This window comes from Schistocerca americana, chromosome 2 (genome assembly GCF_021461395.2).
Source record: "Schistocerca americana isolate TAMUIC-IGC-003095 chromosome 2, iqSchAmer2.1, whole genome shotgun sequence".
NCBI lineage: Eukaryota > Metazoa > Arthropoda > Insecta > Orthoptera > Acrididae > Schistocerca > Schistocerca americana.
In genome coordinates, this window is record NC_060120.1 from 275,271,664 (window position 1) to 275,343,752 (window position 72,089).

The 72,089-nt window shown below is 38.4% G+C and overlaps 1 protein-coding gene across 2 annotated transcripts; it reads left to right on the forward strand.

The window, feature by feature from the left end:
* Positions 1-9,485: 9,485 nt before the first annotated feature.
* On the forward strand, positions 9,486-49,313 carry LOC124595297 (zinc finger protein 853-like). 2 transcript variants are annotated; one of them, XM_047133984.1, is made up of 5 exons: positions 9,508-9,592; positions 9,702-9,733; positions 9,833-9,889; positions 41,054-41,182; positions 45,280-49,313. In XM_047133984.1, the coding sequence occupies exon 5, from the start codon at positions 45,315-45,317 to the stop codon at positions 47,337-47,339; it is 2,025 nt and encodes a 674-aa protein (XP_046989940.1). In that variant the 5' UTR covers positions 9,508-9,592; positions 9,702-9,733; positions 9,833-9,889; positions 41,054-41,182; positions 45,280-45,314; the 3' UTR covers positions 47,340-49,313. The 2 variants fall into 2 exon arrangements, with proteins under 2 accessions (XP_046989939.1, XP_046989940.1); XM_047133983.1 differs by lacking the exon at positions 9,702-9,733 and having other exon boundaries at positions 9,486-9,650.
* Positions 49,314-72,089: the final 22,776 nt, after the last annotated feature.

Consider the following 72,089-nt stretch of genomic DNA (forward strand, 5'->3'; position numbering starts at 1 on the left):
AATCACTGTTCAGACTATACCTGGACTTGTCCGTGAACATAACCCGGGGCCATTGTTCCAATGACCACATACTGTGTTGTTGACACTAGGCATTACGGGCCCTTCTGTGACTAGGGTTCAGTGGAATGCACCTTGCAGGGCTCCGGGCGAATAAACCATGTCTGTTCAGTCGTCTGTAGACTGTGTATCTGGAGACAACTGTTCCAGTGGCTCCGGTTAGGTCCCGAGCAGTCTTTAACACTGGTAGCATGCTGCGACAGCGTGGACGTGAACCGTATGTGCAGTTGACGGACTTTGAGCGAGGGCGTATAGTGGGCATGCGGGAGGCCGGGTGGACGTACCGCCGAATTGCTCAACACGTGGGGCGTCAGGTCTCCACAGTACATCGATGTTGTCGCCAGTGGTCGGCGGAAGGTGCACGTGCCCGTCGACCTGGGACCAGACCGCAGCGACGCACGGATGCACGCCAAGACCGTAGGATCCTACGCAGTGCCGTAGGGAACCTCACCGCCACTTCCCAGCAAATTAGGGACACTGTTGCTCCTGGGGTATCGGCGAGGACCATTCGCAACCGTCTCCATGAAGCTGGGCTACGGTCCCGCACACCGTTAGACCGTCTTCCGCTCACGCCCCAACATCGTGCAGCCCGCCTCCAGTGGTGTCGCGACAGGCGTGAATGGAGGGACGAATGGAGACGTGTCGTCTTCAGCGATGAGAGTCGCTTCTGCCTTGGTGCCAATGATGGTCGTATGCGTGTTTGGCGCCGTGCAGGTGAGCGCCACAATCAGGACTGCATACGACCGAGGCACACAGGGCCAACACCCGGCATCATGGTGTGGGGAGCGATCTCCTACACTGGCCGTACACCACTGGTGTTCGTCGAGGGGACACTGAATAGTGCACGGTACATCCAAACCGTCATCGAACCCATCGTTCTACCATTCCTAGACCGGGAAGGGAACTTGCTGTTCCAACAGGACAATGCACGTCCGCATGTATCCCGTGCCACCCAACGTGCTCTAGAAGGTGTAAGTCAACTACCCTGGTCAGCAAGATCTCCAGATCTGTCCCCCATTGAGCATGTTTGGGACTGGATGAAGCGTCGTCTCACGCGGTCTGCACGTCCAGCTCGAACGCTGGTCCAACTGAGGCGCCAGGTGGAAATGGCATGGCAAGCCGTTCCACAGGACTACATCCAGCATCTCTACAATCGTCTCCATGGGAGAATAGCAGCCTGCATTGCTGCGAAAGGTGGATATACACTGTACTAGTGCCGACATTGTGCATGCTCTGTTGCCTGTGTCTATGTGCCTGTGGTTCTGTCAGTGTGATCATGTGATGTATCTGACCCCAGGAATGTGTCAATAAAGTTTCCCCTTCCTGGAACAATGAATTCACGGTGTTCTTATTTCAATTTCCAGGAGTGTATGTAACAATATAATATGTAGCTAGAAATGCCCTAGGGCTAATTATCATAACTATTAAAAAAGTGTGAAATTATGTGTATTATTTAATAGGGACTTTTGTAACAACTGCTGACTACATCCATAGAATGTACATTGTACCATAGATGAATACTTACTTTACTTTTTAATGCCTGCAAAATTTCTTTTAAAATTTTTTAGCCAATATCTGGCCATACCAAGTGCTTCTTTCTTGTCAACTCTCAGTTTATTGTGAGGCAGTTGGAACACAGTAGAAGATGTTCCACATCCTGGACTTCACTATCATTGCATTTGTTATCTGCTACATCTTTGAAACTTCATTTAAGTAGGTTTTTTTGACTGGCACGACATCATTTCTAATATGGGTAAGCGTTGTCCAAGTCTTCCAGCTTGATTTATTGCCACTGGGCATATCTTGTGAGGCAGGGCAGTCCTTCAGTGATTCATATCGTTCATTACTAAGGAATATGTCATGAGCTTTAGGTCTGCCAGGTCCACATGAAGCACCACATAGGGCTGATCAAGGATCTGTTTAAATTTTTCTGTACACTCATGTGCAATTCCTTGGAATTCAGAATCTGAGAGTCTGGCGGCTTTATACAGTTTCCCAAGTGCCTCATGAATCCTTTTGTTAACATGCATCTGTCATTTAGGTTCGAATTGAACTTTTTGGCATGTTCAGTTCTGGACCATACATGGTACACATATTGTGCTATGGAAAAGCAAAGTGATTGGGCATTTGTTCTTAGTACACTGGATTTGGTTCTCCATTTACTATTCCCTAGCAACCATTTACTATTCCTGGCAGCAACCTTATGGCTGGTCTTCTCCCAATAATATCTGTGTGTCAGTGATGTGTTCAGCATGACAGCCAGGTATGTAAATTTTTCTGTATTTTCAGATTTCTGCCACTCCAGGTGATGCTTAGCTTTCTGTTTCCCCATTTTGAGCAAAGGTGGAAAGAGCTAACTTGTCTTTGAGGGGTTTGGTTTGAGGAAGTTCTCTAGATAATACTTAGACATTAACTTTTATGCATTTTCCAGTTTCATCTTTACTTTTTCAAATCTCTTTCTTTGCACAGTAATAGCCAGATCAACAGCAAACAAGAAATTGGCACTACTATCACATGTTGGTTGACCATCTGTGTACAGAATAAAAAAAAGGAAGACCGGAGCACTGTCCTGATTGTGGGTATTCTTTTGTTGGCTCCATCTACTTTTCCTGCCCTCCAGCGTTACATACATCTGTCTGTTTTATAACAGAGATTTAGTATTTTTATGGATTGATAGGCTTTTATTGTGTTGTACAGTTTTCTTATGAGCATTCTGTGTTTGACAGTGTCATATGCAGAACTTAAATCTGCCAGAGTTGCACCTGCTGTTTGTTTGTTTTCGAGCTCTTTTTCTATGCGATCTGAAAGGGACAGGATTTGATTGATACACGATTTCGATGTCTGAATCCGTCCTATTGAGAGTGAGTTTTTGGTCTGAGATATTTTCTATATGATTTTAAATTATTTGTTCACACGTGACATACAGATTGCATAGGAGCGCTATTTGGGAGGGGCGATGGTGGGGTAGTTCTTCTGTTGGGCTGCATCTTTACCAAGTCTCAGTAGCACTACTATCTTTAATATCCTCGACATCTTTGAAATTTTGTGCATTTTTAAACAGTGATTAAAGAGTTGTAAATTACATTGTTTGGCTCTTAGGCCAAGCTGTTTTATTTGTTCCATACACACATCGTCGACTCCAGTTGCTTTTTCGTTCGTCACTGAACACAGTCCATGACAAAGCACTTTTACAGTAAATGAAGTTTCATTCTCAGCTCTTTCACCTAATAATTTTGCTCCTGATACATCGTGTTACATTTCCCATTAGTAGAATGCATCTTTCAGCAATATGGTATGCACTACTAAAAAGACGAACTGAACTTTATGGTCGCCAACATGATTAGGAACTAGTTAAAGAGCTGGAGGGCCTGATATCGCTGCCAGTGACCGAGCAGTCATAGCAAAGCTTTAAAGGCACAGTAATAAAGTGCGTATCAGTGCTGAAAGAACAACGTATGCAACACATCGTACTTGAGGACACCATCCGAATTAGAAACTCCTCAGAACTATTGTGGCACCTGCATAATATGGTGGTTCAGAATCTTTTTCCAGGAGGCGCGTTACGCACGAATTGACTCACCCACTTTCCATCAACGACGCGTATCGGTTTGACGTTATGTGACAGTTGACCGTTATCGATTTTATCAGAGAAAGCGGACGCAGTTTTCCATTTTTTCCCCTACCGCAATAGTTGCGGTAAAAAGGCTCAATTCCGGATGCTCTTTGCATGGTGATGTTATAGAAAGCAACACGCTGGAAGTTCAGACTGATTTCGGTATTTTAGAAGAGGATATCACTGTCTACCGTCTCACAAATGGTTTTCAGCCTGCACAACAATAACAGAATATGAAGGGTGACAAAAGTCACAGTTCCACGTGGTGCTGGTATCACGTCGAAGTGCAAACAACTGTCCTGTTACCCAAACACCAAAAGCGAATGATAGAAATGTTTTCGGATGCAAACGAAAGTTCAGTTGCCCTGCATACACTAAATGAAAACAAGTGTATGACACAATTCCGCCTCCTCATGACGTGCATATCCACAAGTATCAAGTGCCACAATAAAGTGTGTCTTTATTAAAGAGACAGTGAACAGCACTGAACAATTATTGGCAATGGTTCAGACATTAGCACTGTGACCTCACCGTGCACTAGGCCTACACATTATCAGCAGAGATGCACACTAGAAGCTGTGAATGATACAATCATTCCCATCTTCAGTGAACCTTATCACACAAATATATGGCAATGGGCTTTTACAGTCCCCACATCTATCACCCTATCTTAGGAGTGGAGTTTTTAAACAATTTCCAGCTTCTTGTGGAAGTACATATTCGTCAGCTAATCAGGATGGCTTTACAACGGTGAACCTCTGCAACAAATATAACCACCGCTGCTAGTTAGGACAACGGTACATTTCAACAACTCCTACGGAGCTTCCAAGACTCAATCACACCAGATATACCCTGAAAGGAAGCGCAGCATTCAACAGTGCACTACATTCGGATAATTCCTGAACAGCCTGTTTCTGGCCGTGTCTGCTGCTTAGCACCAGAACGTTATACTGCAGCGAAGCAGCACGTGATTGGACACAGGTGTTATATAGAGATGGGAGAGCCACTGAGCTGCACCGCTTCATTTGATGAGTAAAAAAGACGTTGCCTATCGACCTTGAGGCCATGTTAGGGCTCTGAATGCTACGACTGTCGCAAATCATTATGCCATTCCTAATATTCTTTATGTGTGACAAGGCTTATATCCTATTTCCAATCGCCCCCATTGACATTTCTAAGCCGGCGCTCATTACCTATATCCGGTAATTTAAATTCCACTTTATGCATTTTGGATGTGCAAGGCAGCCCAGACGTGGCAGCACTTTATATGTGAAGTTCTGAGAGGTCTGAATTTTTGTTTCACGTATATAGACGACATCCTGGTTTCTTCATGTGATGAGCAAGACCACAAGGAGCATTTGCAGATGGTATTTCAGTATCTCCAGCAATGCTGTGTCTTCCTTAACACAAACACAAGGGTACATTAGGGAAACCATCTACTAAATTTTTAGGATATGAAGTGTCAGTACAGTGTGTCAAACCACTCCCAGACCGTGTTTAGACAGTTTTGAATATGCTTCAGCCAAAAACTTACAAAAGCTAAGACGTTTCGTAAGCGTGGTAAACTTTTACCAACGACATTTACCAAATTTTTCACAAATCCAAATCCTTCTCAATGCCGTCGCTACACCACCAGCAAACGATTGTCACCATGGGCACAAACAAAGTCAGAAGCCTTCAACAGACTTAGGGATGCGTTGGCAGTGGCTACTTGCTCTTTTATCGAAGTCACTCTGCAGTGTTAACTTTAACAATAGTCCTTATTCCCTAACTAAATGGCCATCAGTGGATTGGGACCTTTGCAGCTATGAGCATTGTTTTCTCATAAAGGTACAAAGGCTGAAACCCTTCGGTCGGCAATGGACTGATAGTTACTGGCAATGTACGAAGTAGTGAAACACTTCTGCAGTGAACTTGAAGCATGGACATTCGCCGTCTTCATGGGTCACTGATATCTCAACATGGATTTTTAGAAAATTAGTAAGCAAAGCCCGTCTCGCCATATAAGACGTTTAGAGTATATAGGACAGTTTACTACAGACATTCGCCATATAAAATGGTAAAAACAACGTTGTCACATATTGCCTCTCGCTGATATGCGTGCAATCAGCGGAGTGTCATGTCCAGACATCGCTGACACTCAGTGCATGGATCCAGAACTACAAATGCTGTTGAACAGTGGTAATTCCAATTACAGATTTAAGGAAATCTTTGTTCAGGCACTGCAAGTCACCTTATTATGCTGCAGATCACAAGACCAACCACACCCATACATTCGCTCAACTCACTATGAGAAAATATATCACATTGTTCATGATCTTTGTCACCCTGACGTTCATGCTTCTTCAAGTATGATGACTCTATGTTTTCATGGCCAGGAGCAATTAAACAGTGCCGCAAGCTGGCAAGAGCTTGTTTACACTGCAAGCAAAACAAAGTCGGTCAGTACATATTCACACCTATTGGACATATAGTCACCCCAGCAACAAGATTTACATGTGGGCACCTCGACATTGTTGGACCACTCTCTTACGCCATTATTACCGATATTTTGGTAGAAACCGTGGCTGAAGAGTTTGTTCACATGTGGATTGGCAAATTTGGAGTTCCAGCTACAATGACTGCGGACTGTAATCGTCAATTTGATTGCTCACTTTTTATGGAACCCAAAAATTATGTGTAACCTCACGCCTCAAGACTAGAGGTGCAACCCTGCAAGTAACAGAATGTGGAATGGTCACATAGAACACTCAAAGCAGCGCTCATGTACCATAATAGTACATGGAGTGATGCACTGCTTGTCGTACTACTCAGACTGAGAACTGCTATTAAAACATACATTGATGTGGCCCCGAGCCAACTTGTTTACAGAGAGCAAATTCATGTTCCAGCAGACGTCACATAGAGCCATGAGGTTACAACTTCCCTGGTCCACACTGCAAGAGTTTGCATGGACACGGCAGCACGCAATGCAGTGGCTCATTCCAGCAGCACCAGCCTGTCATGGCACCAACTGAACATTTTTTTTATAATGACCTTCACAACTATTTGCACATGTGGTTATGATTTGATGCGGTCAAACCACCGTTGTGTCCTCCATACATAGGATCATATCCAGCATTACAACACAGCTTGCATCCCATCATAATACTGCAAGATGCCAAGGCCACAACAGTGCCTGTTGAGAGAGTTAAGCCTGCTTATGTCACAGAGGAGGAGTGTCCAGAGACGACATATGCAGCTTTTCCAAAACAAACAATCCTCAGAGAAGAACACCACTGCAGCTTCACCATATCAGGCCATCAATGATACTGTGCCATTAGCAATACCTGCAACATACAACTCACCGACTTCCAAAGATCAATCCCCACCAAGTTTTGTTATTCGAACAGGCTCGAAAATTAAACATTCCAACCAGTACATGCTGGGCGCCTCACTCATTCACCCAGCACAGACTTACGTCCGATAGACAGAAGCGTAAGAGACTCTACTAACTACTTTTTCACCAGCCTCAGCATCCACCTCCCACTATTGTATTTCATCTACAGCGTCAAGACCTTCTGATGGTATGTTCACTTGAGCAGGATGGAAGATGCTCTCCAAATTCCCGTCTATTCCCGGCGGCCCCAGATTCTGCAAGCAGACTCTTTGGTCAGCAATAGCCGCATGTTACCCCACTTTCGCAGATATTCTGGGCTCGACTGGTAACGGCACTCTAAAGCAGGAACGGTACAGTTATGATCTACCCTGGGCAGCATTGGACAGCTGGTCGCTCACTGTCTTACTCTAAAGAAAAAGGGAGGGGGATAAAGTATCTTACATCGTTACTGTTGATCAGCTCTCCTTACTTTAGGACAAAACGAATAATTACAGGGCCAATAAAACCACAATCACTCTTTTAAGACACCCTGTATAACTGTAGGCAAATGTATTCTACCTGATTCACACTTGGCTATGAGAAGAGAAATATACAAACTCGTCGGTTATTTCTGTAACAAAGTCCTATCACAGGATCTCACTCAAAAACGCGTGGAATTGTAATCATATTTTAAGGCTGTTAGTGGCATACAAATTAGTATATATATATATATATATATATATATATATATATATATATATATATATATATCACTTGTTGGCTGGCAATGGTGCACAGTCACTTTAAAGAAACTTCTAAAGAAACAGAGACTACTGCGTAAGTGGCGTAAAACAAAGTACATGACTATACATAGAGAGATGCCGAATGAAGCGCATTTGGTAGTTACGACAGCAATGCATGAATCTTGAATTACTGCTGTAGCAGACTACTATCGAAAGATCTTTCACAAAACCAAAAGAAATTCTGGTCGTATGCAAATCCATAAACTCATTCAAGCACTTGGACATAACGCTTAGTAGGAACATTAAGTGGCGCGATCACTTAGCTCAGTAGCAGGTAAAGCAGTTGGCAGACTTCAGGTTATTGGTAGAATTCTATGAAAATGCAATCAGTCTACATAAAAATTGCATACAAATCACTGGTGCAATCCATCTTAGAATATTGCTCTAGTCTGTGGGACCCACACCAAATAGGACTAGCAGGGGATATCGAACGTATACAGAGAAGGGCAGTACACGAATGGTCACAGGTTTGTTTGAAGACTGGGAGAGTGTCACTGAAATTTTGAAGAGACTGAAATGGCAGACTCTTGAAGAGTATACCCAGAAAGTCTACTAATAATGTTTAAGGAACTGGCTCTAAATGATTGCTCTGGGAATTTACTACAAATCCCACCACAATGCTCCCATAAGGATCGTGAGGACCAGGTTACATTAATTACTTCAAGCACAGTGGCATTTAAACAGCCACTCTTTCTGTGCTCCTCACTTGAATGGAACGGGAAAAGCCCTAATAATTGGCGAAGTGGGATGTACCCTCTGCCATACACTTCACAGTGGTTTGTAGAGTATAAGTGTAGATGTGGACTGGCATAGATGATGATAATATGAAAGTGAAAGTCAGTACGTTGTTCATAGTGAATGGAGGAACTTCATGGCTGTACTAAAACACAGGATATATTAGAATAATGGTAAACGGTTACACCTGATGAAAGGTCTTTAGTCATTTAAAAAATGATTACGTCCAACTCTGACTCACCTTCAACTAATTTACATCAAGTTTTAATACTTAACGCGAATTGTTCCCATTTGGTTTCAGTATTGGTGGATTTACTTGGTATGTTACTCATTTCCGATATTACACTCTTCAGTGCACAGCAATAGGCCGCAAATTGCTGATACCAGTCATAAAGAAACACAGCGTCCTGATCATCTACGGCTTGTTTGTTTTCGACATTTTGTCCTTCCTTAGCGACTCGCGGATTGTATTTGAAGGAAACTCGAAGAAATAGTAGTATTCACAGTAATTTAATGGTGATACACATATTTTAACTACAGGTTAGCCTGTAAGTGTAGGTATAGAGATAACCAATCGCTGTGTCGTAGTAGTGATAACAGTTATTTATTGATCTATAAATGTTTCTTATTATGCGATAATATTTAAAAATTGTATGTGTATTGATTGTCAATTGCATGTCTATGTTTTTTAATGGAATCATAGATGTGACATTTGTTCTTCATTTTAAAATCCTCAGTCCTGATTTTTAGACGCTTTTTCTACGAAATGAGGCGTTTTCCAGGCTCGTTGTTCTACTGCTACTACAGTTACAAACCAAACAGTATACCTCGTCTTCGAAATTTGGAAAGTAAGATATTGTATATCGATACTTGTATCCGAAAGAACAATCGCTGAATGTCGATAAGAAAACAACGCAATATCGTGAAGCACAGCAGGTGTTTTCGTTTTCGTGTTTGTTGTCAGTTTCCGAAATTTGAGTGTATCAAAGTATTGTTTGTCTTTGTGACTGGAGATTCAACATGAATGTAATCATCAGTACTTTTAAGAGGCACTGAAATTTGTAGTGAACTCCAGATTAGTTGTGTAAGTGGTTAATACTTGTGGTTTTAATGCCATCTTGTGACCCTATTTTAGGAGACAACGGATTAACTTGTGGCTGCAAAACAGTTATGTGATGTGAAGTATTAAATTGTTTTCCCGTGTGTGATGGACTGCGCGATTGTTCTGCATGACTACGAAACGTAACATATGTAATCTTATTTCAGGTGACGATGTGGGAGCGCAATGGCAGTGAAATTGTAGAGAGCTGTTCTTATTTTGAGGTAAGTAGGTCTCCGTGAATACGCGTATCCAAACCGGTAGAAGTGGTGATTATGTCTGTGGTAAAAATGTTATAGTCAATTCATATAAGTTATTTGTTGGTTTACTTTAATTTTTCTTTCCTAATTTCGAATTACTAATATATGGTTTATGGCTGTTATCTTACAAGTTTTGTGAAAAATAGTTCAAAAAAACAAGTTCAGTTTCATTTCATCGTTTGAAAGTGATATTAAACGAAAATAACCATAAACATAAATATTTTCCGTGAAATCTTTAAAATTTTAATTTGCGTAATATATTGTTAATGGCCTTTCGCAGGAAATTAAAGACATTAACTTGTCTCATATTTTAGCAAAGCTGCTTGTAACCACGTCAACACGTTATCTCTTAAATTTGCTTAATACGTACGTTCTTGTGCAAAAACATTTAATGCACGAAATACTGCTGTTCTGTCACTTAAAGGGTCGCATGTTTTGTGTGGCAGCTATTCATGTGGACCTTTTTTATTTTTTATACATAGTTGAAGATTTATCTGTAAACTGTCATAATGACAGTTGATCAGTAGCTTAGCTTACAGTAAATTAATGCAATTGGCATAGTTGATTTTAAGGATAAAATATGCAGCACACTGATATTTACCTTGTTATATTTTTTGTATGTGAATAGACTGTTGCATTGTGGAGATCAGATAAACAAAATGCACAGGAGGCATTAGAGAATAGCCATATAGCACAAAACTGTAGAAAAAAGGAATTTTTATGATTTCTGTTAATATTTGGTAAGGTTTTTTTAAATTTTTTGATGAAAGGTGATTGATTGGCAAAATAGTGTACAAACTTCACAAATGCAGTGATTGTATTTGTTTACATGATGGCATGTGATATGAACTTTGTCATGAAAGAGAGAAAATACGTGTTTCATAAATGAGGAATGTGCAAGTACAAGGCATTTCATCAAGCTTACCTGTACATATTTTACCTCCAGAGTGTTCAGCCAAATTTTTGAATGAAACAGAGTTTGTTTAATAGTGGTGGTTGGCACTGAACGTAGACAAATGGTGGCAGTAGCAAGTGTATAGAATGAATTGTTGTGGTGACAGATTGATCTTATTGTAGCTTGAGATTGTGGGTAAATTGGAAGTTGACAGCTGGTTTGTTGTGGGTTTCTGAAAACAAATGAGAAAATACTAGAAGCAGCTAGGCTGTTGTTTTTGAACAGTTTTAAGTAGCAGTTCAGAAGACAGTAATGTTTAGAGATTACAGTCACTTCAAGGACAGTTGCTATGTAGTTGACATCATCAGTCAAAGCAAGTTTCCTGTAGTGGTCAATGTATAACATAACATACAGAAGCATCAGAATAAAAGATTACAAACATTTGTACAATTCAGGTTTATTTTATGAGGCAAATTTGAAGGGCAATACTGTGTTGTGTATTAATAAACTTTATTACAGTGAGCAACAGTGTTTTATCAAAGATCCCTGTAGTTTTGTGTTAAATATGGGCACTGGAACAGTTTTAATTTCTTATGGTATGATCATATTTAATGTGATGTTAAGTTACACTTTTATGGTAGAACGATGAATTGGAAAACTGGTGAATATTTGGTTAGTTATTTGGTAACTCACTGTTTTATTTTTGTCTTTCATTTGCAAAAGTTTGAATTTTGCCTTGCAGATGTATACCGAAAGTGATTACAGAGCAACTTTCAGTTGATTATCTTACTTTTGCAGCATGATTGTGAAGTGCATTGTTTCATGTGTCTTTAGGTTTTGGAAATTCATAGGTGTTTTGTGTCATTTATGTTCGGTATACTGATAGTTAATTAATATGATTAACTTGAAATCTCATATGGTCTTATTATCTTTTAACTGAGTATGTTATTTCCTCTTTTAGCCTTAATGCCTTGAATTATTCAGAATTGTTATTGGATGGGCAATTTTTTTTCCATACCACTGTGTATTGTTCAGCTTTATGTATATTATTTTATGGTATCTTTCTTATTTAGAGTAATGAAAGAAATCTACACCATTATAATCTTGATTGCAAATCTGATTTTTGTCCCTGTTTACATTTGCATGCTGAAAGAAAGTGTGGTGTACAACTCATAAAGTTCTGTGTTAAAAAAAATACAGTGTGCACTACATCTTGAATATAGAAACTACTGAATTTCTGTAATAACTAACTCTTATTAATTTCACATTAAGTTTGTTTTAAATCCAGTTACTGAATAACTTGATCGGCTATATTAAAACCTTAATGCTGAATGTCACGAATGCATATCATATGAATTCTGTGCTAATAATAGGAAGGTTAACTGTTTTGGAGCACCAGTGCCAATCAGCAGACTGTCTTAAAGCTTCTACTTTGAAGCAGTGTCTAAGAAAAGTATGACTATAAAACCATGGTGATTCATGAGTACTATATTCTGGAATTGTGCACATTGCCTGGTGAGATTGGTTTTCCACTGCCTCTTTCATTGGAATCTGTTATCATTGATAACAATATATGGCATTTGCTGCAGGTGGTATGCATACTCTACTCTTTTGTGTGGTGGATAACAAGTGACAGTCTGTTGAATTAAAGGATGCAGGGTACAGGGTAGCTGATATGGTACCTGATTTTTATGCTTTGTGAACACACTGACCACGTATGAATTACAGATAAAGTATTAATTGTGTTTAATGTATGGTTGATATCTGATAATCCATTTCAAACCATGGAAACTCCAGGTAGAAATATCAACAATGTAGGAAAAGATAGATTGCTGCTTGCTGTAAAGAAGACATGTCAGGTTGCAGAGAGGCACGATTAAAAGACACTCGCGTAAAGCTTTCGGCCACAGCCTTTGTCAGTAAACACACACACACACTTGCCAGCTTCAGAATCTGGACGTGTCTTCTGTACGGTAAATAGCAATCTATCTTTTCCATCATTGTTGATAGTCCATTTATGTATATCGAGATCACTGCTATTGTTGAGTAGATGTAAAAAGATCTCTGCCAGCTTGCTGCTCTGCTGCTAGCTTTCAGCAAATGGGTGCTGGTGAGAAACAACAGTTATCTTCGAAGCTATGTCAGCAGCTCTTGACCTTGCAGTTAGCATTGCTGATTCTCGATCATGGCACTACTGATTCGATTCAAGGCTGGGATGAGAATATTCTCGATTTGGTCTGGGTGTGCATGCAGTCCTCCTCAATATTATTGACACGCATGTCGCCAAAGTAGTGTTAAATGAAAAGACTTGTACCAGGTGACTAAATATCTCAGATGGGATCTCCATGGCCAAAGAATGCCCTACCCACATTTCACATTTTTTAAATGGAGCTGCGACAACAAAGGGGTTGCCATAGAAATGTTTACAAATTCGCATCAGTTGAATGGTTAAGAATGGCGCAAGAAGCTGCTGCAACCAGCCGACTGCAATTGTCATCTTCTTACACTGACTCATTTGTAATCCTATATTGTGCTTCTGTGACACATTTCAGGTCACTTTTGCTTCACTTAAACATTTGCCGTCTACTGTAACATACAGGACTTATCAGTCAAAAAATCTTTAAACCAATCACATCTGTGAAGAATCTCCATGTGATCATATCTTTCTTATTAAGCGACATCGTGGTACAGTGGTGATTCGTTTAGAGACCAATGTTAATTTGACACATTTGGATTTTAGGTACTTTGATGATGTGGAACAGTGGAGACTTGGTTATCCGGACCCCAGATTTGCAATTACGTACTAGAGAGCCCATAATTTATAAACACCAAAAAAAAAGGGAATGGTAGAACACTGAAATATTCATTGATTGGTATGACAATATTTTTATCTATTAAGTAAAAAAAAATTCAAAATGTAATTGGTAAACAAGGAAGTGTCCTATTGTTACTGGATAAGGTGCCAACCTGTCCTTTATCTGAACTGTTAGACAGAGAATAAGGGGTGTTTACACAAAAATTCGTGTCTCCTAATGTGACATCCTTTCTACGACCAGTGGGTCAAGGAGTTACTGAAAAATTAAAACAGTTTCATAGAAAACAACTTTTATGTAGATTGTAATTGTTGATGAAGATAATGTTGAAGTCTTTTTGTCATTATTCAAGCGATTGAATTTAAAGGAGTTCTCTTACACGGTTTTAGATGCGTGGGATTTGATTGAAATGAAGATGTTGAACGAAACTCAGAACAGAATTTCAAAACGGGAGCACGAAAATTCAAAATGATATGGATTAGTCTGTTGTTGATGACATAAGTGAGCTAACGTCAAACATGCAAATATGCCAGGAATGTGATGCCTAAGATATGGAAGACTGACTCACTTGTGACAGTAATGATCAAGGTTTTCAAATCATGTCAGATGACAAAATTGTTGAAAACATACTGCAGGCAAACAAACAGTAGGAAAACCAAGAAGATGAAACAGAAGAAGACCATCTCATGCGAAAATATTTCAAGCCCTGGATACAGTTTTCAAAAGGTTCATAAAAGAACAGAGTATGATACTGGGAGTTTACTATAATTAAAACAAATTTGTGGTGTAGCAGCAATGAAGAGAAGTAGTTATTTACATCAGATAATAATTGTCTAATTTTTTAAACTACACCGACTGTCCTATGTGGCTTTTGTTGGCCAATACATAATTAAGGTTGCAGTATTTTAGTAATTTTAAGAAATTTACCTACATATGAAAATGTGTTTCTAATCTTTTAATGAATATTGCTTTTTTATTTTAATAAGTTTAATTTGTTTTTGTTGTTTTAAATAAACACCTAACATTACCCTGTGTACTAATCTGAGAAAGATAACCATACATTGGTGACAGATTACCTCTGTAGAGTTAACAATGCAAAAAATACTTTTCTTCATAAATTCGGTACCTGGATTTTCGATTATCCGAATGACAAACGATTAGTGACTAAAGTGTTACCTTCAGCAGCAAATACTTTTTTCCCATGGCTAAAATATTGAGAAATTCATTGTTGTGTATTAGGAGGTTATATGTCCTAATATGCTACCCTGGGATGTTCGTACATTAATGTAATTCATCTTCGATAAGGATAGGAAAATATAATTCCATCAGATTAATGTATTGTGGTTCTGGCAAGTGTTTCACTAAAAGTTTAGCCATATTTGAAGTTTTGTTATCTCTACCTATATTTCAGATATGATCTGAGCTGGTAGAGCAACACGTGTCAATCTGAATGATCTCAGCTTATTGAGTAGCATCTTGGAAGACAGCAGTTCAAACACTGTGTGGCCATCCAGTTTTATGTTTTCCATAGTCTCCGGGAATCAATTGTGTCAGGTGCTTACTTTGAAAAGGAAATGGTCAAATGCCTCTCCCGTTCTTTCCAATTGATGTGTGACCGCTGTCTCTAATATCATCTGCATCACTCTGCGTGAAACCCTAATATTCACTTTTTTCCCTTCCTCACTTTTTTTTGTTAAAGATACTTCTGTGGTTTTTACATCTTGTTTCAGCTCAGAATCTGATACTTCGTGTAGATGTGCTAAATTTTGGATTTTCGTTTTCTCATTTTTATACTGTTTTTCTGACTTCAAGTTCTGCAGGTGGGAATAATATCATTCTGTTTAGTGCTTAATTATTTAAAAGTGTCATATCTGTTTGTGGATCTTTGGTTGCAGTTTACTTGCAATAACAATAACTGAATTTTCCAGCTGTGCTTTGCATAACACAAAAAAATAGTACATTTGTTTGGAACATCCTTTCTTGTGTGCTAGTCTTGCAAGGTATGCAAGAGAATTTCTCTGAAGTTTGAGAAGTGGAAAAGTTGAAGAATTTTCACAAACAGATTAGATTTCACCATTTCCTTAACATGATCATTTTTTGTTCGCTTCTGGACCCTTTCTAAAACTGATAACAGCAGAGTTATCACTTCAGAGGGACTTGATAGTATGTGAACAAATTAAGAGTTAAAATTTCAATTAAGAAATAGGCATTAAGATTTTTGGCTTCTAAGGTAGTATATCTTCCTTTATGAATTACACCAAAGGAGGTTTCATTGTATTCCCATCATCATATCTAGTCGTACGATAATTTAACACAGTTAGAAATTCACTAACAAAGAAGGGGAACACATTTTAAGTATGAAGTGTGGCGATATAAGATTTGGTGATGGCCAAAATGATTGGGGGGGGGGGGGGGGGGGAACTGAGGAGTTGTACTGGGTACCGAAACCAGGTCCTTCCGCATCGAAGGGTACTTACCATTGAAGAGTACACCAGTATTGTGCAGTCTTTTAATAATCAAGTAATTTAAAAATCAGTCTTGTAGTTCATCAGTATTTGATATAGAATACTTTACCTGAGAAGGAGACTTGTTGCTGGAACCAAAAAGTTGGAAACTGTGTAACATTATTTTATTTCAAGGACGGAAGTCACTCTTGTTTTCTTGTCTCTGGACAAAACCGCTCTTGTATATATGCCACTGTGCCAGCTAATTGCCAATTGATAGAGAGCTACCAATCATCAGTGGGCTTGGAAAGTCATAAAAATGGTCACATATACCCTCTTCCTGTTCTTACTGTAAGCTAGTGATATTTTAGGGCCAGTAAATATTTAAAACAGAGACTGATGCTCTTAGGACACAAGTAGAGTTGATCATGTGACCAGTGACTGTGAGGCAGTTGGAACAGCAATGACCTAGCAAAACAGTTCATGATGATAGGGATCCTCCACAATATCCCATCACTATAAAGAAACTGTGAAGAAACACTGCTGTATAATGGGTGTAAAACAAAGTGTACCACAATAAATAGAGAGCTGCTGAAGGAAACGTTTTTGACTGAATGAAGCTTTCGATGACTACTGCAGCCATAAGATCTCTCACAAAATCGAAAGCAGTACTCATTGTAACAGTTGTACCGTTAGTGATAGCGAAGCTAGTGTCCAAACACTGATGGATGAGATGAACTGAAATTGAAGGTAACAAACCAAATGAAGAAATGTTGAAATCCATTTTCAAATGTTCCTTTACAAGTAGTAGTATGGGCATAACTTAATTCTCATACCACTGCAAAGGTGAGTAAAACAGGGCAGTAGCATTGGGAAACAGCTGAAATTGTTAAAAGTGAGCAAAGCTGTATGGCTGGATTAGATCTCTATCAGATTAGGTAATGAATATGCTGTTGAGTTAGACCATCTTTTAACAATAATATAGTATAGATCCCTAGAACAAAGAATCATGCCCAGTGGCTGGAAGAATGCACAGGTCGCAGAAGTGTTCTACAAAAACACTGTCCAAATCCTGGACACCCATTTGTTATAGAATCTTACAACAAATCCTGAGTGCAAATGTAATGACATATATTTAACAGAATAATCTCCTACATGCAAACCAGCATGAATTCTGAAAATATCAGTCATGTGACTGAATTACATGGATCAAGGCAGTCATATAAATGCAGTATTTCTTGACTTTCGAAAAGTGCATGACTCGGTATCAAATGTACACTTATTACTGAAAATATAGTTGTATGGGATATCAAGTGAAGTTTGTGACTGGACTGAAGTTTTCTTGGCAGAGGGAATGCAGTGGAGAGTCATTGATAGATGTAGAAGTAACTTTAGAGGCATCGAAGGAAGTGTGTTGAAACTCTTGCTGTTGACATTGTGTATTAATGATCTTGCAGGCAATATTAATACTAACCTCAAGCTTTTTGAAGATAACACATTTATCTATAATGAGGTACTGCCTAAAAAAGCTCCACAAATATGCAGTGAGGTCTTCATAAGGTTTCAAAGTTGTGAAAAGATTTGCAACCTGCTTTAAATGTTCAGAAATGTTAAATTTTTCACTTCACAAAACAAAACAACATAGTATTCTATGACTACAATATCAGTGAGTCACAGTTGAAATCAATCAACTCGTGCAAATACCTGGGTCATAGATAAAGGAGGTCACAAATAGTAGTTCATAGGTAGAATATTAGGAAAATGCAATTGGTGTATAAAGAAGATTGCTTACAAAACAAATGTTCAATCCATCATAGAATACTGCTCGAATGTGTAGGATTGTAACAAATAGAACTAACAGGGGATATTGAACACATGTGAAGAAGGGCAGTACAATTGGTCACAGGTTTGTTTGATTCATGGTTAAGCGTCATGGAGACGTGAAAGAACGTAACTGGCAAATGCTTGAGGATGGGTATAAATGATACTGTGAAAACATTTTTAGTAAGTTTCAAGAACCATTACATGTCACTCCTGCAGGGATTGTGATGATGAGACTGTATTAGTCTGTTGTACTACTGTCTTCTAAAATAATTTGCTTTGCCTACTGTGTGAAGCTCTCTGTAAAGTGAAATGACGGTACTACTAGAAGGATTTTAATGAAATTAATTGGATCTGATAAAGTCAGTGGTTAGACGATGAAATCTGTTGTTATAACTGGAAAATTCAAGTTAAAACATGGGAAGCCATAATTAGACAAGTAATAACAACTTATTTGCACAAACATTAAAACCTCAAGTGTCTCACAATTTCAATATTCCCATCTTGAGACATAGTCTTTTGAACTACATTTGTATAATCAAAATGTCTTTTGTTAAGATACTTGCCACTTGTTCCTTGGAGCTGATATCCACATGTCTTTCATTGTAACACATACCATCATCAATTGTCCTTTTAATATATAAAAGAATTTTACTTTAGAGTTATGTTGGTTTATTTTGATGCATACTAAAGTAGTTAACTGATGTCTGATTCTGTTGCTGTCATTATAAGTATCACACAACCTACCAGTTCTCTGCATGGATTGTTTTCAACTATGTCTCCACAAGTGTGTTCACTGGGTTTGACTTCCATCAGTGCCTTACAGGGTTATAGTCTTCCGTGTTAATACTTTTGGTAAGTTTTGAAGATAAACACTTTGACTAAGAAACATTTTTGCCACTGGTTCTCTGTACATCAATTCTGAGATAGAAGTTTGGACCACCAAGTTCTCACATTCAAAGTTTTGTTTTTAACTTATTCTTAATATCAGCGAATTTACTTCTAGAGTTCCCAGCAATTAGAATGTCATCCGTATCAATCAGCAAATAAGTATTGGAACCTTTGTGTTTTTCAACTTTGGGTTGTTGAAAACCAGTTGTGTTAGAAAACTGTCAAATGTAGAATTCCAAGTTCCTGGTGTCTGCTTGTATCCACGTAAAGCTTTATTGTGTTTACATATCGGCTGTGGCATGTAAAACCGGCCTGTTGTGCACATCGATAATGTTTCAGTGCATGTGCGCTTGTCTATAATAATGTAAAACGATAAAAGCCATCCAGTCGCACTCGTACTAACCATTTCCTCTGATGTACTGACACTGTTGGGAACTTTGTTGTTGTATAAGGGAGCTGCAGTCACAGCCAGTGAAAGTTGTCAAAACCAATTGAGAAAAAGGCCGCATTATGTGAAGCCGAGTTAATGTGTGTGTGTGTGTGCGTGTGTGTGTGCGTGCGCGCGCGCCATACTTGTTACCTGAGCATATTGCCGTTGTTGAAGCATTTTTTCGCACAGGATCTCGTGTGAAAACAAAAATTTGTTTCAGGAGAAACTTCCAGCACGTTCTGGTCAGCAAAAAGCACCATACATGAATTGATTGAAAAATGGGAACATACAGGATTGGTTCAAACTGCTCCCAGGAACAGATCACCACCTGTCAGCACACCTAAATTAAAGAGGCTGGTGCAGGAGATAATGACGAGAAGTCCTTGTAAGTCAGCCAGGAGACTGAGTCAACAGGTTCATGCAAGTGAGAGAAGTTGCAGACCGAGCGAGGTGGTGCGGTGGTAGCACACTGGACTCGCCTTCGGGAGGACAACGGTTCAATCCCGCGTCCAGCCATCCTGATTTAGGTTTTCCGTGATTTCCCTAAATCGCTCCAGGCAAATGCTGGGATGGTTCCTTTCATAGGGCACGGCCGACTTCCTTCCCTAATCTGATGAGATTGATGACCTCACTGTTTGGTCTGTTCCCCCCAAAACAACCCAACAACCAACAGAAGTTGCAGACGTGTTTTAAGGGGACTCAAGTTAAAAGCGTACTGGATAAGTCTTGTGCAAGAACTGAATGAGCCTGACCTGCAGAAGAGAATGGATTTCTCTTCATAGTTGTTGAGGGATGTTGCCAGTGTTGTTTTGGACCCACTAAGGCTCATCATGACTGACAAGGCATGGTTCCACCTGTCTGGGCACATAAATTCCCAAAACATTCGGTATTGGTCAACAGAAAATCTTCACACGATCCACCTGGTACCCTTACATGATGAGAAAATTGGTGTTTGGTGTGCCATTTCCACCACATGCATCAAGGGGCCCACATTCTTTGAGATGACAGTGAACAGTGATGTGTATTTAGGAATCCTGTAGGAGTTTTATTCAAACTTGACAGAAGAGGAGTGTCATTTATGTTTGTTCATGTGTTGACTTTATGGGCCGGTTTTACGTGCCGCACTCTGTACAGTTCCCTCCTTATTGCGTTTACGTACAATCCCCTCCTAATTCTTAACTCTTGGAGGCACTTTGATATTAGTTTCTTTAGTTAACTCTCCATGTGGGATAGCATTTTGTACGTCCAATTGTTCCATAAAAATATCTCGTTCATTCATCACACACAATCCAATGAGTCAAGCAACTAGAGTGTATGTCTCTTTGTAGTCATATGTGTTTACCTTTACACAGCCTGTAATAACTAAACATGCATTAATACTTTTCATTATTTCCAGATGCATCTCTTTTTACTTTTAACACCATTTGCTGTTAATAGCCCTTTTATTTATTGGGAATAGCACAGAAGTCCTGGTTCTTTTGGGAAACTGAGGTCCAATTCTTCCTTTATTGCTTTTGTCCATTCTTCCTCACCATGCCGATCCTTCACATGCTCAAACTTCTGCAGTCAGTGTCAACACTCTGTAGTCATCCAGGTATCTGCATATTGTTCTATTATTGTGAACAGTTAGTTCAGGAGTTTACGTGCTTGATGTATAATGTTGAACAAATAGGAAGCATCATGTCAGATCCAGGGGTTAGACCACATTGTCATTGTAGCAAGACTGGATCCCATAACATTATAATCCACCAAAAACAGACGCAAAATATATCTATTAAAAGAAAGAAGAAAACTTCCAAACTAACTACGTATGTGTATACCAAATACAGCTTAAATTCAAAGAAGCAGCATTGATAACACTTAGGAGATTTATGTCTTGTAAATTAATAAGAGATGGTACTGATCCTCCATGGTACACTGAACAGCAGCAGGGTCAGTCCATGTGAAGTGATCCAATTAGGGTTGCTTGACCATTTTTCAATATTTTGATTTTTTTATATGTGATAGCCCTATAACAAAGAAGTTCAGGACAGATTAAAAAAAAAAATTACCTTGCACCATTATTGAATGGCCCCCATTTTTATTTGTAAGTGCACGACAGTTTATCAGCGTTAATTTGAATATCTTTGCACTGGGTCAAGTTACAACATTGCAGTTGACATGATTTCTGAGAAAACTCTGCTCTACAGCATTGTTTATTACCCAAAATACTTTAAATTCAAAAATAACCAGTCAAAATGGCCTCCAAAGTTTGGTATTGAAAATTTAGAAAATAAATTTTCCCAAAAGTAACAGCCAAGGAATGATTTACAAGAGTGTATTTTTGTCCTCTGGATAGATATCATAAATTACTAACCTTATATAGAGCAAGAACAGTGACAAATGTTTCCTTAATTTTTATAAGTTTTTGAAATTTGAAAATCTTTATTTTCTGTAAAGTTTGGGGCTGGTTATCTCTGGTGGGACTGAACATAAAAATTTGATTTTTGTACATTTTGTACACCTATATGATAGCAAAGTACTGTAAAAATTTCAGCATTGATATTTGACTGTGAACAAAGATACAAATTTTTGAAAATGATGAAATAATTGATCTTATGGTTGTTGCCTCTTTAAATGTTTCGTTGTAATAAAATTTAGTTGTAACCTATATTTAGTTAACACTATCATCCTATACTTAGTTAGTATTATTTATTTTGATAGTAAAATATTACACAATAAGAGCTTTTGTTTTAGTTCTATGTTGAAAAAATTATCAGTTTACATGTAGGTTTATTCTCAATTAAGTAGCACATTATTAAAAGTTCAAAATGTTAAAAGTAAAATAGTAAACATGTGAAATTTCTCTGTTGTTGAGAAGGCTACAGTTTTGCGCATGAGTTTAGTCCCCAAGATAAGTGTGTACAGGAGCTCTGTGGACAGAGTTACAAGTCTGCGCAGAAGCCCAGTAGTCAGTGACAAGTCCGTACGTCAACTGCATACCTCCACTACATTTGCTGGGTGTGGCATTGTTGTAGTCAGTCTGTTCAAAAACCTCTGTTAGACTGGATGTATATACTTAATTAAGAGTGTAGAATATTTTGTGTGCTTTTGTCATGAATGTAATTTTTAATTAACTAAAATAATTTTAAAATTTAATAATACATAAATTTGAGAGACTAATTGGAATGCAATAAAGTGGACGAACAATGCTCTGTTGGACATATAGTAAGGGAAGTGTGTCACGAAACAGTTTATGGTTCAGTTTCAAAAAACTTAAAAAATGTTAATGACTTTGATGAAGATAGACAAACTTTGTTTAAATTATGAGTAGGTGCTTCTGTATCAGCTGTTTGTATCACGAGAAAAAATATATTCTGAAGTACAATCACATTTTTGGAAAAGAAATGCTCTGATTCACTCAAAGTTCATAAAAAGCCAGTTACTAAAGGTTTGAGGGAAATAAAACTTAAACATTTGTCCTTGTAAAGTGTGAATAAAACGGCTTCTTGAGTGAAACTTAATGTGATTTCTGGAAATTCCCTGTGCACAAATTGTTACTCAAAAATGTATATCGTGAATCCAGAACAAGAATCATGTAACCTTGTTAATGACATTTGTATTACTAATGAGGAAGCTATTAGCAAATTGTTCTTATTTAGAGGTATCTCCTGCTTCGAAAGAAAGAAAATTGAGTAGCGGAAAAAGAAAAGCAGCTATTGAAAGCAAGGTACAGTGAATTTCAGACAAAATTAGAAAATACATAGAATCATGCCTTAGTAATACAGATGCAACAGTATTTCTAAAAAAGAAGAAAACCTATCTCCATAATCTCCTGTCACTGAATATTTGAGATTAATTTAGAAATTAATAAGTAAGTATTCAATGACTCTTAAAGAAGAAAAAGTTAAAATTTTAAGTTTGCTCCCTGACTCATGGTCAAGAGAAAAAAATGGTTCACGAGTTCACCATTTCTGATTGTTTGGTTAGATTAACCCAAAAATTAGTGAAAGAGCAAGGCATTCTTCAAGTTTTAGGAAAGAAGAAAGGATTAAGTGTAAGTGAAGAAATAACTGAAAAGATTCAGCAGTTTTTTTGAAGGTGACAAAAACAGTAGAATGTGCACAGGTAACAAAGACAGCGAAAGAGATGTTATAAATGGAGTTAAAGTAGCAAAGCAGAAATGACTAGGGCTGTCAGATTTAAATGAACTTTATGTAGCTTTCAAAAATGCTCATACTGAATGCAGAATTGGAAGGTAAAAATTTTTGTTGCCTTTGCCCTAAGTGGCTTATTTTGGCCAGCTCCTCAGGAACACAATCCTTATGTGTTTGTTTATATCATCAAAATTTCTGGCTGATGGCTGCAGGTGCTAAGCTTATTGATGTTAACTACTAAGAGTTACTAGATTTAATGCCCTGTGACACTAACAATTATGGCTGCTTGATGAGTGCATGTGATGAATGCCATAGTAAAGAAACTGCTCTTGAATTGTTTAAGAAGTCTAAGGAGGAAATGCCCAACAATGTTAACTTCAAACAGTGGGTCACAACCGACAGGTTTGAAATGATAACAGTGGTTAAATCTCAGGAAGAGTGATTTGAATCTGTAATTGATAATTTAGAAAAATCTCAAAAATCACCACTATGTTTCTGAAATACAATGAAGTTTTTTAAGGCTAAAGAAGCATGATTTTACGGAACTGAATGCATAATCGTAGCTGATTTTGCAGAAAACTTTAAATTTGTGGTTCAGTATGAAATACAAAATTGGGTCAGTGACCAGGCAACGGTGTGCCCATGTGTTCTGTACTTCAGAAATGAAAAAGACGAAGTTTGCTATTCTTCAATTTGCATTCTAAGTGACTACTTCGGAACACAACACTTTAGTTGTCCTTGTGTTTCAAAAGTATGTAACAAATTACATAAAAGAAACGTTGACCAAGGCTGAGAAGCTCATCTACTTTTCAGATGGAAGTGGTAGTCAGTACAAGAACAAGAAAAAATTTTCAAATCTTTGCAACCACAAAGTAGAGTTTGGGTTGGAAGCCAAATGGCACTTTTTTACCTCTTGCCATGGTAAAAATGCATGCGATGCAGTAGGAGATACAACAAAATGTGATGTGAGTAACGCCAGCCTACAAAGGAAGACCACAGACCAAATTCTTACAGTAGAGGATATGTATGCGTATTGCAAGCATAATATTAAAGGCATCACCTATTTTTTCATCAAGAAATAAGAGGTAGTTCTTCACATCAAAACAACACTTCAAACCAGAGTTGAAAAATGTATAGCAATAAAAGGGACAAAGCAATTCCACCAATTCCTTGGCATGCAGAAAATGTATTTCGATGCTATGTAACATCAGTAAAACTATGTATCTGTCTTTAACATTGAATGACATAGTGGCATGTGTGTATGATGGACAGTGGTGGCTAGCACAGGTTGAAAGAGTTAGTTTGGGAAACAGTGATGTTTTTGTGCGTTTTTACAACCCTGCTAATCCAAGAGCATCATTCAATAAATCTATTAGTGATAAATCTTCTAGGGACAAAGTTTGGATACCAGTGAAGAATGTGTCAAGGAAGCTTTCTGTGTGAACTTATGACAGCAGTTGGGACGTCTTATTCTATATCACTAAAGCTGTCTGAAGAAATAAGTGTTCTTATCCATCACTACTAGGATTAGGAAGCATTGTATCTCAAAAGTGTGTTAATTGAAAAAATTATTTTAAATTTGTCAAGGTAATATAAGTGTTTAGTTCAGTAATTTTTCAAGTCTTTGCATATAATTCAGTACCTTAACTTCAATAATAATTTATTACATCTAACCAACATCACGGATGAATTAGGCAACAGCCGTAAGATCAGTTGTAGTGTAATGTGAACATTTCCTCATTTTCAGAAATTCATATCTTTGTTCACAGTCAAATAGCAATGTTGAAATTTTACAGTACTTTGCTATCATATATGTGTAAAAAATGTGCAAAAACAAATTTTTATGTACAGTCCCACCAGATATCTCTGGTGCTCTTGCCACAAACTTTACAAAAAATAAAGATTTTTTTGAATTTCAAAAATTCATATAAAAAATTGAGGGAACATTTGTCAGTGTTCTTGCTCTATGTAAGGCAAACTAGAGAAAGAAACACACTCTGATAAGTCATTCCTTAGTTGTTATTTTTGGGTCTCCAAAAGTGGATTTTCTAAATTTTCAGTACCAAACTTTGGAGATCATTTCAACTGGTTATTTTTGAATTAGAGTATTTTGGGTAATAAACAGTGTTGTAGAGGAGACTTTTCTAAGAACAATCATGTCAATTGCAATACTGTAACTTAACCCAGTGCTGAGATATTCAAATTAATGCTAATATCTCCAAATTGAAAAAGGGTCGTGTGCTTACAATTGAATTGCGGCTATTCAATAACGGCACAAGGAAATTTTTTTAAAAAAACTTCTCTATTATAAGGTAATCAGATATAAAAAATTGAAATAATTAAAAATGGTCAAGCAAACAACGTAATTTTCATTGGATCACTTCATTTGGATTGACATAGCAATCAAAAAAGAATGCCAAATTTAAAAGAAAGTAAAATATTCAAGACTGATGATATTTCACTGAAGCTCAAAACTTGGTTGGCCTTTAATAATTTCCACAACAAAACTCTGATTTGAAATCCGACAGAAAATCAAGAGAGGGTCTGGTTGTATACAAAGTAAACTTGTGGCAAGCATAATAAATAGCCTTACTGTGCAGTAACGATGGTATTGTTACCAGTGACAGTGACATAAAAGCAGAGTTACTATACATGATTTTCGGAAATTCATTCACCCAAGAATATGAAGTAAATATTCCAGAACTCAAATCAAGAACAGCTACCAACAAGAGTAATTCAGAAGTAGATATCCTTATTGTAGCGAAGCAGATTAAATCACTTAATAAAGGCAAATCTTCTGGTCCAGATTGTATACCAGTTAGGTTCCTTTCAAAGTATGATGATAAATAGCTCAATACTTATGAATCATATTCAACTGCTCACTCAGTGAAAGATCCATACCAAAAGACTGGAAAGTTGCACAGGTCACACCATTACCCAAGAAAGGAAAGGAAATTAAAGTACATGCTAGAGTACAGACCTGTATCACAGATGATGATTTGCAATAGGAATTTGGAACATATACTATGTTCAAACATTATGAATTACCTCAAAGGAAACGATCTGCTATCAACAGGGGATCTCAAATTGATTCCATATTTCTAGTTTCCAGAAGGTTTTTGACACCAATCCTCACAAATGACGTGAAATCAAATTGCATGCCTATGGAGTATAATCTCAGTTGTGTGACTGGGTTCATGATTTCCAATCAGAAAAAACACAGTTTAAAGTAATTGACAGAAAGTCAATGAGTAGAACGAAGTGATGTCTGGTGATCTCCAGAAAGTGTTATAGACCTTCTGCTGTTCCTAATTTATTTAAACTATTTAGAAGCAATTTGAGCAGCCCTCTCACATTATTTGCAGATGATGCCGCCATTTACCTTGTAGTAAAGTTATCAGAAGATTAAAACCAATTGCACGATTATTTAAACAACATATCTGTATGCTGCTAAAAGTGGTCTTTCACTGTAAATAGAGAAAAGTATGAGGTCGTCTATATGAGTGCTAAAAGAAATCTGTTATATTTTGGTTACATGGTAAATCAGATTACCAACTTTTTTGTCAAAATATGAAAATATTTTGTTGACACTAAGCTGCATAGGGAGAAATGGATCATTGTTTTAAAAAATAAAAAAATGAGAACTCAGAGCTCCCATGAAAAGATTTAAGTGCTTCCTCTTCTCATGTACTATTCGAGAGTAGAGCGGTAGAGAAATAGTCTGAAGGTGGTGCTATAAACCCTCTGACCCGAGTGTGAATTGCAGAATGGTGATGTAGCTGTTGTATTTTTCCACAGAGGTTCTGTTTTCTTCAACTTCATAAATTCTGAGTTATCTTCAACAGTTCGTTCAGTTTCCCCAAAGTTTGTTTCGGTCTGATGACCCTGATCTTCTGCTTTGTTATGCGCTGCATTGCCCGTTTGAATGGTCTCCACAATGATCCAGTATCACTACTTCCACCTTCAAACAAAAATTTGTCTTCTTTAAAAACTACATAGTTAGGACAATTGCAAATTATGAAACACTTTAAAGACCTACTATCAGGCTTTCTTGTCATTAATTCCTTTAGAATGTGCAGGTATGCAGTGCACCTAAACACATGCAGTTTATTCAAGTTTAACTTCCTTCTATACTGCAGCATTGCTGGAATTCTCCACATAAAGCCGACGTAGGACAATGGTTAATGATAACAATAGCTGCAATTGCAGCTTCTGACAAAAATTTCTTTCCAAGTTTGCATGCAAGAACTACGCAGTGAGATTTTTCAGTTATAATATAATTTAGTTCCTCTACCACTCTGTTTCGTTGACGTGTGTACTTTATCGTAAACTCTAACTGCACACCCTCTCCTACAAAGAATTTCATCATTTCATTCGAATTGTGTTCACAACCATTACCACATCTAAATCTCCCAATTTTCATCTCAAAATGAGCAGTAGTCCCTTCATAATATACTTTAAAATAATGAAACACTTTCAGTTTCGATTGAACTATATAAGCTACTGGAAAGTGAGTAGGATCATCAGTGAAAGTCACTGCATCATTCCACCTAAATAGATGGGCAGTATAGGGCCATGGACATTACTGTGTGATCACCTGCTGAAACATGAGACTCATTGTGTGATAATCGTGTTTGTTTTACCTTCGGTGCAGATCAAACATTTAGTTACAGGTTCATAAAACTGTACTTCGTCCAGTCCATCTGCTAGATAATGAAGTTTTTTCATATTTTCAAAGCTCAAATGTCCTAAGCTTTTGTCTGAATCTGGAGCACTAAACATAGCATTCATAGTAAGTATACACTAAAGGGTATACAAACCTGAATCTTTCCTTTGAGCTACAGCTGTAACTTCATTGCCTCTTTGAACTGAGCCCGCTTAACTTTCAAAAACAATATTGTAGCCCATGGTTTACATACCAACAAAAGATTGTTAGGAAATGTGGTACTGCAAGAATGACTTTTATTTTTATTTGAAATTTCTTTCCATAAACTGTGCTTTCAACATCAACTTCTCCAAACTTTTTGCCAAACAAAAATTTATCTGTTCTGGCAACTATAATTCTTATTGGAGTTTCAAGTTCCCTCACATTTGTCAAAGGAAACAGATTTATTGGCTAAATGTTCTGTTGTTCATATGTCAGAAATCTCTCCAGTTCGTTATCTGACAAACTTTCATAAGCAGCTGACAAAGAAAAACTGTCGTCACTTCAGTTGTGTCTTGTACCTTAGCCGTTATATTTGTGGAATTCTTCCTTTTATGTTTGCATGCTCTACATTGTGCCCCAATATTTCCCATGTCCGTAACAAGTATATTTAGACCTTGCACCATACATGCCTTGATGCTTTCTTTGACATTGCTGCAAGACAAACTCTATAGATGAAAACAGCTCGTTTAATGACCTGCTACATTTAGAAAAGTTGTTCAACTTTGTTGTCGTGAATAGACTCTTGCCATTTCTGTGTAGGCCTTTCCACTAACTAAATAATTCCAGTTGCTGAAATTCCTACATCCAACTACGGTATCCAATACTGTTCTGTTTCCTGTGCCATTATTGTAGTTTATGTATTGACTGATAAGTTCGTTTTCCACTGTTATTGCATGCGGTAGTTTGATATATTCAGTTCACGCAAACAGACAGCAGCACTGCTAGTTTGCATATGGTAGTTTGGTACATCACTACTGTGGTTACAGTATATTTAGCTTTTCTGTCAGTTATTTTTTGTTTTCCCACGATTTTGCTTTCTGGTTATTTTCCATAACATGGAAACCAGTGTGGAGAATGAAAGTTCATAGTAAGCAAACTATGTGGAAAAGCTGTACTTCCTAGACAGTCATGTGGAACTGTCAAATTAGGACAGCAGCAATGAAGTCTTTCAGAAACCAGCATTAAGAGAGAAGACAAGAAGCAGCTGAGAATGGAGATCAGATAATAAAGGAAGCACTATCAAGCAAATGTGGTTGGCTAGAGGAGATGAAAAAAGACGAAATGACAGTAGAACATTGTTGAAGAAGAGGGTGACAAAATATAAGAGAAATTAAAAAATAAAACTGAGAATCATAGAAAACAGCAATCAAAGATATTATCACAATTTCAGGCTGAGTTTTTGACAACAGTGACATTTTCGAAAGCATTTTGCAATCTAAATCAGTACTCAGCAAACCACTGTGAAGTGCATGACAGGGAGGATATGCCATTGTACTAGTTATTAGGGTTTCTTACTCTTCCATTCTTGAATGGAGTGCAGATAGAATGATTTGCCTCTATGTGCTGTAATTAATCTAATCTTGTCTTCATGATCCAAGTAGGGGGTTGTAGTATATTCTGAAAATCATTTAAAGCCTGTTCTTGGAACTTTGTAAGCAGGCTTTCTCAAGATATTTTATGTCTGTCTTCAAGAGTCTGCCAGTTCAGTTTCTTCAACACCACTATAACACTCTTCTGCAGGTCGAACAAACCTGTAACCGTATGTGCTGCCCTTCTCTGTATATGTTAAATATCCCCTGTTAATCTAATTTGCCCCCATTAACCATGGACATTGCTGTTGGTGGGGAGCCTTGTGTGCCTGAGCAATACAGGTAGACGTACTGTAGGTGCAACTACAACGGGGGATATCTGTTGGGAGGCCAGACAAATGTGTGGTTCCTGAAGAGGGGCAGCAGCCGTTTCAGTAGTTGCAGGGGCAACAGTCTGGATGGTTGACTGATCTGGCCATGTAACGTTAACCAAAACGGCCTTGCTGTGCTGGTACGGCGAATGGCTGAAAGCAAGGGGAAACTATAGCTGTAATTTTTCCCGAGGGCATGCAGCTTTACTGTATGGTTCAGTGATGGTGGTGTCCTCTTGGGTAAAATATTCTGGAGGTAAAATAGTCCTCTATTCGGATCTCCGGGCAGCGACTACTCAGGACGACGTTGTTATCAGGAGAAAGAAAGCTGACGTTCTACGGATTGGAGCATGGAATGTCAGATCCCTTAATTAGGCAGGTAGGGTAGGAAATTTAAAAAGGGAAATGGATAGGTTAAAGTTAGGTGTAGTGGGAATTAGTGAAGTTCGGTGGCAGGAGGAACAAGACTTCAGTCAGGTGAATACAGGGTTATAAATATATAATCAAATAGGGGTAATGCCGGAGTAGGTTACAAACAGGAGTGCAGATAGGCTACTATGAACAGCATGGTGAACACATTATTGTAGCCAAGGTAGTCACAAAGCTCAGGCCTACCACAGTAGTACAAGTCCACAGATGATGAAGTGATGGAAGCAATGTATGATGCAATAAAAGAAACTATTCAGATAGTTAAGGGAGATGAAAATTTTATAGTCGTGGGGGACTGGAATTCGATAGTTGGGAAAGTAAGAGAAGCAAAAGTAGTAGGTGAATATGGACTGGGCGGTGAGGAATGAAAGAGGAAGCCACCTGGTAGAATTTTGCGCAGAGCATAACTTAATCATAGCTAACGCTTGGCTTAAGAATCATGAGAGAAGGTGGTATACATGGAAGAGGCCTGGAGACACTGGAAAATTTCAGATAGATTATATAATGGTAAGACAGAGATTTAGGAACCAGGTTTTAATCTGTAAGACATTTCCAGGGGCAGATGTGGACTCTGACCACAATTTATTGGTTATGAACTGTAGACTAAAACAGAAGACACTGCAACAAGGCAGGAATTTAAGGAGATGGGACCTGGATGAACTGAAAGAACCAGAGGTTGTAAAGAGTTTCAGAGAGAGCATTAGTGAACAATTAACAAATACAGGGGAAAGAAATACAGTATAAAGAAGAATGGGTAGCTTTGAGAGATGAAATAGTGAAGGCAGCAGAGGATAAAGTAGGTAAAAAGATGAGGGCTAGTTGAAATCCTTGGGTAACAGAAGAGATATTGAATTTAATTGATGAAAGGAGAAATATTAAAAAAATACAGTAAGTGAAGCAGGCAAAAAGGAATACAAACGTCTTAAAAATGAGATCGACAGGAAGTGCAAAATGGCTAAGCAAGGATGGCTAGAGGACAAATGTAAGGATGTAGAGGCATATATCACTAGGTGTAAGATAGATACTGCCTACAGAAAAATTAAAAACAGATCTCTGGAGAAAAGAGAACCACATTTATGAATATCAAGAGCTCAGATGGAAAACCAGTCCTAAGCAAAGAAGGGAGGGCAGAAAGGTGGAAGGAGTATATAGAAGGTCTATACAAGGGTGATGAACTTGAGGGCAATACTATGGAAATGGAAGGGGACATCGATGAAGATGAAATGGGAGGTATGATACTGCGTGAAGAATTTGGCAGAGCATTGAAAGGTGTTTCTTTTTTTTAAAAAAAAAAAGCCCTGGGAGTAGACAACATTCCATTAGAACTACCAAAACTCTACCATCTGGTGAGCAAGTGAGCAAGATGAATGAGACAGGTGAAATGCCTGCAGATTTCACGAAGAATATAATAATTCCTATCTCAAAGAAAGTAGTTGTTGACAGGTGTGAAAATTACCGGACTATCAGTTTAATAAGTCATGACTACAAAATACTAACATGAATTCTTTATAGATGAATGGAAAAACTGGCAGAAGCTGATGTCGGGGAAGATCAGTTTGGATTCCATAGAAAAGTTGGAACACTTGAGGCAATACTGACCCTACGACTTATCTTAAAAGATAGATTAAGGAAAAGCAAACCTACGTTTCTAGCTCTGTAGACTTAGAGAAAGCTTTTGACAATATTGACTGGAGTACTCTCTTTCAAATGCTGAAGGTGGCAGGGGTAAAGTACGGGGAGCGAAAGGCTATTTACAATGCAACTTCACATTTCTGAACATGTAAATCGAGTTGCCGGTCTTAGTACCACTTTGAAATCTTATCAAGAGCTGACTGAATATTTATGCAGCATCTTTGAGACAGTACTTCATTACAGATAACTGCATCATCTGCAGAAACTCTGAGGATATTATTTATAAAGTTCACATGGTCATTAATGTAGAACATGAACAGCAATAGTCCTGACACATTTCCCTGCGGCACATCCAAAGTTACTTCTACATCTGATGATGATTATCCACCCAAGATAACATGCTGCATCTGCCCTACCAGAGTTCTCATTCCGGTTACAAATTCCACTTGATACCCCATATGATCATACTTTAGACAATAAGTGTACATGTGGTAATGCTTTTCATAAATCAAGAAATACTGCATCTGTCAGTCTGCCTTGATCCAAAACTTTCAGTATGTCATGCTTGAAAAGTGTGAGTTGGGTTTCACATGGTCGATGTTTTCAGAATTTGTGCTGGGTAGCATGAAGGAATCAGAATATGTTCCACGACTCTACAAAAATTGACGTCATTAATACTGGGCAGTAGTTTTGTGGATCACTTCTACTACCTTCTTGTAGACTGGCAGGAACTTTGCTCTCTGCCAACTACTGAACATGTTTTTTGTGTGTGTTTATGATAGATTATACACTACTGGCCATTAAAATTGTTACACCACGAAGATGACGTGCTACAGACACGAAATTTAACCGACAGGAAGAAGATGCTGTGATTTGCAAATGATTAGCTTTTCAGAGCATTCACACAAGGTTGGCGCCGGTTGCGACACCTAGAACGTGCTGACATAAGGAAAGTTTCCAACCGATTTCTCATACACAAACAGCAATTGTCCGGCGTTGCCTGGTAAAACGTTGTTGTGATGCCTCGTGAAAGGAGGAGAAATGCGTACCATCACGTTTCCGACTTTGATAAAGGTCGGATTGTAGCCTATCGCGATTGCGGTTTATCGTATCGCGACGTTGCTGCTCGCGTTGGTCGAGATCCAATGACTGTTAACAGAATATGGAATCGGTGGATTCAGGAGGATAATACGGAACGCTGTGGTGGATCCCAAGGGCCTCGTATCACTAGCAGTCGAGATGACAGGCACTTATCCGCGTGGCTCTAACGGATCGTGCAGCCACGTCTCGATCCCTGAGGCAACAGATGGGGACGTTTGCAAGGCAACAACCATCTGCACGAACAGTTCGACGACGTTTGCAGCAGCATCGACTAACAGCTCGGAGACCACGGCTGCGGTTACCCTTGACGCTGCATCACAGACAGGAGCACCTGCGATGGTGTACTCAACGACAAACCTGGGTGCGCGAATGGCGAAACGTCATTTTTTCGGATGCATCCAGGTTCTCTTTACAGCATCATGATGGTCGCATCCATGTTTGGTGACATCGTGGTGATAGTGGACGTTACCTTTCAGATGTGTTACGACCCGTGCTCTACCCTCCGTTTGATTCCTGCGAAACCCTACATTTCAGCAGGATAATGCACGACCGCATGTTGCAGGTCCCGTACGGGCCTTTCTGGATAGAGAAAATGTTCGACTGCTGCACTGGCCAGCACATTCTCCAGATCTCTCACCAATTGAAAACGTCTGGTCAATGGTGGCCGATCAACTGGCTCATCACAATACGCCAGTCACTACTCTTGATGAACTGTGGTATCGTGTTGAAGCTGCATGGGCACCTGTACCTGTACACGCCATCCAAGCTCTGTTTGACTCAATGCCCAGGCGTATCAAGGCCGTTATTACGGCGAGAGGTGGTTGTTCTGGGTACTGATTTTTCGGGATCTACGCACCCAAATTGCGTGAAAATGTAATCACTTGTCAGTTCTAGTATAATAAGTTTATCGAATAAATACCTGTTTATCATTTGCATTTCTTCTTGGTGTAGCAATTTTAATGGCCAGTAGTGTAGTTAGAAGAGGGACTAACTCAGCCACAAATTCGGTATAGAATCCGATAGGGATTCAGTTGGGATCTCGAGCTTTGTTCTTTTTTAATGATTTCATTTGTTTCTCAACACCAATGACACTAATACTTCATCTTTTCAGTGCCACAAGGATTAAATATGGCAATTCTGCTGGATTTTTCTTTGTAAAAGAACATTTGAAAACAGAGTTAAGAATTTCAGATTTTGATTTACTATCTCAGTTTCAGTGCCTGTCTCATTCAAGAGTGACTGGACACTGACTTTGGTGTCACTAACAACCTTTAAATATGACCACAATTCATTGGGTTTTGTGAATGATCATTTGACAGTATTGTGTTATGGTAGTCACTGAATGCTTCACACATTGCTCTTTTTCACAGCCAAACGCATTTCATTCAGCATCTCTGTATCTATAGATTATCCTTTTTTACACCTATTATGCAGTAGTCTCTGTTTCTATAGAAGTTTCTTTACAGTGGTAGTATACCATGAACTGTTCTGGATACATATCTATCCAGTTAATGGTCAACTATTCCTTTAAACTTAATCTGTGGTTCGTTCATATGCTCCTGTTCTGTGCTGAAAGTTTCAAGTTCCTCATTGAGGTATGACACTACTGCTTTTTTATCTATATCTTTGTGGTTGTTTTAGTTGTACTTTGGTAATAATTGTTGCCACAACTGCATCATGGCCATTGGTACCAGTTTTGATGTGGACATCCTCAAAGAGGTCAGGTCTATTTGTTACCATTAGATGTAATATATTTTCATCATGAGTGAGTGGGGTTCTGAATTATCTTATGGGGTTCCGAACTATCTTATCTATGTAGTTTTATAATGTTTCACAGACTGTCTTGTCATGCCCAACACTAACAAAACTGTAATTGATTGTTGAATGATTAATCTCCACCGATGGTGGTAGTACAAACTTAACACACAAGCCAACTCATGTGTTCTCTAAAGTTTTCAGTTACATCAGGAGACGAGTCTGGTGTTGGGCAATAGAAGGGTCCAATTTTCATTTTACGCCCACCCCAGATATTGAGTCTCGCCCAAACAATCTCATATGCATCTTCAATTTCTGTCTCAGTGGATTTGAGTTTTGTGTCTACTGTGACAAATACACCACCTCCATTTCCTATTATCCTATCCTTTCAGTATACGATTAAATTTTCTCCAAAAATCTCACTGCTGTCAATTTCAGGTCTCAACCAGCTTTCTATACCAAGTATTATGTGAGCTTCACTGTTTTTCAGGAACATTCCAAACTTTGGCACTGGGTTGCAAATACTTTTTCAATTAACCACCAGGATTTCAGTACTGTCACCTATGGGTGGAATTTCCTTCGATCCTACATTGATACTTCTGGGTTTCACCACAGATCTCATTACCTGGATTGGATGGAGAGTTGACAAAAAAAAAAAAAAAAAAAAAAAAAAACAGTGTGCACTCCACATACAGTCAGCTACCTGGGTAACAGCCTGTGACATGTAGTGCACACCTGATCCATTTAGTGGTACTCTACGGTTCTCAACCCTATGGTGCAAGTCCATGAAGTTGAAGTTGCAACGTAGCTCGTCAAGAACTTTTGAAGTCTCTGGTTCATTCCTTCATCTCAGCTCAGAACCAAGGGGTCACGATCAGTTCTTGGGACAATGCTGTAAATTGTGAGCTTCGTTGAAACTTCATGCACAAGGCTGGGCTTCTCAACCTTCTCTGCCAGTCTCTGGAATAATCCAAGTATGACCTCAGAGCCCAAACAACACCATCATTTGTTCCAGCGTCCGCCAAAATCTGCAGTTGCTTGCACCCCGTTCCCTCATGGCTGCCGGAATAGCCTTTTCAACATTTTGAATGAGGTCCCCAGGCATACATACTGAGTGCATCTAGTATTCTTTCCTGTCCCTTGCTGCTATATGTTTGAACTGCCAACAATTAATAAACCCTACCCTTTTGTGTTTGCCTCCTCTCGACACCAGACAAAACACGTTTCCCCAAAACAGGTGAAGTGAGTCCCACTGGCTCAGTTTCAGTGAAAGACAGCACCTCAAACTTTTTGGTTAGGGGGATCAGTATAACATCCTGAGTCCTCCCTAGTACCCATCCATGCTGTGCAGGATGCCTAGATCTACCACTGAAACACCACTCGCAGTCAAGTGGGTGAGTAATGGCAGATCCTGTACTTTCTGCAGAGGAGATAGTATCCACAGGAGAGCATAGTACTCGAGGTACCTTTGATACCAGCACCACAGCTACATGGCTCCCTGGAGCTCTGCCAGCACATCAATTCGCAGCACCTGCCAATCGTTCAACAGTAGACAGGATGATTTACAGCTGCTTATAATCATCAACTGACTCATCCTGTATTCGAGAAAGCATTCATATTGGGGCTGCATTTTGGCTAGTGCAGTGTATTACAGGACTGCGAGCAAATAACTTTGAGCTAAGCCTGCTAATTATCTTTTATGCTGTTGAGCTAAGAACTTAGTAATTCCCTATAAGAATTGAAGAAAATACCCAAAACAAGATTTCTATTAAGGCAACAGAAAAACCTTTGGTAAAAAGTACTAATTTCCTAAAACTTTTTGAGGTTTGTTATAGTTATTAGCAAACTTGAAAATAGAGATGATTTATAATAAATGTATAGAATATCTCCTGTTTAAGGGAAAACTAGATGTAACACAATACATTTATTATAATATCTGCTACAGTAACAAAATCATATATGCTGATTTATTACATATTAGATTATGTACAGAACAACGGTAACCTCCGAAAGTTCTGAAAAATGTGTGTTTATTTGTGTTGATATACAATGAAATTTGGAGTGATCTGTTCTTTGACAGTAATTGTGAATCACAATGCTGAATTGCCATGAAGTAAGTTATGTAAAAATACTTGTACTAGTGACTTATGATTATAAAGTTTTGTAAGCATCAGAAAGTCTCAGAAATAACCTGTTTCACCTGTAATTATACAATGAAATTAGAGAACGATTGTTTTGAATGAAGCTAGCCCTACCCTTACCAAAAATTTTAAAAGAGTACAAATAAGTTTAAGCCTAAAATTGACAATAACAGTAGGAGTTTATCACAACACTCACCGAATGTTCAAAATTTTACATTATATTAACAGTACAAATGGGTTTCGCTGCAATCAGTAAAATATGCGAATATATAATTTCAAATCTGCTCATGAATCTTGCACTCGCATTCTCATACAAAGGAAAATTACATTGTCTGCTTTTACATATAAATAAATCTGCGAATTGCACAGATGTTTTACTTAGTGTTTCTGTGACAATTTGTACTCTGGCATGTCAAAGTAGAACACTGCAGCTTGAATTTATCTCACAAGGGGAAGGCCTCAGACACGGCCAACCGATTCGGCTCAAATTTGTCAGGTCGCTTGTATACAACCTAAAACGAAGGACTCTTAAGATATCTTGGGTCAATACCCCCGCAATTTTGAGGAAATCACTCCTAAAAGTTATGAAGAGCAATCAACTCAAAATTGGAGGGATCGGTAGATAATTGTAAATTGAGTATTTTTCATCATCAGGTATGGGGCCCGCAAACGCAAACTTTTCCGGAAATCGAGGAATGAAACTTTTATAACTGCCACTTCTGTGCCCACATGGTAAACGTTTTTCGCTGACAGCGCCGATAGCGCAACGACCACGATAACTGGCTGGGAATCGGAAAACCCGGGTTCGAATCTCGGAGAAACTAATTGATAGGGATAGGAGGGTTAATGAGGTAAGTAAATCAATAAGTAAAGATAGTAATAAGGTAGGTAAACTAATTTCCCAAACGCCGTGAGTTAGTAAATTATAAAACTCTTAAGCCTTGTCACATGAAAACAACTCCAGAGTTATGTTGTCCTGGTTATATCATAGTTGTGAACCTGGAAGAGTGAAGGTGTCCAACACGAGCCTTATAGAAGTCAATCGGAAAGAGTTGTTTTTCGTCATTAGGCTGCCGCGAACCTCGCGGATACATGTAGTGATTTTTCCATCATTAATGTGCCAAACGAAATACGTTTTGTGAATGAATACAGTGTTCTTCTGTAACATATGACGAGTGCTGTATGTAGTTTGTAGTAATTATCTCGTCTGTTTATGCCATAGTAATTAGTTATTGTTTGTTGTGTCATATCTTCGGGTACATAATCTGAATAATGGAGGATGTACACCCTTCGACTAGCGCTGTAGTATATAGTTGGGAGCCTGTCACAGACGATGGCAAGCGGGAAGTTACCGACGCTGTGTTTTGGTTTGTAAAAGTGATGTAAGACAGATGCATTATCAATGCACTACCGGAAGCTGGCAGTTCTGTTGCTCGGCATTCCAGACTGATAGGAACAGCTATCGTCAAGCGATTTTTGGAGCGGACGAACGAAATGACTTTTGTTGATACTGAAGTATTATACCATGAAGACGAAGCAGAAGGTGACTCAGTGGAAGATATCCCGACTAGTGAATCGCAAAATGGCCATAACAATTTGGAAATCTCCATGTCATAGGGAGTATGAGCTTCATCTGTTCCCGATGAGTATTACGAACTGGTTACCAAACGATCGAACTACGGCTCTATATCCCTTGAAGTAAAAGTAAATTCGGTAGTGCTAGCCAGGAATCATCCAAATTTGAACTTACGAACACTGCAAAAGAATGGAGCAACAACACCCCTGAAAAGGAAGGAGGACTTGAAATTGTGGGAAAGTGATATCGTTAAAGGAGGGACAAGATACGACAAATACCAGGCGATAAATAAGTGGACATAGGACCGATTTGTCGAATCTCGTTGTCGTAACAAGAATGTAACAACGGGAATACTTCAGGTGTTGGCTGCAGGTACAGCTCTTCAATGTACGGCCAACAAGGATTTTACATTTGCTGCATCATTATCTTGGGCAAGAAATTTCAAATTGGAGTATAAAATTCGTCAACTAAATACGTCTCTCATAAGGAGGTACAAAATATAGAAGATATACAGAAAGTGGCTGCTGTTTTCAGCACGCAAATGGCGTCACTTATGACCGGTTTTAATTGCGATTACATGATCAACGCCGATCAAACAGGATGCGAGTATCGGGTGAACATTCGACGCACGTTATCACATAAGGGAGAAAAACGAACTCTTGTCGCAGTTGATATTAAAAACAAACTAACACATTCGTACACGGCGCAATATGCCATCACAGCCTCTGGAAAAGTGTTGCCTAAGGTTTTCCTGTGTTTACAAGAAACGAATGTTACATTTGGTCCTCGGGTTATAGAAGAGGTTAATTGTTTAACCGAGTCGTTGAAAAATGTTTACATTACCTGCTCCAAAACCGGGAAACTGAAGAATGGGATTTACAGAACATTTCTTGAGAATGTTTTAAAACCATACGTTTCTGATAACAAGTGTTGTCTAATATTGGATTCCTGGGGAGGACAAATTAATACTACAATATATGACCCAATGTTTATACATGGCGAGGGTCAGCCGACGTGCACAATAAAAGTAATACCGCCAAACTGCATACCTTTGTGGCAGCCGTGTGATGTTTATTTCTATCGCCAGGTTAGAAACTTTTTTTCCAGGCTTCAGAATTCCAGTGTGCTTCTGGAAACCCAGCGGGTATTGCACAACCGCACGGATACAATAACTATTCACAGCATAATTCATAACCAACTTTCAGCCCGATTTTTCAGGTAATGATATCGTATGCGTAGTACGCATCAAAATTAATTCCCGAAAAAGACATATTTTTAAATGTAAACCAAGTTTGTTTTCCGCCAACTCTTTGGGAGAAACAGTATAGCTGTCGGAAGATTGCATTCATTAGATGTTCTTGGTGCTGTGAGTATATTTTTTTCAAATGTTTATGTGACAAGTACCATCCATCTAGTTGTTCGAAGAAAAGTGAGGACACGTAACAGTGACTGGAAGAGCCATTCTAAAGTGACCTGGAGTAACATTTCAGTTGTTTACTGTCCCAAGAGGTTTGAGAAATTTATTTGCTTACCTTTTTTTTATCATTCCTTATTGATTTACTTACCTTATTAACCCTCCTATCCCTATCAAGTGAGATACGGAAAAACACAAACGAAAAGAACAACATCCGCTACGGATCTCCGACTCCCAGTCAGTTAGCTTCGCCGTTGAGCTATCGGTACTGTCGGTGAAAAGCGTTTACCATGTGGGTACAGAAGCGGCAGTTGTAAAAATTTCTGACCTCGATTTCTGGAAAAGTATGCGTTTTCGGACCCCATACCTGATGATGAAAAATTCTCTGTTTACAATTATCTATTGATTCCGCCAATTTTGTGTCGATTGCTTATCATAACCTTTAGGGGTGATTTTCTCAAAACCGCGGGGGTGTTGACCCAAAATATCTTACATTCCTTGGTTTCAGGTTGCACAAAAGCGACCTGCCAAATTTGAGCCGAATCAGTTGGCCGGGTCTGAGGCCTTCCCCTTGTCAGTCAAAATCTAGAAAAATGTGCAGCACCAACAAAGCACACCTTCTGCCTGTTGCAGCTAGCAACGGCAAATAATTACTGTTTATTGTTGTTAATTATTTTAGTGCTTTTCTGTTCATTTCATGTATGTTATGAAATTGTGTTGGGGAATTTTTTTGCACATAAATTAATTTTGTGTTCAAACTTGTGACAGAAAATTGCGGGACCTTTGCAGGTGCAATTTTTTCGGTGAATTACTTTGCTAACTGAAGCTTTGATACCTTATTAAGGCCCTTTTTATGCCATATTTTCAGTTTTTTAATTATTTGTTCCCTGACTGATTTTTATGAATATGTCTGGAACCACAGTGTTGTCTTCTTAGCTATGAACTATTTTAGGTTTTAGTTTTCATTCTGATACATCATGAATTTGCTTTTGGAATGTCATTATGTGCCTTGTTTTTCATACATATTACTTCTCATTTGCAGGACTTAACCGACAGAACGTTTTCAAAGGAGCGGAATGTCTTTTGGGGCATTAGATTCTGATCGTTCAGGCTGTCCAGACTGCAAGGCTGCCAGCCGTAGTCCCTGACAAGTGCTGTGAATGAATCTGTTGTATGTATATTTCTGATTGTTACTTTTTGTGCACTTTCACATTATTCTTTCTTGAATTGCGTCAATCTTCACTTTTCATTTATTAATTCCAGAACTAAAATAGCCTGTTCAGATTTCATACCCACCAGCTGCAAAAATACCTTTCAGATAACCATTCATTCAGTCATTTCTTGATTGCCGTATTGTAGGTTAATTAATGCTCAAAGCGAGCTGTACTTGTTTAGCTCTTGTTATAGTTCTGTTTTTCATTCTTGTTGCACCAGTTGTTTGAGGTGTTTGTGTAGTTTACTTTTATAAAACATTTTACTGTCATATAATATTTAGTGAAGTTTGCTTTTGCCATTAGAATATAAGCAGTGCCTTTGTAGCAATGCAGATGTATAGACATTCATCGGAGTTATTAGGAGACATCCGTAGAAGGATATACTTTTGGATAATTTATACTGTTATAGAATGTACTGTTGGAGGCTACATAAAATCTTGTCCGTATGTTTGGAGCTGTGACTGACAAATTGTAGAGTAGTGTAATAACAATAAAATGGAGAAGGAACTGTTACAGTTCCATAACATTGTATATGTGGCCATTACAAATGACCAACCCTGCTTCAGTTAGATTATCATTGACTTCCTGAGTGATTTTTGCTGCTCCTACAGAAAAGCAGTCTTGAGCTCTGGTATATGTACGCCACTCAGCCAATTTTAGAACATTGTGATTTAGATTTTGAGGCATCTGTCACATCAAAGACAACAAATTTAAAGTTAATTCAAGCCTCTATTCATACATGATCAGACTTCACACCAAGTTGTAAAAGACACAAAAGGACAATATGATGGTGTTTTTATCCTGCCTGCATAATCGTTACCAGGGACAATCCCTAACCCAGTTACAGGTTATTAAAATCTATGTATTTAGTGCTGCTCAAGAAAACAGAATTCTCCAATTAGTAAATCTTTGAAATATTTGGCATGTTGTAAGGTGCAAGTTAGGCAAAATGTGTGGGTTATTTCATGCTCCATATGGGTGTGGCAAGTGTGGATACTGTACAAAGTTATGGGATGTTCTTGCAGTACGTCTTACAAGTGAATCCCTGACATTTCCAGCGGGGGTGAAATGATATTGCTGTGACCATAGCACTGGAAGGACATCTCCTGACAACATCAAACCATCAAGTGGTCTCTCTGGAGCCAGGCATAGCTGTCCGAATAAAGTTATGACTGGTGGTCCATGCCGCCAGCATACATCACAGCTCAGTAGTACCTTGGTCTCACACCTCACCCAGCAGTACTTAACTGTGACTTTTCAAAGAATAAAATACGGCTTCATTCAGTATATCCCTACCCAAAATGTTCCTCTGTCCATCATCTTTTATGTACTAAGATGGTATGATATGAAATTAATGGGATACACACCGAAGCCATGTGCATAGAAGTTAGCTTCACAAAAATAAAAATGAGCATTTTCTGTGATATTCTGCGTTCTGTTTCCTACAATTGAGTAATAGTCTGCTACCTCCTGTGATGACCTTGAGCAAGAGACATCAGTCTGTAAATGGACTGGCTTATCGAAGATGTGGTGCTGATATTCATGTTGTATATGCCAATATCCCATTGTGTGAATGCAATAATTAATTTCCAGGCAACTGGACTTTTATCCAAATCGAAGTCAACAGAGTTAAAGTTATGTTAGACCTTTATTTGACCATGACCTAAGCTCCTCACTGATCACCTGTGAAATTATACTTTGGAAGCTCAAATGTCATTTGCTATCTCTGCCTGCAACTGACTAGCTTCTACCATACTTTTGGAGATTTGGGCATGTCACACTACTAATATGTCGATACGTCGGGTTATGCATCTAGGCGAGTGGAGATGACTTTTCCTGATCCTGTAGCAATACCAAGCAGTGAGTACCCTTAAATTGACCACGTCACAACATTCATCTCAACATTATTTAAAATAGGGGAAAGGCAACGAGACACTTATAGCAGACAGATGTTTGACACAAAGACAAACGTAAAAGAAAACTGTTCACTGGCTTTCAAGCTCTGGCTCTTTATGTAGTAAGAAGTACACACATTCACACATAGACACACAAATGTACATTTTTGTGGCTGTGATGACTTTAATTATTGATTATCAATTGTTGAGCTCGGTTGCCTGAGCTGATGGGTGTGAGGAGGGGTTAGGGAAGGACACACAGGGCAAGGAGTGAATAACAGAGTAGTACAAGGCAAGAGTGGGAAAGACAGATGACTCAGTGGCTGCTCAAAAAGACAAAAGGAGTTCTAAGAGGGTGCCAAGGACCTTGCAACCATGAACACTATCTTTCCCAGCTTCCTCCTTATACCAGAGCCTTTACCTCTTTCCAAATCCTCTTTGCAAAACAGATGTGGACCCACAAGTATTTCACTTTTGAAGGCCAAATCTATAAATAAATCTGTGTTGCTGCCATGAGTAGTCACATGGTACCATCCTACACCAACTTATTTATGGGCCGTGTGGAGAAATCCTTTATATCCACTCAGTACTTAAAATCCCTTGTCAGCCTCAGATTAATTGATGTCATTTTCATGTTATGGACACATGCCAAGGACAACTCAGTGAGCTACCTTCCTAGATGACAATCTCAACCTCTCAGAAGGCTCCATGAAGATGTCTGTTCATATACACCACACTAGCCATCAATAGTATCTCGACAGCTGTCAACTGTTCCATGTCAAAAAGACTCTTCCTTACGACCTCACCACCTGTGAATGTATCTGCAGTGAAAAGCAGGAGTTTTTGAAATATACTGATAATCTGACCAGAGCCTTTATTGACAGGGAATGTCTTACCCTGCTCATCCATAAACATATCTCCCCTGCCATATCCTCCTCTCTCATGAGTAAACGTGTTAACCAGCCACCAACCATCACTCCTGTTATCATCCAGTATCACCCTGATGTTGAAAAGTTCAAGTACAACCATCACCATGGCTTTGACTATCTCTCATCGTTCTCTGAGTTAAGGGATATCCCAGGCAAAATAGTAACCACATCACCCAAGGTAGTGCTCAGCCACTCACCCAATGTACAGAATATCCTTATCTAGCCCTACTCCAGTCCTGCACATCATTAGTCATTCCTTTGTGGATGACCCAGGTGCAAGACCTGTCCCATACACCCACCCATCACCTCCTACCACATTCCAGTCTCAGGAATTTGCTATCCTATAAAAGGCAGTACCACATGTGAAAGTGCCATGTTATATATCAGCTATGTTGCAATTACTATCTAATTGTGCAAATGACCACCAAAAAACCAAGGCCAAACCCAAAAAAATTGGGCCATATGTGGAAGCAGCCACATATATGCGCTATTCTGCAGGTACTGTTTCCTTGCATAAATTTCCACCACCAAAGTGTGACCAAATCCATATTTGACCATCCAGTTGCCAAACATGCTGCCCACCACAACACAAATTACTTTAACTGCTGCTTCATTACATGCACCATTTGGTTACTCTCTGACAGCACAAGTTCCTCCAAACTACATAGGTGGGAATTGTGTCTTCATAGTGTGTTTGGGCGTCTCCATAGGTGTATGTCAGAATGTGTGTACTTTCTACTAGAAGGAGAACCAGAGCTCAAAAGCTAGGGAACACTGTTTTCTGTTAGGCATGTCTCCTATAGGTGAGGGGTTGCCTTTCTCTTAATTTATGTATCATTCCATCCAAAATGTATCAGATATCTGTATCGGTCTCCTAATTGGTTTGAGCACTGTTGTTAAGATTTCCGTGCTTAGCTTGGGACAGAATACTTTTGAAAGAACAGGAAGTATTACCTTGTAAATGCCATGGTGAACAAGACTTTTTTCAATCACTTTTAACTAATTTCATTTGTAAATAATAATTGTTACATATTCAGAAAAAAACTTTTAATGCATACATTGTTTCTCCACAACAAATTTTGTGTGTGTGTGTGTGTGTGTGTGTGTGTGTGTGTGTGTGTGTGTTTGTTTGGGGGGAGGGGACAAAAATCATCAGTGGAAAATTATGTAGAAAATAGTAAAATTCTTGTATATTTTGTGTTCTAATCCTGTGCATTATCTTATTTGCAGGTTCTGTAATTTTACAGTTTTTTGACAGAGCTAAAATGAACTTCACACCATTTGGAAGTCCATTCACTGGATCAGTTCCTACAGCTACTGTTCATCAAGTTGCCACTGCAAAGCTTGCTCACAATGTTGCTGCTGGTGGCCAAGTTCTTGGTGTTTTTAGTGGTGGTGATGGTGCAGTGCATTATTTGCGCCCTGTTGATCCAAATGGTTTTACGTTGACAACCCAAGGTGCCATAAACAGCCAGCATCCACAGGCGCAGCAAGCACTGATAACCCTACCTATCAGCATTGCTGGAAAGCCTGGTGAACCTGGACAGCCACAGCAAGCAGTTCACATTCAAGTAGTTAACCCCAACGCAACGCTAGGTGCTAATGGTGCTGCTAGTAATGTGGGCCCCAAGTATATATCTCCTCTTTTCTCACAAGGGATTTTAACATTATGTGGTCAACAGCAAGGTGGTGAAATTGTTCAGTTGCAAGTGCAGCATCCTCACATTCAGGTGACACCACAACCGGCTCAGCCACAGAGTGAATCAGATGCCTCCAATAACAGCTCTCAAGCACAGGTTTCGTTGCAGCAGCAGCAACAGCAACAACAAACACCTCAACAGGAACAGCAGCAGCAGTCGCAGCAGCAGCAACAGCAGCAGCAGCAGCAACAACAGCAACAGCAACAACAGCAGCAGCAGCAGCAGCAACAACAACAACAGCATCACCAACAGCAGCAACATCAACATCAGCAGCCACAGCAGCATCCTCAAGAACAGCAACAGCATCATCATCAGCAGATCCAAACACACACAATTGCTGTTGCAACAGATGATAAGCCAGAGGAGCACCAGCAGGCCTTCCCAGTAGCTGTTGTAGCACATCTTCCACAAGAATTAATTTTGCGTGACGGTATAGCCACAATGGAAATTGAAAAGATACAGGGGGAACCAGGCAAGGAAACTTTGCAACTGGCTATTGTTAAATCGGAAAATGATAAAGATTCTCAGGATGATTTTAATGGTAATGGGGCTCAGCATGCTACAGTTGCTGCCATGCCAGCTGCATGGCAGAGTATTGCAACCCCAGGTTCAACAGTGGCAGACTACTTGTCACGTATCCCAGCATCGACACTTCCACTAAGTTTGCACCACTTCTTGAAATTTTCTGCCGAAACGATAAAACGGGAAGCAGCCATCGAATCATCCCCCCTTTCAAACCCCGAGATTGTCGAAGTAGCGAACGGTGCAGCAGTTGAGGAGCCATCTGCCCCTGCAACAAACACAAAAACAAAGAAAAAGAAAAAGTATAAGAAAAAACCTCCAAAACCCCGGCGGCCCAGGCCAGGTCAAGTGCACATTGCAACTGCGTTGGACGGCACGACATTATTTTGTTGCCCCGAGTGTCATATGGCATATCCCGAAAAAGAGCTGTTAGAACAGCATCTTGTCGGGCACAAGATAGAACGGAGGTTCATTTGCGATATTTGTGGTGCAGGTTTAAAACGGAAGGAACATTTGGAGAGGCACAAGTTGGGTCATAATCCAGATCGTCCATTTGTTTGTTCTGTTTGCCTTAAAGGCTTCAAACGTAAAGAGCATCTAAATCTTCATTTCGTTATACATTCAGGAGAAAAGACAGAACTTTGCCCAGAGTGTGGTAAAGGTTTCTACAGAAAAGATCACTTACGAAAACATGCACGCAGCCATCTTACAAAACGCGTGAAAGAGGAACTTAACAACCAACAGCAGCTGCTACAGCAACAGCAGCAGCAGCAGCAACACCAGCAGCAGCAGCAGCAACAACAACAACAACAGCAGCAGCAGCAGCAACAGCAGGCACAGCCACAGCAGCAACAACCATTGCAGCAGCAGCAGCAACAGCAACAACAGCAGCAGCAGCAGCAGCAACAGCAACAGCAACAGCCTCAGCAGATAGAACAGGAACACCAACAGCACCAAACAGACCATGAGGCTCAGCAAGTCAATGCCCCTGCTGCTACCATGGTTGCAACAGTGGTTTTACCAACTGCAGCAGAAACAGGTGCTATGCTGCTGCAGCATCACCGCTGAAAAAATCGAAGCACAAATTTTCTAGCCTTAAAGGGAATATGCTGGGTGAGGACAGTACTCCTGAGACCATTGTACTTTTCTTAGCTGTATATACTAATATTTAGCACCTTCTATTAACTTTTGCATATGTTGCTTACGGATAGTGATCACTTGTGCTGCAGAGTTACTGTTGAACTGTTTTTGATAAATCATATACACAGCTTTTATGTGTGTGGTACAGGTTTATGATTTTATACCGAGCTCAGAATGATCGAACAGTGTGAGAGGGGGATCACTATGATTTATAAATTAAAACTTACTGCAAATAATTGTTGAATATGGACATTATCCTAACTAAATGGTAATTACCAGGTATGTTATGGAGTACATCTTTTTGTACATCACAGTGGGCTTACAGCCCTTTTTGAATATTATGATAGGGAGTGTAACTTCCTGTTATTTTATGAATATTTCATTGTTTTACAGATAGTGTTAACACAGATGTGTATAGTTAACTGCCAAGTCCAGAATAATAAACAGATATATAATATATATATATATAAGAATTAAATTGGATTTGGTGAAAATGTGTTTATTTTTTAGCACCGTGTAATCCTACTTCGTACATTCATTGTACTACGGCAGGAATCGACAGACATCTAAGTGGTAGATACTTGTACAGTGAATTTGCCAAAGCAAAGATCTGTCCAGAATACATAGTTGCTACCCTAGTCGTACATTTTAATACTTTATTTTCTTTATCTTGTGTGATCACTTAATGCATAGAAGTTTTGTTTTATGCCATACCACGTAGAATGTTGATATTGTTGAATAAACAGAGTCATAAGTATGGTATTGAACAGTATATGTCTCAGTCATCAGATAATACAGTTGAGTGGCAGGTGGCAGGGATATATAAATCAATCCGATGTCTGTAAGCAAACTACTACTGTTGCAAAAAAGACGAAGTATAACATTTATGTGTTTTACGATGCGTTATGCTACCTTGGATCCTTCACAGTGAAAATTTGCTCTCTGTTTTCTTCTAAATAAGTCATTGAGTTTGCTCCTCATGACACTGCATTCCATAAGATTCTTTGTAAAGCTAAATCCTGTTTCTTTCCTTATTTCATCTACTTAAAGTATTTATTGATATTTTATTTGCAAATTTTGCAAAAATTAAATAACACTGCTCGGACACTTTTTACTTTACTTTTAATTTTGAATCATGGTTAATAGTAGCTTTTGTGCCAACAGACACACCACACTCAGCACCTATTATCTTAAACTGTACCTGTTTGTGATGCAAAGTGATTGTGTCTCAAAATTCTTTACTTTCTGTCACCCCACTGAAGCAGACAAAAAGGTAAATCCTTTACATAAATGATTGACAAACAGCAATGTGTGTTCAGTAATATCTGTTTAAATCAGACATGTGAGGACCTTGTTGTTGACTATATATATCGTCTGGCATGTCCCATAGCTTCATGTTAACCTGTGTGTCTATGTTTCTTTACTTTGTGTATTCCTGTATGTTATTTAAATCACTGCAGAACTACTTGTTATTTTGTCTTGAAAAATTTCAAATATAAATACAATGGAAACTTACTGATTTCATTTTAGTGTTACGGGGAAAGGCTAGGTACTCCAATGTTCTAAAAATATTATTTATAGAATTTTTGAGGCATGTCCTGTACATAGTGGCCTACATGGAGTGTATAATTTTCAAGTATGAATTGTACATGCTTATATAGTTTCCACTTTTGTAAATTATTTTTATTGAAATATATACACAAATCTTTATCAGTGGTGTTTTTTACACATATAATTGAGGGCTAGGAGAGTTGTTACAGAGTGAGATTCAGCCAGTTGAAAGAGCACAGCGTATTAAGTTTCACATTGTATCAGATCAAGTAACCCTTTGTTCAAAATAAACCAATTACTGTACTGCATTACTAATTGTGTTTAAAACCAAAATAGATGTATTTTGAATTATTGGATAATGTTTTTTCCTTGTTAGCATTGCACTATGTAATTTATTTTGGTGGATAGTACATTACATAAGCTTGAAGTGGCAGTGCATTGTTTTAGCACAGATCATGGACCATGCATATTAGGCTGTCATGGCAGTTTCTTTGTGCTAGTCATTTTCACATAAAAGATTACACACAATTGCTATGTTGTAATTACATTTCTTTGTTTCCAGTCTTTTAATACCATAGATTTCTTTAAACTTTGAATAAAAGTCAATAGTTTTCTCCCTGTGTGTGTGTGTGTGTGTGTGTGTGTGTGTGTGAGAGAGAGAGAGAGAGAGAGAGAGAGAGAGAGAGAGAGAGAGAGAGAGAGGAGCAGGGGAGGGGGGGGGGGGGGGCAAGGCTGACATCGTTATCTAAATCTCCACCTCTCAATTTGTAGCAGGCCACTTCAAAATGTGGTGAAGGGTAGAATTACAATACTATCAGTTTATCCTGCTCGTCTGTTGGCTTCTCTTTCAGTGATTTGCTAATGTTAAAAAATGTCAAAGTTTCTTCATGCTTCATAGTTTGTGCTGAATGACAGTTCTTTCTTTAAATCACTGGGTATATGGGTTGAAACATCAAAGGAAACCCAGAGTGTACAATCTTCAACAGGACTATGCCTAGGAAAGCATTGCTGTATTCAAACAAGTCTTTGATTTCAGGACAGCTTTATCTTTTCTTTATTATAGTCTTCAAGATATCTGGATTATTACTACTTTATTGGCAGTTAATAAAATGTTGGTTTGGAAGCCAGAAGTGTATCTTTTAGGACAGGAGCTGAGATAAATGGTTTTAATATCTCAAACTGTTCATATTGTCCAGTAGATTTTAACATGTTCTTGTTGTCTAGGATCACATTCATCTACATTTCCAAAATTCTTGTCCTTTCTCTTAAAATATCATGTTTTTCTTTGTACAATTTCATGTTTAAGCAAATATATATTTGTTGTTGTTTCACCTCTTTCCAATCTCATTCTGCAGTGTTGAGGATTTGATTTACATGTGTGCATCAGTTGTGTACCACATTTTTTTGAGTTGGAGGAAAATGTTCTTTGATATGGATTGCAAGAAAATGAACACATCCAGGATCTTTGTTTTTTATTGCCAAAGATATCAGTTTTCATTTAACTGTTTTGGCTGATGTAAAGTATAGATCCATTTTTAACTCTGTAGATACTTATCTTTTATCCATAAAGTCTCCAAAGCATCATAAGGTTTTCAACAGCTTTGCACAATACAGTGTGGTTCAATGATAAAGTGACAGATGATCCAGAGGTATCGAATTTGATCCTAAGTTGGTTCTAGGACGTATCTGTCACTTACCACTACTCCCATCTCTTCCAATATCTATTAAAATGAACAATGCCTAGTTGCATCGTTGTTCAGAGTTTATATTAAACTGTAGTTCCTCCCCTACAGTTGGATACGTCAGATTGGAGGTTGAAGGAAGGCAATGGAATACCATCTCCAACAGAACAATGGCTAGTAAAGTGCTATGACAGCTTTACTTTTTTCTTCATACTATGCAAATTCTGAGTGTTCAAATATTCTTTTATCCATTCTGAGGGGAAAAAAGTGTGTTCTGAAGCCCCCTAGCTCAATCACTCTTTGTTACATGATAGGGAATATATGTGGCATGTCAGGAGGCAATATTGTAATCATGCAAAGTAAAATTACTTATGTCCAAGGTATCAGGCAAAGAAAGTTGAAATTATTTGTCTCAGTGTTATTGAAAAACAAAGCCAGCGAGGAAAATAAATCTGTGTTAAGCCCTAGTTTGTAATTTATTGAACACCATTTCTTGTGTCATCAAACATGTTTGAAAATGATTTGAAAAGATGCGACAGTGATTTGAAACCTGCAGAATGTTGCAATGTTGAAGGCAACATGTCACTAAGAGCTAATTAACTTGTGAAAATCACACTGTTTCCATTCTTTTATCAGCTTCTAAGAGGTGTTTTTGCTGTTGGGTTTGAGCTTGGTATGTTTGTGCTTGAGTCTAAAAACTTTAAAAAATGGCTTGTGATTAACTAAACTTTAAAAAATGGCTTTTGATTAACTGTTTCTTTGACTAAAAGCGTGAATAATTTTCAGAGAGATTTTACTATAAAAGTTACGTGAACATTACATAACCTCAGTCATTTCATTCGTTGCTCTTTATTTTATATGTAGGTATGTATATTTACATTTCATGGACAGTGTATCATTGACATTACTGCTATATAATCCACAAATTAAGGCCAGTTCACTTGTCATAGAGAGAAGTTCACTTGTTCTTTTCAGAAAATACATTTGTAAGGGTCATAAGTAACATACTAAAAAAATGTTATACTCTAATTGAATTGAAATACTGTGAAACTAAGTTGAGTCATTTCTTGTGTATCACACTCTACACCTTAATGTGAAATGCACAGTACAAAAACATAATTATTGAGCTTCCTTTATCCTTACAGTCGCTGCTCAGATCAAATATAATGATGTGGTAGTGGGTGTGACATGGATAATTACTATTGAAATCTCACCCATAACCAGAATAGGATAGTAATCTTTCTAGAATGTGTGTGTTCTGTGATTTTCTGTTGTGACCTAGGGAACATAATTAACTGTTATCCTCCTCCTCCTCCTCCTGTTTGCACTTGTTTAATCTCAATTTTTGTCAGGTTTTTTTTGACTGCGCGAGTTTTGGTAGGTGGGGGCATTGCACACACGTGAATAGATTTCCAGATGCCTCACAGATAGAAATATAATTTGCCGTTTCAGTTTAGTTATGGGTTTCTGTAAATTTTGTTATGAGACAACTGATTCAGAGTGTATTCTCCAAAACATTTGCTCAGAAATTAAGTTCTGAATGTACAGTATGTTCTATCTGTTATTAAGCTTTGAGTGAATTATGCTAATGGCAGTCTGAAGGAAACATATTGACTGCAGGTTCCAGAAGTCCAATGTTTTAGGCGAGTCTCTTTTTCTCCTTCTGGCTATGCATGTTTTGATTTTCTTACGCGAGGCTGTGGAATTATAATATCAGAAATCTTTCTCCTGGTTGTATTGCCAGTCATTTTTACTGCCCTTGTCTGTATGGTGTGCCGTGTGTGTGTGTGTGTGTGTGTGTGTGTGTGTGTGTGTGTGTGTGTGTCTATATATATATTCATTAAACATTTCACATTCTTTATATGTTACCCAACAAAAGTCTTCATTTTACGATATGTTTCATTAAGTAGATGACTGTGTAATTATGCTGAGTTCCAGGATTCTATCTGTGGCTCTCGGAAAGCATTTGACTTTACAAAAAATTGTTCTCATTGTAATTTCCTCAGTTTTATTAAGAGAGTGAACTATGCAATGTACCATGATTCACTTAGTTTTTGGCTTAATTCCAACCACTGCATTTCAATCATGGTGTTGAGCTTGACAGATGAAGAAAAGTGGTAGAACATATGAACTATGATATACACATTGTAATTGGATAGATAAAAAAATCCACTCATCAAGCACCATCAGGAGAACACACCCATATGAAAAAAAAAATTGTAATGTGTAATATTTTGGAGCGAATGGCTCCTTCTGGCAGAAGAGTTGAAGGGCAAGGAAGACGGGTGAAAGAAAAGAACTTGTGAGGTTTAGGACATGGGGAGAGTTCGGAAAAGTCGCTCAGATTCAGAGGTAAGGGGAGACTTGCCTGCCTGGATGAAAAGACAACAGTCTCTCCTTCTCCTCCCATTGGGTAAGTCTCCCATGACCCAGGGTTCTCAATGACTTTCCTGAACTCCCCCCATGTCCTAAACCTCATCAGTCCTTTTCCTTCAATCCTGTTCCTTCCCATCAACCCTCCTGCCAGGAGGAGGAGCCAATGGCTCCGAAAGCTTTCAAATTTCCTATCCAATTACGTTATTTATTTTCAAAAATTGATTATTTTTGTTGATACTATGTACACATTGGCATCTACCGAGAATGTCAGTTTATTATTCTTGTGTAGTACTGATTATTTGTCGCTATCTGGCAAAATTCTGACTTACACATGTAAGTATGGCTTCAATTCAAGCTAAGTATCTTAACATCAAACATTATGAAATTTATGACAGTGTATGCAGTGTTACAGATAGCAATGCTGGTTATTTAACAAACTCAGTTTATTCATATAATGAAGGTCTTCAGTTTTCTATAGCCTCTGAAGTTTCCAATAGAAGACTTCGTAATTGTTCAGAAATCTAGTGACAGGAAAGTCACATTTTGCTGTATGCCAGTCTCAGAAGAAAGGAATAAGTTCTTGCAGAATATGCCCTAATCTCTTCTTCCTTTGTAAAAACAGCAGTTTTTGATAGTTCACTGGGTATATAGAGAGGCACATTCATTTCTCTTAAGCTATTCACATTATTGCATTTAATCCTATTTTCATCCATTTTTCAATAGCACAGGTTTTGAACTTTGCTTTTTGTCTTTCCTACTTGTGACTTGAAAAGTGAATTACTGAAACTGATAATGCATTGCCACTTCGTAATAGCTTTATTATTGTTACTCTTTTGAAATACATATTGGGATAAAGCAGGCAGAATAAACGTGAAATTATGAAGACACATCTTCCATTTTTAGCACCATTTAAATCCAAGGGTACTTGTAATAAAAGAAATAAACTATTCAGTAATATATTTCATTAATATTTCAGGAAAAGGTTATCAACAGTTTTTTTTTCACTTGCTTATAGAAATTTTCTTTTGTTTTTCTTTCATAAGTTGAAAGTAAACCTTATTTGCTGCCCCCATGAAGAGATTTATAATCACAGTATCCATTTGTTATCATTATTGGTTTTATGCTTCTCACTATCAACTATGAGTAAACAAATAAAAAAGTTTTCCAGCATGTATATGGAAGGGATGAACTCTGTATGTATTCTGGACCTATTGGTACAAAAAATATATTTATTTAAATCAGTTGTGGAGTAGTTACTACCGTATGCAGTAATATCCTTTCACAGATTGTAATTTCATTGCAGTTGCCATTGTATTACGATTGATGTTTACCAGCGAAGCAAAGGTATGTAACATATGTTAATGTAATTGTGTGTGTGTGTGTGTGTGTGTGTGTGTGTGTGTGTGTGTGTGTGCGCGCGCGCGCGTGTATGTTTTTGTATGTATGTATATAAGAAAGAGAAGTCAAAGAAAAACTGAGGAAGAGATGTACAAATATTCATGTTAATAATAAATTGTACCATAAAAAACATTAGTGTTGATATTATCAGGTATATCTTTTACTGGTTCTCTGTGCATAACTGGTTTTATCAGGAATATTTTCATTTTACTACTGTGTTGAGCCTGTAGAGGTGGAGCAGTTACAGTCAGTGATTGGATACTCTCCTCCTTGCAGTATCTGTCCTGTCAGTGCTTTCTTTTCTACTTTGAGAAAGTCCTGTCCATCTTCTGGGTCTGGTTCCAGTTTGAAATATTGGTAGCTTTGAACCATATTTCTGAATTCGTTCTTGTCATTGACTGTTTTCCGTGTTACAAAATTGTCTGAACTCTTTCTTATGTCATTTAACCAACTCCGTTTTCTTTACTTTTTGAAATTCCAGATCCTATTCAGCTGGACTTAAGACATTCTGTAAATCTTCTTCATCATTCTGAAACATTTCTACGAATGCTACCATTCACAAAGCCTTTTCCAGTCCTCTCTCAAAGGCTATCATTCAGCATTTTCTCCTATTGCAGTGCTGTCAGATTTACATCGTCTTATATGTGGTCTCACCATCTTGTTCATGGTGTTCCAATTGGTCTTCTTCCATATTCTGTCAGTTCCAGAGCCTTTCTTGGTAGTCTTTCTTTTCCCATTATTTTAACTTGGCAGCCTATTTCACTCTATAGTTTCTTTTAGGAGACTGAACTGAAGAGTGCTTCATATTTTTTCATATCTTATGTTGCCTTTTCTCATTGTACCCAGGATCCTTCATACTGTAGGAAGTGCATCTCTGTTGCTTGTGCTCTACACAGCTCTTTATTTGTCTAGGTGCAAGAATCTGATCCATAAGTCAAAATTGGTAGATATTGATGTGTACATAATGATTTTTGCTTTGACAAGTATTTTCCTATTCTTCATTGTGTGTGATACAGAATAATTCAATTTTAAGAAATTTTCTATCCTTTCCAAAAAATTTTCCTTATTGAATTGTTTCCTGGTTTGTTTACTTTGTAGATATTTGAAAGCACCTACGTCATTAATAATTTTTTATCACAACTTCCATCATTTTTCAGTTTTCCGCGCTAATTTTCATTACATCACTTCTTAAGCTTATTTCCATGCCTGCCTCTTCACTTACCCTCTGGCGGATATTTGGTTATTCTTGCAATTTCTGCTCATTGTCTTCCCATATCATCTGCTGTTGACCCTTTGTGGATTCTTCTTATAATGTTGGCTGTGACTGCATTGAAAAGTGCTGATGAAAACACACTTCCTTGTTGAGCCTCTCCATCTTTTGTAAATCTCCCCCCCCCCCTTTCCCCGTCTGTTATTACACAATTCAGACATTTGTTATACATGTTTCTGATTCTGAGGTGCATTCTTTTTGACAGTTCAGTCTATTCAGACCTTGCCATATCTCTTCCCATCTAACAGTCTTTTAAGCAAGCCAGTTGTAGTGTATCATCCTCACTTTCAACAATCAAAACTTCTGAAAATATGATCATAAAACAGGAGCATTCACTTTCTGACTGATGTTTTAAGTTTCTATCTTCCCGTAAAATTTCTCATCAGATCATAATCTTGTCTTTTTGTCAGCTACCCACTGCGGAGGTCTTTCTTAGTGTTCTGAATTTCGATTTTATATACTGGTCAACTACCCCCTTCCACCTGTGGTCAGTATTAGTTCTTACAAGGAAGCAACAAAAAAACTTCATTTTTCTGACAAGTAAACTGACCCCCTTTCTGTTATTTAAAATGTTTCTCATCCAGATTATGTATCAGGCCCAATTCACACACAAATGGTGTGGCACAGATGCCTAGCGGTGGCGAGTCTGGGACGTGGCACGGACAGGACATGAGCAGTTCACACTGATGTGGCGATGTCAGAGAGACACGGGGCAGTTGTGCTACAAATGGATCAGAATATGTCATGGTGCACTAAAACTTTTGTAACTTGTGAAAGTTGAGCAGTGAAGAAGATACCAGGTACATCCACTATGGTGGAAAAAGGAAAGAAATATGGCACATTCAACATCATTAAAGAACTGAATATGTATCCCAAACATTTCCAGCTTTTTTACAGTGTGTCTCAAAAATATTTCTACGTTGCATTAGACAAACTGAGGAATGACATTCAGAGAAAAGCAACAAAACTGGAATGTTTTTGATCATAATACCTGCCTTTCGTGTGATATTCATTTAAATGTAATCCTAAACATTGCTGATTTTGTGAGAGATGTTAAAAATATTATGACACACTTCCAAAATCTGATCATCTGGAAATATTTTGCTGCTATTCAGGGTGAGTCACAAGGTTTTCCCCCGGTTGCTGGAGGTTATTCCTTAGCTTATTTGGAACAAAAAATGTAAATACAGTAATGTGATCAGATCCATAATTAAGGAGCTACAACAGAGTTCCGAAACATGGCACAGTGTATGGAGCGCTATACTTGTGTTCACAGGACACATGATCAGTCTTAGGTAGACAAGTGCAGCGAGTGGTACGTTTGCATAAAAACTATGTTGTTGACACTGCAGTCACTGTTTACTGTTATTGTCTCCTGTGTATAGTATGCTTTGTGATTCCGTACAAGTTTTCATCGCAGGAGTATGGAGAGATGGTGTACATTTTGGGCTTCTGTGATGTTAATGCGAAAGCTGCTGTTCCCGAGTATCACCATTGGTATCCTAATCGTAGGATTCAGAGTGCCAAAACATTTAGTGGAACATATTGAACATTGCTAGAAACTGGTACTCTTCCCAATATTCGTATTCACTCCGAAAGACATGACATTCAAGAAGAGGAGAACATTCTTAATTTAGTAGAGCGCAGATCTCGTTCAAGTACAAGACGCCTAGCTACCCCATTAAATGTTTCACAATCTAAGGTAAGTAAGATTCTTCATGAGAATAGACTGTATCCTTTTCATGTGCAGAAAGTTCACCATTTAGAGCCACATGATTGTGCCAACTGTTTGCACTTTTGTAACTGGTTAAATGGAAATCGGCAGCTCTATTGCTTCATAATGTTCAGTGATGAGGCAACCTTTACAAGAGATGGCATCAACAACATGCATATCTGGGTAGATGAAAATCCCCATGCTGTGGTAGTATCTCAATTTCAATGCAGATTCAGTGTCAATGTCTGATGTGGTGTTGAGTGTGACCAGTTACTGGGACCATTTATTCTCCCAGGAAATTTAAATGGTCAGATGTATGGTAACTTTTTACGAGAAGACTTACCACAGCTTCTTGAACATGTTCCCCCGGAAACAAGACATCACATGTACATCCAACATGACAGAGCACCTGCACATTTCCACCAAGTGGTAACAGCTTATCTCAATCAGCAGTTCCCACATCGATGGATAGGTCGTGGGGGCCCTATCAACTGGCCTGCCAGACCCCCAGATTTTAACACTCCTAGATTACTGCATTTGGGGGTGGATGAAAGACGTGTATGAAGTTAAGGTTGGAACAAGAGAAGAATTGATACAACACATTGTTGATGCCACAACCTCAATAAGGAACGAGCATTTGAAATGACGAATTCTACTTGGGCGGTTCACTCCCGTGTGAATCTTTGCCTTCAAATGCAGGGAGGAAATTTTGATCACTTGCTTTAAATCCACTGTGATTGCAAGAGACTGCTACAAAATAGTTTAAATTAATTATTATGTGCATTTTTTATTGTGAAATCCTTCAATAAAAGTTTTTTCTGCCATTTTCATGAGTTTTTCAATTACTGTAGCTCCTTAATTATGGATCTGATCCCATTGCTTTATTTACATTTTTTCTCCAAAATAACCTAAGAAATACCCTCGAGAAACTGGGGGAAAACCTTATGACTCCCCTGTATACCATAAATTCTTCATTACAGGGCATAGTTTCCTAGCATGTGATAGAGATTTTGCCCTCATAGAGAGAAACATAATATCCTTTCCCCCAGAAGACTGGATTCCATTCATTGCAAATGCTAAGGAAAATAGATTGCTTCTGTGCAGGATGGAACCAGAAGATTTCAGAGATCTTGGCGCACTAGACCACAGCCTGCACAGAGGCATATTCAGAATAACTGAGTATGCCTGGCTACACATTTCATCAGACAACTCTACTACACTAAGAGCAAGAGAAAGTCATAATATCCAGCAATTGTGGATTTGTCAAATCACTGCAAAGAAGCGAAGTGCTGGGGAAAGAAATATGCCACTACAGAACGTACAGTTTCCCTACTTCATATGACAAAATTCTGCCAGTTAAAAGTGCCAAGAAAAAAACCTTAACTGACATGTGATAGTATATTTCAGCTGAAAAACAGAATTTCTCTGAGCAAGTTTCAAGTGAATAATAGATTTGCACGTCTGTCTGGCAAAACCCTGAAAATGTAATTCTGATTGTTTATGTTTAATGTAATTGCAACAGGAATGGTGTTACATTTCACCATAACTCCTGATGCTGCTTGGGCGGATTTGTATTGCAATAAATGTTACATGCATTGTACTTTTCTAGGAATAAGATTTCTATTCTTGCATTAAGTAACACAGAGAAACCGATGTGTTTCAGCAGCACAACGGTAACTGCATAGATTCAATATTGTTCGTCCAGAAAAAAGATAGTGCTATTTTCTTCAAATATAACATGAGTAATTGTGTAATAACTGTTTTGAAAGTATGCAAAATGATGTTTTACCTCTTATGCACTGTCTGGATCACGATAACCTATGTATGCAAGCATAAAATAGGTAAGCATAAAACAGTTGGAACACAGAATATTTAAGTTACATCAATAGCAAAATCCCATTTCCCATTCATCATTTGTTGGAACACGCCATTTATTTCGACAATATGTGACCGAAAATAGATATGAGTTTTTTATGACTGTAGAAGTGTAGACGAGAAAAATTTTCTCTATAAGGTATATAGCTAACCCTGCACTGGATCAGCGATTGTTTGGCTCTGGTTTTAAAATGAAAATCACTCTGAATTCAGTATTGGCTTAAAATGTGTTTGTCACTGACTTCATAAACCACATATGGAAGAGAAATGCAAGCTACAAATAAGCTTAGTGTGCGGCCATAACATCAAATGTTACACATAATAGCTCATTGCGGCCGAACGCCAAAATATGTCACTTATTTGCTCGGGACTGGAAAGATGTATCGCTCTCCTTACACAGTCAAATACAATTTTGATATCTTAGCTATATTTTATACACAGCAACCTATGTCCTAAAACCTGCATCCCTGCAGTGCGCCACCAGTGGCAAGAAACACATGTGACATGGACCATGAAGCCGCACATCGTTACCATACCATCTCTGTGCAAATTGCTCCATTTGTTAACATGGAAGTGGCGTGAAACAGTGCCACACCATTTCTGTATGAACTGGACCTAATAGGAATTTGACAGTGTGATTTACATGGAAGTAGGTGCACAGTGTCATCAAAACATGGGACTTAAAGTAGCGTTTAATGTCTCCAGAGATAGCCACACTGTGAGCTGTTCTACATCTACGTACATACTCCACAAGCCACCCTTGGTGTGTAGCGGAGGATACTATGGACCACTACTAGTCATTTACTTTTGTTCCACTCGCAAATGGAGTGAGGGAAAAACTAGTGTTTATAACCCTTCATACAAGCCCTAGTTCCTCTCATATTAACTTTGTGGTCCTTATGTGGAATAAATGTTGGCGACAATAGACTCCTTCTGCAAATGACCTCAAATGCTGGTTCTCTAAGTTTCCTCAGTAGTGCCTCATGAAAAGAACATCTTTCTTCCACGGAGTTCCATTTGAGTTCACGAAGCAGCTCTGTAATACTTGTGTGCTGATTGAACCTAACTGTAACAAATCTAACAGCACACCTCCAAATTGCTTTGATGTTTTCCTTTAAATCGACCTAGCGGGAGTCCCAAACACTCAAACAGTACTTAATAATGGGTTGCACTTGTATTCTGTATGCCGTCACCTTTACAGATGAACTACCCTTTCCCAAAATTCTCTCAATAGAACTAATGACCATTTGCCTTCCTACTACCTATTTGACGTGCTTGTTCCATGTCATATTGCTTTGCAATGTTACGCATAGATATTTAACCAATGTGACTGTGTCAAGCAGCATGCTACTAATGCTGTATTTGGACATTACAGGGTTGTTTTTTGTCCTCGTCTCCGTTAACTTACAGTTTTCTATATTTAGAGCAAGCTGCCATTCACCACACCAACTAGAAATTCTGTCTGTCATCCTGTATCCTCCTGATGACACCTCTCCATACACCACAGCTTCATCAGCAAACAGCTGTAAATTGCTACTCACCCTATCCATCAGATCATTAATTTATATGGAGAATAAGACAAGTTATATCACAGTTCCCTGGGGCACTCCTGAATTTACACTTGTTTCTGATGCACACTTGCTGTCAAGACAATGTACTGGGTTCTGTTACTTAATCTTCTATTTGGCACATGTGATGTACTTGTTATTTGTCTAAGAATAACAGACATATCTTACAGTAGATTTGCATTGGTATTATTATCGTGTCCTTTTTCCGCTGGGATAAACTGAACCCTAGTTCCTAGCCTGTCTTTACTTACGTGACAGTATTCCTTGTTTGAACTGTGAAAAATTAATTCAGAGGATAAAAAAATCAAATTTGCTTCTCTGATGTGTATACCACTGCGTAGTACACACAAAAAGAAAAGAAAACTGAGGAATGGCAACCCTCTTACATACGATACTTGGCACATACACATATGTAGTAGCACGTGTACTTGACCAATACAAGGACACACAGAAATAAACCAGCCTCCAAAAATATGTGCAGAATGAGAAGGCAGTCGCCAATAAAATACTAGCAACAGGAGAGATTTGAAAACATAAGAGGTTAGTAGTGGTGTGGTAGTATGACAAGTTAGGGGTAAAGAAAGAACATTCAAAAAATAATATTGATGGGAAGGCTCCAATGGGATTGGTTGTGGTGGAGCAAAAGTAGTGAAAGAGAAATGCGTTAAATTATTTACAGAGTATCTACAGAGGAAGAAATGCCCCTAAAATTGGAACAATGCTGTACTTAGTGTGTTTCACATTGGGATATATATATACACACACACACACAAAGATGATGTGACTTACCAAACGAAAGCGCTGGCATGTCGATAGACACACAAATATACACACAAAATTCTAGCTTTCGCAACCAATGGTTGCTTCATCAGGAAAGAGGGAAGGAGAGGGAAAGACGAAAGGATGTGGGTTTTAAAGGAGAGGGTAAGGAGTCATTCCAATCCCGGGAGCGGAAAGACTTACCTTACGGGGAAAAAAGGACGGGTATACACTCGCACACACACACATATCCATCCACACATATACAGACACAAGCAGACATATTAAAAGGCAAAGAGTTTGGGCAGAGATGTCAGTCGAGATGGAAGTGCAGAGGCAAAGAGGTTGTGCTGTATGAACTATTCGCTAAAATTATCACCAACTACAAAGGAAAAAATAAACCACTGAATCTTCATCAAGCAAAGGAACAAACTGGATTTAGAAGTGGATATAGCACAGCAGAATGAAATGACTGAACATAGCAATGAGTAAAATTACTGCTTTGCCTGGGCTTCACAGATTTTGAGAATGCTTTTAAGTCAGTTTCAACAACATTTCTATTAAGACACCTTGACAAAGAAGATAATGATCCAGTGTGTTAGTGTTCTCAGAAATATATACCGTGTGTTTATAATTAAACTGATGGTGTTCAAGGTACTGTAATGCACGCTGTATCTGTTGGAGCAAGCTGATACATCATAGGTGTGTTCGTTAATCGGGGCAGTCAAGGAGGATGCTGGATAGTTCCACTTTCTCCCACTATGTGAAAATATGGCGCTGTACGTGATCAGAATATGGTGAGGGTACAGAAAAAGGAGAGGAACAATCGAACACTTGATAATGGTGGTTCTGGAACACTTATTGGGATATAGTCACAAATTACAAAATGTTTTCATAGTGGTTTTCTGACTAAGCAGCATGCTGCATCCATAACAGGGCATATTGTTAGCAGCATGTCTGGTGTAATCAGTTGTTGTAAGCTATCCTTCAGATCAGGAAGAGACCTGATCTTTCAGATATCCCCCCAACCAGATATCACATGGATATAGGTTGGTGTTTTTGGAAGGCCATACATCTTGAGATTGCCTAGAGATGATGTGGTTGTTACTGAACAGTTCTCAAAGCAGATCTTTCACCTGAGAAGCAATGTGTGATGTTGCCCCACCTTGGATTAAAATAGTGGTGTGAACACAGTTACGTTCTTGCAAAGCTGGAATTGTGTGTTGCACAAGGAGATCCTTATAATGTGCAGATGTAAAAACAATGAGGCTGCATACAAGTATAGACCTGTGAGGTATCATCTCGAAGGAGAACAAACTGATAATTAAAGAGCTAAGTGCAGTGGATATTCTTGTACGACATGTGGCAGAGTAGAAATCCAAACGAAAGTGTTTTGGGCATTCACAGAGTAAAATGTGCCTTGTCATTGCAAAGAATATTCCCTGGTCACTTGTCATCCATTTCGGTGCGTGTCAGAAAACGAAGGGCAAAGTCAGGGAGTTGTAGCCTGTGTTGGGGCTTCATTTGATGCACATTCTGTATATTATGGGGATACCAGTGTAAAATGTGCCACTAAATCTTTTGAACTGTTTGATTTGATTTGATTTATTATTGGTCCTGTAGATCATACAATTTGTACAGCAAAGCACATCATGATATAGGACAAGTCAATTTGAAAAATTAATTTAAGATGGTATATGACGAGAGATGACTGTAGTGGTACATAACTTGCATAGCAGAATACATACAGGATATATAGACAAAATATAAAAAAAGGTGGTGTGTGATGAGAGATGACAGTGGGGCATACTGCACATAGCAGAATACATATAAGAGATACAGAGAGAATATGAGTAACAAACAATAATTAAATCATCTTACTAATTAGAAATGTCTACAAGTGAATATATAGCTTACTAGAAGTAATTAAAATATTGTGGTACATAGTTCACATAGCAGAATACATATATGAGATACAGACAGAATATGAGTGACAAACAATAATTAAATTATCTAAGTAGAAATATCTACAAGTGAATATGCAGCTTATTAGAAGCAATTAAAATATTGTGGTATATAGTTCACACAGCAGAATACATATATGAGATACAGACAGAATATGAGAAACAAACAATAATTAAATTATCTTACTAAGTAGAAACTTCTACAACTGAATAAACAGTTTATTGCAAGTAATTAAAATTTTGTTTCAAGAAATTCATGTACGGAATAGAAACAGTGATTTAGTAGCAATTCCTTTAATTTAGTTCTCATTATTTTTGGGTTTTTGCTTGTTTTTATGTCTGTTGGGAGGTGGTTGTATATTTTAATGCCCATACATTTAACCCCATTCACATATAATTTTGTGTTGTGGGCTATAATTTGTAACTGTGTTTTGTTTCTGGTGTCGTGTGTGTGGCGGTCTGCATTTCTGTCGAGGGCGTCCAAGTGCTGTACTGTAAAACAAGCTAATTCCAATATATAGAGGCATGGCAGTGGCAGGATTTTTAGCTGTTGAAATAGTGGTTTACAGTGTTCAGTTCTTTTTTTACATTTCATTATTCTTACTACTTGTTTTTGTAAGTTGAAAATTGTGAGAGAATCAGAGCTCTTTCCCCAGAAGATTAGGCCATAGCTCAAGACAGACTCAAACAGAGCATGATACACCAGCTTCAAGGTACCTACACTGGCTGTGTCTTTTAATGATCGTAATAGATAGCAGGTTTTACTAAGCTTTTGTGACAATGCCTCAATATGTGGTTTCCAATTTAGTGTGTTACTGATGGTAAGTCCAAGAAATTTGGTGTCCTGCCTGTACATAATGTCATCTTTGCCAATAACTATAACTGCATTGAAGGGGGTTAGATTTTGTCAAGTATGGAAGTTCATACTTACAGTTTTTTGAGTATTTATGAGTAGTCTGTTTGCTTCAAACCACGATTGTAAATGACAAGTAGTTTCATTAGCTGCCTCTTGCGATGTGTCACATCTACTGGTTATCAGGATATTTTTGTCGTCCGCGTACAGAAAGGAGCTGACATTTGGTATGTGTTCTGGGAGATCATTTATGAAAAATTTGAAAAGAACAGGGCCAAGGACAGATCCCTGAGGGATGCCATTTGTTGTATGTAGTATATCTGACCTGCAGTGCCTGAATGTCTCTGATCTTATGATTTCTAAATATTGCTTTCTTTGACTAAGGTAGCTATAGAACCAGTTGTGGGCTACACCTGTAATGCCATACTTATGGAGTTTCATAAGCAGCAGCTTGTGGTCGACCATGTCAAAGGCCTTGGACTGATCAAGAAATATACTGACAGCAGGTTGTTTATGGTCAACAAAACTTGAGCACTTTTCTAGAAATGCATACAGAGCATATGTGGTGGACCTATTTTTCCGAAATCCACATTGGAAAGATGTGATTATGTTGTTAGAATTTAAACACATTTCTAATGTAGTTAACATACAGTATTCAAATATTTTCGAGAAGGCAGATAGTATAGCAATTGGCCTATAGTTTGTCATGTCCGTTTTCTCTCCCTTCTTGTAGAGAGGTATAATTTTACCAAGTTTTAGCTGGTTTGGAAATGTTCCCTCTAGAAATGAGGTATTTATGATATTCGACAGGGGTCCACTGATGTAATTTGAACACATATGAAGTAAGAAGATCATGCCCTGCAGAATAAATCTTTTTGACTTTTTTTTTTTTTTAATAATATCTTCATTTTTTTAAATAATATCTTCATTTTTTTTTTAATAATATCTTCAATTTCATACAGTGTTGTAGGAGACAGGAAAAAGGAGTTCAGAGGAGTATTATTTTTGAGACAAGAGTGTGCAGTGTTTGGAGAGTTAGTCAGGAGATTTGTGGGAGGAGAGTGAACAGTATTTGAAGAGTTGGTTAGGAGATTTGTGGAAATTTCTGAAAAATAGCTGTTGAATTTATTGCCAATTTTTGGTGCATTTTCAGTCTATTGTCCTTCTATATTTAGTGTGATTTTATCCTCTACCCTTAACTTTCTACCAGTCTGTTCATTTACTATACCCCAGATGGTCTTACATTTGTTGGAAGAGCACCCAGTTGTTTTATCATTATGAGCTTTTTTAGCCCATTTGATAACTCTCCTGTATGTGTTTTTGTAATTTTTATAGTATACCTTGAACACTCTGGATTTGCCACTGTCCAGTTTGCTAAGTCTGTGCAACAGCCTCATCTTTTCTGATGAAGTTTTAATACCTTTTGTGACCTAAGCATTCTGTTTTTTGTTAGTGATAGTCTTTGTTTTCTCTGGGAAATGGCAATTAAAGTAATATTCAAATATCTGCAGAAAATTGTCATATTTTTCATTTGTTGTTGAGGAAGTAAATACACTTTGCCAGTCTTCTTTCTCTAAGCTAAGTACAAAGTTGTTTATGTTGCTATCACTATAGCTTCTACATTTAATAACTGTTTCTCCTGTTGGGAGTACATTGAATGGTGGATTAAAATATATTGTTAGTGCACTGTGATCTGAAAAACCTACATCTATAATTTTTACAGTGCTATCAGTGTTAGTAGCAACCTGATCAAGACAGCTGTTTAATCTCGTAGGACATATAACTTTCATATTTAAGTTGAATGAAATCACTAAATTTACTAATTGGGACTTTCGAGCAGGTTCTTCAAGGAAATCAATGTTGAGATCACCACATATTATTATATTTTTTGAGTTGTTGTGACAAGCTTTTTCTAGCAATAGTGCAAAGTTTCTGAGGAAGACTGAAAAGTTACCACTAGGTGATCTATATACATATTTAGGTTGGCAAGTACTACCCCAGCTATTTCAATGTCTTTGTCTAAGGAATACACTTCACAGGGATGGAAAGGTTCACAGCTAATGCTATTTCTTATGTATATACAAGTTCCACCACCTTTGTAATTTTTCCTAGAATAGTGGAGGACTAATCTGAAGTTTTGAATATACTGATAAGGTAATTCTGACTCTTTTAGCCAGTGTTCACTAATACACAGTAAGTGCATGTCTGACAAAACATTAGTATCACTTGTAAGAATTTCAAGTTCACTCACTTTATTTCTCTATCCTTGTACATTGTGACAGTACATGTTAAGGTTGTCATGTTGTTATATGTGAGGAAGATTTATGTCTGCTGTGTTCTCTTGCGAAAGATGTGACTTGACCATAAAAAATCTTTGTTATTAGCTGACACTGTTTTTGTTTTTCTTGACGACCTTCTCAGAGATGTTGAGATCTTGCTGCTTGAAGCTGTACTCCCAGGAGAAACGTGACTCTCCAATGACGAATATGATGCAATGGGAGTATGTTGTGATCTCGTAGACCTTCTTTGTTGAGCTGTTGTTTGAATAGCGGTATCCAGATTTTTACTGTGTAATAATTTGCTGCTAGTTTCTTGTGATTTTGTAGGTGAAGTTTTCCTATCTGCTTCTTCATTAATTGCAAGGGAATTTTTTGATGCAGCTGTTTCTTTTTCTTCGAATAGTACACTTTCATTAGGCACGGGTGCTTTTAGTGCGATTGGTAGCGTGGTGTTTTCATATATTTTGGACGTTTCTGTTAATAATGCGGTTTCTGTGCATTCCATGGCGAGTAAAGAAGCTTCTTTCTTCGGAGCTAATGTCTAAGAACTTGACATGTTTGAATGCTTTACAGATTTTCTGAAACTTTCTGTTTGTGAAACTTATTTCAGTATTTACACATGAACTTTTTATTAAGTCATGTCTGTGTGGAATGCTAACGACGATCGTTTTTTGTTGTCCAATTCTTTCCAACGTTTGGCGCAATGCTCTGATTGCATTTTTTGGCTCGTTTTTATATACATCATTAGCTCCAGCAATAACTACACAGACATCATTTAGGTGTGGGTTGCAGTGTTTAACTATTTCCTGGAGGGGAGCTCTGGGTTTTACAGTTCCTGTAACTAAAAATTCCAATTGCTTATTCATAAGAATAGTGGCCAAATCTCATCCATGGCTATCAGAGAAGATGCAGATTTTTGGTTTTGTTGCCTCTTCTCTCGCTAACTTTTTTTGTTCCTTGACCAGGGAAAGACAATACCCGTGACACAGCTTGAGCACTGACTGCAGAATATGAAGCATGTGCTACACAGTCAGTTATAGCTACAGCAACTTTATCAGCAGCTGCCATGGGAATGGACCACCTTCCTCTCCCTGCTGCACCACCTAACTCACCTGTTTCTTCACATTTCTTAATCATATTCTTTAGCCCATTTATCAATACTGGGCCTCTTCACAGCTGTTTCTGTTGGTGATATTTCTGCAATGCAGTGCTGCTGTTGCTGCCGTACTGATGAGACAACTTTGCCAGCAGTGGACGATCTTTCTTCTCAATAGCTTTTGCGTTTTGTACAGAAAACTTCAACCTTCTTAACCCTTTACACCAATGGTCACTTCACAAACGAAATCAACATGCATGCATGGTTGCCACAAGTACTGGAAATCAGGAAATTTCAAACACATCGGGGAAGTACCAAGGAAATTCAGAAAAAAAGAAAAGAAATGGAAAAGTCTCGTTTTTTTGTCTCAGTAGCATGAAATTGTTTGTTTACTGAGATGTCATGTGTTGTCGCTGGCTGGGCGCAGCTGAGAACATGCACCGCATCCCTACTCTCTCATTCTTACTGCTTCTCCCCTCCCCACCCCTCAGCTTGAAGTCAGTGCTGCCAACACTACTGGCTGCTAGCCTAGTAGCTGCCGATGAGAGGTAGGGGAGCATGAGGAGGGGTTTGTTTGGATCTGATTCTCAGAGGTTGTTGATGCAGTGGCTGGAGACAATGGTCATGTGTGCAGGAGTTATGTCTGAGTGAGTATGTGAATGTGTGTGTGCTCTCATTTTCTGGCAAAGGCTATGGCCAAATGATTAGTTGAGAGGGTGTGATTGTCTTTTCTATGTGCCTGGCTGTGGTTCAGTGACCATCTTTACGGTGAGTTGCTACCTACCATCATTAGTTCAGATTCTCAGAGTATTTTTGCAAGTTACCTGTTGTGTGGGTGATCCCCGCAGTCTCATTTCACCAACATGGTGTCTGTTACACGTGAATAGCTGGCCATACGAATGGACTTCCATAACGGGCCACAACCACAGGCCATTTCTGCGAGTATCTCTAATGGACTAGACCCGCCAATCTAAAGCCCACAGTTTCCGACTAATATGTGAACCCTGCTTGTCGGAACTAGTCTCACTGATATGCCCCCAGGTCAGGTCTGTCTGTGTGTGGTGCAATGTGGCAGATTGTCATGGTTTATCCGTGGACAAAGGACTGTGGTTCTCCTCGGCAGGCCAGAGGCCATGGGTGATGGATTTCAGGAATTGCAACTGTCTTACCGCAAGTACATTGCACATTGCTGCGTTTTATAGACATTTTATTTATACAAGTACATTCTGGCACTTCAAAAGTAGTTTATATATTGGAAAGTATGGACGATAAGAAGAAGAAAATTGCGGCAGTCGCTGGCAGTTTATACACTATGTACTTGTATATTTCTTGAAAGAAAAGCCACACAATACCTGTAGAATAATAGACATACCAAAGTGGGTAATAACCGACAATAACGAACGTAGTAGAACTAACATTTTATTTACAGTCGTCTATTGTGTTGGTTTACACAACTCTTTCCCACTTTATACATTTCTTTCAAGAGGCCTACTTTTTTCTGAGGTTATTTCTGAAAGCAGTGAAGGTATTTTAAATCTGTCTTGTGACTCTAACAAAACGTGTATTTTTGTCACCAAATGTGTTACACTTTATTGAAATAAAACATCAGTGGCCTTAATGAAACATATATACCATTTTTCTTGCTTTATCCATCTAAAAACACTTAATTACAAAAGATCTTAATCAATACATCTATCTACACTCTCCAAACCACTGTAAGGTGCATGACAGAGGGTACGTCCCACTGTACCACTTATTAGGGTTTCTTCCTGTTCCATTCACGTATGGAGTGCAGGAAAAAATGGTTTGTTTGAATGCCTCTGTGCATGCAGTAATTATCCTAATCTTATTCTCACAATCCCACATGAGCAATACATAGAGGGTTGTAGTAAGTTCCTAGAGTAGTCAATTAAAGCTGGTTCTTGAAACTTTGTTAATAGATTTTCTCGGGATGGATTACGTCTATCCTCAAGAGTCTTACAGTTCAGTTCCTTCAGTAACTCTGTGACACTCTCCCACAGATTAAACAAACCTGTGACCATTCATGCTGTCCTTCTCTGTATACATTCAATACCCCCATTAGTCTTATCCTATCTGTCCCTTCTGGCATGATGAGTGCTATGTTGCTATCAGCACCAGGTCAGTATTTCTGTTTTTTTAACTGCATGTAACATATCAGGAGCTGTGGCCGAGTGGTGAAGCACAGAGAATGGCAATTTATCAGCCCAGCTTTGATTCCCACTGTTATCCACACTTCCCCCCCCCCCCCCCCCCCCCCCATTTTATTTTATTTTATTCCTCACAATCTTAAGCTACTAACTATAAAATACATTTAGACAGCTCAATTTATATACGTAAAATTAATATATTCAATTTAGTTAAATTACCCTTGTAAGTTAAAAGGCTATAGATGGTGGTAAAAAAAAGAGAGTATACATAAAAATTTAGTATGAAAGCAGTTTCTTTAGATGATCTGATAAAGAGAGCTTGTTCCAGTAGATCTTTGGAGGGGAAAGTGAGATTTAACACTTTCGCTGCAGCATCAGTGCAGGCGCGCTACTCTCCAGTGCAGCGCGGCAACGTGCGAATGTGGGCCGCTAACACTCTGAAACGGCAAAATGGTTCTGAGTGCTATGGGACTTAACATCTGTGGTCATCAGTCCCCTAGAACTTAGAACTACTTAAACCTAACTAACCTAAGGACATCACACACATCCATGCCCGAGGCAGAATTCGAACCTGCTACCGTAGCACTCGCGCGGTTCCGGACTGATGCCTAGAACCGCTCGGCCACCATGGCCGGCCAAAACTTCTTGCTTTGTAAATGGGTGATACTGCATATTATGTGGTTCTTTTTGCCAGGACTCACCTGGATAATTTCCGTATGACAGGTCGGGCTCTTTTTCGTCATCGATTTCCACACAGTCGTCGTGATCTGTCATGAAACAGATTCGAAAGCTGTGCTTCCATGCTATCATCACTCTGCAATTCTTCTGCAGCCTCTAAATGACAATCTCCGTGGTATGCCTCGTCCTCACTACACAGAAAACCACTGGCATTTAGTACATTAAGTAACTGTTCCTCTGTCAGTTTAACACTTTTGCTGCTCCTTTTCACATTGGAATGTCGAGATGTCGGTTCATTAGCCGCCATTACGAACAATATACGTTCGATAACTGACCACACAAAACAAAAGTTTACACGCTTTGATGCTAGCTTAGACGCTGCAACTAGACTGAGTAATCTGACAGTAAGCGCGGACGCAGATAAGCGTCAGCCACACTGGCTCATGGCTTGTTGTGACGCTTAAAAGCGTCAGCCGCAGCAGAAGTGTTAAAGAGTCAAATAGATCTATTCCAAATTTAAGCCTAACGACAGAAGGATGTGATATGAGACTCAACAATTTGGCTCAAACAGTGTGAGCAGAAGCAGGTAGATGCCCATTTCAACTTCCTAGAACATTTTGCCTGAGTGCACCATATGGAAAAGTAAAATGCGCTTGAGTGTAGAGTATATGGATTTTTTTAAGCAGCAGTTCCATAAGGCACGGTAGCCTTGTGATTAAGCACATTGGCTGACAATTCGATATTCAAGTTTGATCCCACTGCTACTAGTGTTTTTTTTTAAATTTATTTATTTCTTGCAATGTTAAACAATTAATTACCAAATTGAAATACATTTAAATGGTTCAATTTATATATGTAAAATTAACATATTCAACTTAATTATGATTGCTATCGTTGTAACTCAAAAGACTATATGCCACCACGTTGCAGCACATTGGTAAAATTTTGCACAAGCTGCCATTGGGTTTCAGCTGAACTTACTTGTTCATTCATCTCCATAGTTCTGCATATTGTTACTTCTGGGTATTTGTATGATATTACTGACTGTAGGTATGACTCATTAATCATGTAATGAAAGATTTCTACATTTGTATGTTTTGTGAAGTGAGCCAATTGCATGTTAATTTGCCTGTCAGTTTACTCAGTCAAAATTTTGTCAACATTTAGATGAATATTAATACAAATGTCTTCAAGGATAACTGCACAATGTATGAAAAATCTAAGATTGTAACTTATAGTAGTTGTTAAGTCAGTGTACAACCGTGAACGGTAACAGAACTGGTACACTTCCCCTGTGGTACAACAGATATTACTTCAGCATCTGTACACGAGTTCCCATCCTGTTCATTGAGAAATTTTCATCCAACTGGAAAACTGGTTAGATACCCCATATTAATTTTTCTTTTACTGAATCCATGTAGTTACTTGTACTCATGGTACTTGGGAT

Bases quoted from the DNA above. Each gene is read 5' to 3' on its own strand.
- LOC124595297 (XM_047133983.1), top strand. From the start codon at position 45,315: ATGAACTTCACACCATTTGGAAGTCCATTCACTGGATCAGTTCCTACA.